At 34.2% G+C, this 72089-nt stretch overlaps 3 protein-coding genes across 6 annotated transcripts in view; 1 reads left to right on the top strand and 2 right to left on the bottom strand.

Annotated features, from left to right (window-relative positions):
- Positions 1-10922, bottom strand: part of LOC134237546 (dnaJ homolog subfamily C member 21-like) — a 15313-nt gene extending 4391 nt beyond the window's left edge. The window contains exons 1-9 of the mRNA XM_062719643.1: positions 10827-10922; positions 9793-9901; positions 2529-2657; positions 2348-2442; positions 1804-1929; positions 1470-1643; positions 1247-1297; positions 1012-1091; positions 481-578 (exon numbers count right to left, since the gene is read on the bottom strand). Coding sequence (XP_062575627.1) covers positions 481-578; positions 1012-1091; positions 1247-1297; positions 1470-1643; positions 1804-1929; positions 2348-2442; positions 2529-2657; positions 9793-9901 — 862 coding nt within the window. The 5' untranslated portion in view covers positions 10827-10922. The remainder of the gene's footprint in view (positions 1-480; positions 579-1011; positions 1092-1246; positions 1298-1469; positions 1644-1803; positions 1930-2347; positions 2443-2528; positions 2658-9792; positions 9902-10826) is intronic.
- Positions 10923-16300: 5378 nt separating this feature from the next.
- Positions 16301-60296, top strand: LOC134237626 (phosphatidylinositol 3-kinase regulatory subunit alpha-like). 4 transcript variants are annotated; one of them, XM_062719765.1, is made up of 18 exons: positions 16301-16411; positions 25902-26171; positions 37872-37937; positions 38873-38920; positions 39249-39352; positions 41665-41799; positions 49039-49119; positions 50977-51034; positions 52390-52521; positions 52618-52716; positions 52815-52925; positions 53252-53329; positions 53459-53590; positions 54161-54356; positions 56025-56493; positions 58494-58735; positions 58835-59239; positions 59349-60296. In XM_062719765.1, exons 2-18 carry the CDS (start codon positions 25913-25915, stop codon positions 59572-59574), a joined length of 2841 nt encoding a protein of 946 aa, XP_062575749.1. In that variant the 5' UTR covers positions 16301-16411; positions 25902-25912; the 3' UTR covers positions 59575-60296. The 4 variants fall into 4 exon arrangements, with proteins under 4 accessions (XP_062575749.1, XP_062575741.1, XP_062575758.1 ...); XM_062719757.1 differs by having other exon boundaries at positions 53456-53590; XM_062719774.1 differs by lacking the exons at positions 16301-16411; positions 25902-26171 and adding an exon at positions 26360-26413 and having other exon boundaries at positions 53456-53590.
- Positions 60297-63109: 2813 nt separating this feature from the next.
- LOC134237615 (UDP-glucose 4-epimerase-like) lies at positions 63110-71068 on the bottom strand. Its single transcript, XM_062719745.1, has 10 exons — positions 70934-71068; positions 70001-70140; positions 69611-69708; positions 69243-69356; positions 68672-68848; positions 67991-68171; positions 65515-65600; positions 65232-65309; positions 64069-64183; positions 63110-63726 (listed from the first exon to the last, which is right to left on the bottom strand). The coding sequence occupies exons 2-10, from the start codon at positions 70122-70124 to the stop codon at positions 63674-63676; spliced, it is 1026 nt and encodes a 341-aa protein (XP_062575729.1). The 5' UTR covers positions 70125-70140; positions 70934-71068; the 3' UTR covers positions 63110-63673.
- Positions 71069-72089: the final 1021 nt, after the last annotated feature.

Genomic DNA, 72089 nt, shown 5'->3' with positions numbered 1-72089 from the left:
GAGCCAAAGAGAAAAAAAAGAAATAGCCCAAGTAAACAATATCCCTTCCCCCCCCCCCCCAATCCAAAGCAAAATCTACACTGAATTAAGAAATAGATCAGCTTCCATATTTATTTTATTGTGACCACTCTCCTCTCATAATCAGATTTATGTATAATTCTGACCCGCTTCTGTGGCCATTGCCAGATAGTAGGTGTATCATTTAATATTTCATTAAGTTGTAAAAAATTTATACATCTAACACAATAATAATATCTTGAAAAATTTCAGTTTGCACTTAATATGGATCTTTTAAATCTGACTATAATTGTTAGTGAGATTTTGTCTGTCTGTTTGTCAGTTGTATGATTGCAGCCTTGGTCTGTCTGTCAGTAGTGTGTTAGTTCACGTGAACCCGTTTGTGTCTAATCCCCCTATCCTCACCCTTTTGTTAATCCCCGTCTATTGAGTTTTTGTTTTTCTCCCTTTATGATGTACAACCTTCAAAATGGTCACCCAGTTCTGTCTCCAATCTCTTCAGATCGTCCTCTAGCTCAGTCATGGCTGACCAACCTGTTTCTTCATAATTCTCCACCAGTCTGTAAAAAACACAGGTGTTAGCTTAAGTTTCTCCTTTTCCAATTTATAGCCTGTTATTAGTTTTATCTATAAATGCCCCTCAAAATCTGAACTAACCTTATATAAGATTTATAACATTCTATCAGTTCACGTTTATATGAAGTAGAAAATCCCAGAGTGACTGTTATTTTCATTTCTTTTTGGGGGAGAGGGGATGTGACCTTAGCCTTAAATCTGAGGCCAGTTCAACATACACACTCGATTGGAGGTATAAGGAAATATGGCGAGGGCTCATGAATGTTCACTCCTTTGAACATGCCTCTATATGTGTGAGAAAATCTGTTGTCAGTTCAGTTTCTTCCTTTGCTCTACTGTGAGAGTCAGTCTTTTTTCCTCCATATACAATCATGTATCTACTTCATCATCTGATTCTCTGTATAGATATTTACATACCTCTGCCTCTCTTTAAGATGCTGCTCTCTTTTTTCCTTGGCTTTCTGGGCAATCTCTTCATTTCTCTCCTCCATTAATTTCTACAAATTTAAATTTCAATAATTTTTTTTTTTTTAAATCTGAATATAGTATCTTTATTTCTATCTCTTTTGATTTTAAATGTTTCAACTTATATGCATAAACATTGACATAAACTTATTATCTAACAATGAAATCAAAGAAATCCATTTTTTACCCTGTAAGCTTGTACTCTGCGATCTCTCTTCTTCACAAATCGGACCAAAGCCTGGAAATGCAAAGGTCACATCATAATATACTTGTAATAACTAATAAGTTAAGTTACATAGTATAAGTTAAGTAAAATATCTAAGTTATTTTCAAGAGATTTTTAAAAAAAAAAACAACATCTGTTGATGATATTCAAGATGACGAGAAACAAAAAAGAAAACTTTTCCTACCCTGACTTCCTCATTTCTTTCTTTTCGAGCTGCATCTCGTAACTTTTTATTCTCCGCCTCCATGATCCTGCGCACTCTACGATCAGGTGCCTCTCTTGTGTCATATTTTTCTGCCCATACGTAAGACTTAGCAGTGAAATAGTTCTCCCAATAATCATAAAATGGCTTCACCACCTGCAACAATCCAAATACTTTATGGATGTATGATGTTCTTCACAAAATTCTAATTCAAAAGATACAGATGACACATTTAAGCATATTATTAAGATATCAATGAGACCAGGTATATTTTATTGTTATCCTTCCCTACATAGATAAAAAAAAGATATCATACTGTGTCATAAGGACTGTCACTTTTTCCAAATCCCGGGATTTCCTGATCACTCTCTTTATCGTCCATAAACTCATAGTCTTCCTCTGCCAGCAGATCAAACACCACTCGATACACGGCATAGAAACCCTTACAACAAAGGAATGATTACATATGTTGATACAGAGGTTTTATTTCAATCTTGAATTCAAATTATTTAAGTTCAAGTTATTCAGTAGAGTAAAGGAACGAATGACATCAGCTATTAATACAAAATACAAGGGAAAAAGATGAAAATAAAACAGAGAATGCTTTTCTTCTCAGACAAATCGATCTTTTTCAAAGTTTGAAAATATATCAAAACATTTTTCAACATTAATGCTATGATGACTGTTGTAAGATCTGGAGTCTCTTAGTACACAATAGAAGCTCCTACAAAGATCTCATGCTTAATTAACTTAACTAGCGCCCTACTTACTTAACTGGACATGTAGAATAATACATATAGTAAGGAACAGACACATACCTTATCATCAGTAATGACATAAACTAAGTAGAGTGTACACACCTTGTCATCATCAGAGAAGCCGCTGTAACAGGAGGAGTTGAAGTATTGGAATACATCCAAACTGTTGTCCTCATATTTATCTCCCTGTCCCATTCCTGTCCAGAAATAATTCCCCAGACGATTACAGAATTTGTTGAAATAAGGCTCAGTACATGACATTGTATCTAGCTGTTACACTCACCCCCTCGTAGAATCTGTTCTCTGTGTTTATCGTACCACGCCCTCTCCTGAGGATCACTCAGGACTTCGTACGACTGCTGAATGGCTCGGAACTGTATTGTGCACTCTTCTACATTATCTGGATTTTTATCTGACAGTACAACAATTTTTTTAGCTTCATACATCTATACAAATATGTCAAATTATCTTTTCCCCTAAAATCTGTCCCAAAAAATTGCTACAATTACAATCTACAGAAAGATAAGAACATTTCAATGGAATTAATATTTCTTATCTGTTTTAAAAGTCCCAGACAAAATTATATTTAAGATAATAGGGACACTTCATTCTGTTTCTCACGACATGATTGACAAGTACTCGGCATAAGAATTCTAAATAATTGCAGTTTCTCAGTGATACTTGAAAGTCCTGAATTTAATGAACAAGACATTTTCTAATCCAAAATTGTATTTAATTAAAATCTTTACAATAATTCAATCTAGTCAAAAATATATAAAATATATAATAGTTACCAATTCGATTTATTTATTTATAAATTCTAATGATCCATTCATTTCAGATTCTTCTTTGCATGTGTGTCTATTTGTGTGTGTAAGTGTGTGTGTGTTACCTGGATGCAACTTACGAGTAAGTTTTCTTCATATTTTGTGCCTGTGTGTTTTTATGGTTTATAGTCTGGTCCGATTTATAGAAAAAATACTTCTAACGGCAAATAATTATTATTTGGTCCAGCATAGTTTTTTAACCTAATTCAAGTATGCTGAATCCGAAAAAATATGCTGGCCTTCATGAAAATGGCGTTAAAGAGGTCAAAATGGCGATTCAAAATGGCGGACATCCAATGTTTCTAATTTTCACCTAATATCGTTCAAAATGGAGAAATAATGTGTAAATATCTCACTGAGTGTAATACAACTATAATAATGATAATAGAGTGCTAACATTACTAGTTTAACTCAGAAAATTTAGTCGTTTCTTCGCTTAATTCGAATTTTCTCTGATTTATTTGTCTATTGTTTCTATTTTCTGCTTTGTTTAGGATTTTACTTTAAAATTTTGCAAATATCCATACACTGCAGATTTGTATTTTTTCCTCTGCATCTCACTATTCTACAATTGAATGATGATGCATCTGTAAGTTAAAAGTCAAAATGGCAATTCAAAATGGTGGATATTCATTTTTTCAAATTATTTCTTAATGTCGTTTACATAGGAGAAAAGATTTGTGAATATCGTACTGAGCGTAGTACAACTATGTAAAACGACAATAGAACACACATTATCACTTTAATTCAAAAATTTAGTCGTTTAAATTTGGAATGTGTTAATAAGCTCGAAATGGCGAATCAAAATGACGTCATATACACTCGAATTTCATATAATACTCAACCTGCTTAATTCTGAGTCGTTTTGCAACGGTTTGTTTTTATACCCCTCACTTGAAAAGCGGGAGGGTATACAGTAATCAGTATGTCCGTCCGTCCGTCTGTCCGTCTGTTACGCTTTTGGGTACCCATCTCTAATTCGCAACTCCTCTCATACCAATGAATGAAAATTGATGTAACTTTCACAAAATCTTTATTACACATTGCCATGGTGACCTCCTATTTTACTTTTTGATCCGACACATATTTTGGGTTTCCCGTAGCGAAACATGGACACTGTCATTATATCTATATGGGAGGCGGGGGTATCATTTAGTGATCTCATTGCTCACAGTACCTCTACTTTTACATATAGTATACTGATTAGTTCATTTAATATGAACAAACAAAAAATACTAGAATAGTTTCATTTTTTCTTGATATATTTAAACAAAATCGACTTAAGGCTTTCCAAATTTTCCCCCTCGTATTTGACCGTGTTCCAAAGCTTTTGAGTCCCCGTCCACCTAAAATCACTCCTGAATCGCTGTCATTATCAACTCCACTTCAACATCCCTCATCACACCATCAAGTATAATTGAAGAAATTCTTGTACGTTTCATCGAACACTTTGTATTAGCTTTTGAAATTAGCACTTACAATGAAGCGCATTGAAGTGGTAAAATTTTCCGTTCGAATGGAACGTTTTGAGCTATCTTTAGAACGTTTATTGTCATTTTATGACACGCCCATTTCTTAAGAAATGGATAAAACGGTCAATTTGTTCATTAGAATACCTGTAGAACAGGTTTTCCATAAATATAGTAGCCAATCAAATTGACAGTCTAAATAAACACCAAGTAAACGCGTGTTCGACCGAAACATGTGTTGTGGTAACTTCGATAGACATGATAACTTCAAAAATATGTTCATATTTGTTGCAATTTGAGTTTTAGAGAAGTGGGGAGTCTCTAATTCTTTCTACAATTTTTTAAAGCTCCATTTCAGTGTAACTCATGTTCTTTGTCGCGAAGAGTGGGGTGTCCTAAAACAATGGGCGTGTCATTATATTATAATTGACGTTCAAAGCATGACTCAGAACGTTTCATCCAAACGGAAAATTTTACCACTTCAATGCGCTTCATTGTATGAGAGCTTTATAGTATTATCCCCTAACATCTTCTATTCCAGCATTATTTGCTATAGGTATCAGTTTTTCTGTCTTTAGAATTTTGGTATTTCCAACACCCAAGGAACAACACATGTTCAAATGTTAAAAATACATTTTGTTTTCCAAAACTTTATGCAAAATGAACTAGAGGTAATGTGAGCAATGAGCTCACTAAATGATACCCCCGCCTCCCATATGTATATAATGACAGTGTCCATGTTTTGCTATGAGAACAAGTAAAATAGGAGATGCACAATGGCAATATGTATAAAGATTCTGTGAAAGTTTCATCAAATTTCATCCAGTGGTATGAGAAAAGTTGCCGATAAGAGATGGGTACCCCAAAGCTAACAGACGGACGGACTTACCGATTACTATATCCTTCCGCTTTTCAAGCGGAGGTATAAAAAATCTCTGATATTCAAGACATGCAGCTTTCTATTTTGTGACCGTATAGATTTGTTATCTTTTTGGGTGGAAATGTCATTCTATTAGCAAGAAAATTCTCAAACTTTATCATCTGGAATCACATTGTGTGCATATCTTGGTGAGAAAATTTGACAAGTATGCAATTTAAGAGCACAGATTCCTCGTGATTCCTATCACGTACAAGCTTTCGTATCAATAAGCCTAAGTCATTCTTGACTTTGATCTAGTCAACAAAATTTTCTTGAACCCTCCAAGAACTTTACAAGACAACTTGATCCACACTTCATTGTTAGGATAGTGTAAGGTTGGATCAAGAATAGGGGGGATTGAACAAAAACATTTTCCTCTTTCAGATTTTGTAAATTTCAAAATTTAAATACACTATTCAATAAAAGATTATCCGTTCACAATATAAAATATCTGTGAATAAAGTTGAATTTTTGACTGAGAATAACAAAATGCAAATGAATGGGACACAGAATCAGAGCTAGAAAATCAAGAACATTTATGGTTTATACTTATATAATACTGATAATTCTTAATAAATATGTTTATATTTGGTATTATAATATATTCAGATTTATATGATGTAACAATTACTAGCCCTCTAATTGGTCGTGGTTCATTATTTCAAAAATCATGATGTTATGTTGCACTAGACCTTCCACATGAACATACACATTTATGTGTTTTCTACACTGGACTCAAAATAGATTAAGAATTTCCAACAACTGAGATATGATTAAGCAAACCTTGAACTACAATGTTCAATCGCCTTAATGCTCGGGGAATACTGCTCTTGGGGTAAGTTAATTGTCCTATTGTCCTCTAAACAATTATTGTATGATATTAACTTTTTATGTGAGACAGACAATAATTAAGATGTCTTCAATTCGGAACTGTCGTCAAAAGTTTATCTTAATCATGTGTTAATACTAGTAATAAAATAATTATACAGAAATCCGTTTCATAAAAATCCTAAGTCATTAACAAAAATATCCTCCAACTTTCATTGCCTATTTGAATATTATTTCATTAATAAAAAAAACACAAACTGTAATTTATTTCCTGCAAAACGACTCAGAATTAATATGCAGTTTGGGTATTTTACGAAATTCGAGTGTATATGACGTCATTTTGAATCGCCATTTTGAGTGTTTTTACACATTCCAAATTTAAACGACTAAATTTTCGAATTAAAGTGATAATACAAGTGTTCTAATGTCAGTTTACATAGTTGCACTACGCTCAGAAATAAATTCACAAATCCTTTCTTCTATGTAAACGACATTAAGAAATAATAATAAAAAAAAATGAATATCCGCCATTTTGAATCGCCATTATGACTTTTAACTTACAGCTGCACCATCATTCAATTGTAGAATAGTGAGATGCAGAGGAAAAAATACAAATCTGCAGTGTATGGATATTTGCAAATGTAAAATCCTGAACAAAGCAGAATATAGAAACAATATACATATAAATTTAAGAAAATTCGAATTAAGCGTAGAAATTCGTAATAGAAGCGTAATACACTGCCAGTTAAGGAATAAATGTAGTAACCTTAATGCTGATCTTTTCAAAGATCACTTAAACGAATCACCAACATGTACAAATTGTGGATATCAAAACGAGAACTCACTGCATTTTTTCTTGTATTGTCAACAATATGCCTCACAACGACAATTACTGATTAAATACATGAATGAAAATAACATACCAATTAATATAGAAAACATATTATATGGTGTAGACTCACTAACTCTGGATAAAATTTTTTCATTTTTTGATCATGTACATACCTTTATAAGAACCTCCAAGAGGTTTTCATTGAAATTTTAGTTTATTATGACATTCTATGGGAAATATATTATTTTAGGTAAACTGCTCTGTTAGGGAATTCTTCCTACTCTGGGTCAACAACAATTGCTCAAACATATGTTTTTGTTTTTTTGTTTCTTTGTTTTTCTTATTTTTTGTTTTTGTTTTTCCCTTTTTTGTTGTTTATATTTGATTATATAATTATTATTTTTCCTATCCTCTTGTTAAATTTATTTTTGTTCTATTCATTTCTCTCTCTCTCTCTCTCTCTTTGAATTAATTCTAAATATGTACCAATTGATAATCTACTCTTCATACATTTTTTCAATGTTTACATGTTTAAATGAAGTGACCATTTATTTACCTTAGGAGAAGATCGTATTGAGTACTCATCATCCTATAAGTATCTTGGCGTTTTGTTTGACGAATTTACCACATTTAAGGACAACGCAGAAAATCTTGCAAAATCGGGCGGTCGCGCACTAGGAGCTATTACAAACAAAATACATTCGAATAAATCAATAGGATTCAAAACATACGAAAGAATGTATATGAGCGGAGTGGCACCTATCTTGGATTACTGCAGTGGATTATGGGGTTACGTCAAACATCATAATATTGAATCTGTACAGCATCGTGCGATGCGATACTTCCTGGGTGTGCATAGATTTACGCCAATACTAGCAATTCAAGGAGAAGTTGGTTGGCTTCCTTCATTTTATCGTCACCAGGTGAATATTATACGTCTTTGGAATCGACTCGTTACAATGCCGGACGACAGACTTACGAAAAAAATATTCTTGTGGGACTTCGAACAATCTTTACCAAACAACAGAAACTGGTCGCATACAGCCAAACTCCTATTTGAATCTCTTGATATGTCTACCTATTTCCAAAATCAAATGGCCTGCAACTTAACTATAGCTGAAGAAAAACTCCGTCAAAAATTTCTAAACGCATGGAATGAAGATCTCCAAAACGTCCCAAAACTTAGAACCTACCGAGCCGTAAAATCTGATTTTCAAACCGAGAAATATGTAATAATGGATATCCCAAAATGCCATCGTTCTATACTTGCTCAATTTAGATGCGGTAGAAACAGGACGGTATAAGGGGGAGGCTTTATCAGACAGACTCTGTACTCTATGTTTATCAAATAGTGTAGAAGATGAATGTCACTTTTTGCTTCATTGTACATCATATTCAAATCTAAGAGCAATCTTTTTTACCAGTATTGAATTTAACCCAACTTTATTTGATAATAATATGTCAGATTTAGACAAAACAAGATTTCTTTTATTAAATTTCCCAAGGCAGATCGGAAAATTCATATATTCAGCATATACTTACAGACAATCTATTATTTATAGTAAACGCAATGCGTAATATCTCTGTATTATTGAAAGTTATATTGCTAAAGTGACATATAGGCCCCGATGGGCCGGGTGTTTCAATTCTTAATATATGTATATTTGTTGACAACTGTTGTAATTGTATATAACACATGTCACTATAATAAACCATTTACTTACTTACTTACTTACATGTACTTGTAATTGTACCTTGACCTATGGAGAGAACGATCATAGGCATTTATGCCTGCTGTTCAATCCATTTCTTAATGAATAAAATATATTTTAAACTTAAGCGTAGAAACGACTAAATTTTCTGAGTTAAACTAATAATGCTAGCATTCTATTATCATTTTTATAGTTGTATTACACTCAGTGAGATATTTACACATTATTTCTCCATTTTGAACGATATTAAGAAAAAATTAGAAAAATTGGATGTCCGCCATTTTGAATCGCCATTTTGACCTCTTTAACGCCATTTTCATGCAGGCCAGCATATTTTTTCGGATTCAGCATACTTGAATTAGGTTAAAAAACTATGCTGGACAAAATAATAATTATTTGCCGTTAGAAGTTATTTCTAGCCTTCTTTTTAAAAATCAGGACCGGACTATTAAGGAAGCTCTAAACACCAACAGAAACTGTTTTTTGGACTTAGAGAAAAATATATCATAAAAAGATATGTATATTGAGACTTTTTCATTCATTTAGAACATAGGGTTCATGCCTTATTTGCGCAGGAAAAATGTCCAAAGACAATGGACTATTTGTGAGCAGAAATCACTGTTGTTTACTTACACTGGACAAATTAATGAAAATAATTAAATTTCTTAATCTTGGTCTACTATATTGCTAAAAATATTTTAATCTATTATAAATTATGTAATTAACGGTAAATAACGATTTCTTTAATCTTACATCTAAGGGCAGAATCACTCTAACTGCATAAAACTACCCAACAAATAGAGCTCTTTAGTGTGCAGTGCTTAGAGCCTCCTTAAAAGCCAGTTTTCTTTATATTTTGTGCCTGTGTGTGATTTTTAATTGTTTGTTACCTGGATGCCATTTAAGAGCCTGTTTTTCTTTATATTTTGTGTCTGTGTGTGATTTTTAATTGTTCGTTACCTGGATGCCATTTAAGAGCCAGTTTTCTGTACACTTTCTTCATCTCATCACTTGTAGCATTTCTCTCCACACCAAGAACTTCATAATGACATCGCATTGTTCCTGCCATCTAAATAATATATATTACAAAACTGTTTTTAAATCATTTTTATAAGCATTAAATACAGTGATAAATTCCAGTTTTCCCTATTGGTATATGACGCTCACGTTTACTGTCAAGGGGTCCAACTCTGGACTCAAATGAAAATATCTCAGCTAACAGGAATTTCATATTCACACAGTTAAAACACTACTTTTCACAGGTAGCCACAATGATTGATTAAGATTTATTTGATTTTAAAAAATAACTAAACATTTTATTCAGAATAAACAAAAAGTCAAAGTCTGATGACTGAACAGTATACCAATACTGTTCTAAAACTGAATGAAAATTGCACCCATTTCTTTCATTTAGAACTCTTTCATTGGATTATTCATAGATATCTGTCACTATTTATTTTGCTACACTGCAGACATATGGAACAAATTGAATCATTTGACCTAGATAGAACATTCTATCATTAAACTGATATATGTCTTACGGACCCAGTTTAACAATTCGGTCCATCTATTTACAATGTAGCAAAATAAATACGGCGATAACTTGAACTCAGCGCAATCCAGAGTTTAGTATGTAAACATGGCGTGTAAATTTGAATCGAGAAAAACATTGAGAAAATGAGTTGAATTTTAGTCTGTCTATGGATTATTTGTTGGCGTAAAAGGCATATACAATCTCTAAAAGGTTTGTTTAACTTTTGAATAATTTGGTATTTATTTTCAATACATCCTCTTTTGTATTCTTCAAAATCATTTCAGAGCAGATCCGCTCTGATTTGCTACATTGCAAGTGTATGGGAGGTATTCTAACTGTGGTGAGGGCTTGTACGGAGATACAGTTAGAATATTCTAACTACGTTTAACCGGGTTTGAAGGACACAAACTTTTTAACGACATGTGTTCCATACAGTTTTCAGGTATAAACCTTTCCTTACTTTTTTTGTCCGAAAGAAATCTAATCAACTGAATCCCCTGTTCTTCTCTGTTGAGTAATTGAATAATTTGTCTACAGATTAAATACTTTCACATATGTCCTTTCTCAGTTAATAAATTTGTTCTATTTCTCAGAGCCGTGCAAGAACTTTCATATCCGGTTTAAAGGTTTTAGTTAACGCGTTCCAATAATATTCGCATTTTGGAAAATCACTGGAATTAACAACTAGATGGTTTTTTAATTTTTAACAGCTTAATAACCATTTGATTTAATTGGGAAAAGACTGAATGGTTAATTCAGGTCTGAGACTGTCACACATTCAAATATCTCTAGTGACCACGTTGACCTATTGCAACTGAATCGTTTTCAACAAACAAACCCGGATACATAGCGCGATAGAGTGTTCCAGTAAATGTTCAACCATATGAGGCGCCGTTTTAATATTTTTGAGGTATTCTCTGATATCAAAAAAGAAATTCTTGCTATCAATAATTCGAATTCTTGATATCAAAAAATAAATTTTTTTGATATCAGAAAATCTTTTTTGATATCAAAAATTCGAATTTTTGATATCAAAAAATCTTGTTTATTTTCTAATATCAAAAAATCGATTTTGTGATATCAGAAAATGATTTTTTTGATATCAAGAAATCGAATTTTTGATATCAGAAAATCATTTTCTGAATCGGAGAAAAGAATCAAGAATTCTTGATATCAAGAAATCAATCTTTTGATATCAACAATTCAAATTCTTGATATCACAAAATAACTTGTCAAGAAATCGAATTCTTGATATCAAAAAATCATTTTTTTTTATATAAGAAATTTACTTTTTTGATATCAGAAATTGATTTTTTGATATCAAAAAATTATAAGTATTTTCTGATATCACAAATCGATTTTTTGATATCAGAAAATAAGAACGAAGTAAAATTACGATCGACTCAATGAATGCTTCCCGTGATGAACATTCAGCTTCCCGACACACAAAGTTGCGAACTTTGTTGGGTTCTAATAAGTTTAGGACATGTTTGGACAGTGCTCTAATACATGTCTTGATATTAGAATGCCGTCGTTCTTTTGCACTATTGACTATAGTTTTAATCACTTATTGCGCACACATAACTTAAGCACAAACTTTATGGATAACTCAGACTTGAAGAATGAACTCAACACAACGAGTACTTGCTGGTCAGCTGTAACATCACTTTACACAAATATGCAATTGGAGAATTAAGTTATTGACTGCTGTTGAAAACTGCTGCTTACAGGGAAATTCTCAGTCTAAGTCCGACCTGCAGCACACCTACCGACATCGATAACAATTGTCAAATTTTTTCATTAAAAAAATATTTCTAAAATCTGAAATCAACAAATTTTAATAGAAAACAAATCTGGGACTAAAAATCGGAATTATTCAGTTCAAGGGAGTATTCAAAATTATGTGAAGATTCTTAGCCATTTTATTTTATTTTGTGATATCAAAAAATATATTTTGTGATATCAAGAAATCAATTTGAATTTCTGATATCAAAAAATCATTTTCTGATATCAGAAAATTGATTTCTTGATATCAGAATATGATTTCTTGATATCAGAAATTCGAATTTTTGATATCAGAAAATGCCATATATTTTTTGATATCAAGAATTCGAATTTTTGATATCAGAAATTACATGTACTTTTTATGATATCATAAAATCCCGGAGATTTTTTTTATATCAGAATATGATTTCTTGATATCAGAAACTAATTGTATTTTAAATTCTGACCTATTTCGCTGTAATTTAATTGACAGTCCGAATTGCTCATGTGGACAAATAGAGGATTCCTATCATTTGTTTTTTGTTTGTAGAAAATATGCAACAGCAAGATATTCTCTAATGAATAAGTTATTATCATTCAACAATTTGTACATTATAGATGTTCATTTGATGTTATGGGGTGTTGAATTCTCTGACACAAAATGTAGAAATTTTTAAAGTTATTCATACCTTTTTAAAAGAGTGTGGTCGATTCTCTGAAAAATCTTAATTTTTTGTATATATAGTATTGTGTTCTGGTATCAAGAGTTTACTGTCTTTGACACTACTAATTGTTTCTGAAAATAATTGTTCTTTATTTTGGCAATATTATAAAAATTTTGTATAAGGAGAAGACTATCTAAGTTGTCAGAACTTGTGTCTTATCCTTTTGGCTTTAATTGTCAATAAAATATGTTCAATTCATCAGAAACTCGAATTTTTGATATCAGAAAATGCCTTATATTTTTTAAAATCAAGAATTCGAATTTTTGATATCAGAAATTACTTTTTATGATATCATAAAATCCCGGAGATTTTTTGAAAGCAGAAAATGATTTTTTGATATCAAAAATTCGAATTCTTGATATCAAAAATGATTTTCTGTTATCAGAAATTCTATATTTTGATATTAAAGAAATCTTGTTTATTTTCTGATATCAAAAAATATTTTTTTTCTGATATCAGAAAACCATTTTTTGATATCAAAAAATCGAATTTCTGATATCACAAAATGATTTTTTGATATCAGAAAATACCTTAAAAATATTAAAACGGCACTCCATACAACCAAGCCTCTTTCTTTACTCCTCATTAAGATATTTGTGGTGAAGGAGAAACTTCAAAATTACTTTGCTACAATATATTCGAGAAGTGGTGTAAATCAGATGTGGATACTTATGAAAATTCCAAGGAACAAAATGAACAGCTTAAAAACTTACGACTTTTCAACTTTATACACAACTATTCCCCACGATAAATTAAAGTTCAGGCTTTTTGATATCATCGACAGCTGTTTTTTCAATAAAAAATGGAACTCGTTTTACTTACCTTGCCATTGGGTCATTTGCAAAATTATTTTGATAAAAAACTCCTGATTGTACACACAAGTACTCTGACGTTGACATCAACAAGATGCTTTAGTATCTGATCGAAAATATCCATGTGGATTTTGGAGATCAGGTCTTGCAGCAATCTAATGGAATTCCCATGGGTACCAATTGTGACCCGTTATTACCAGACCTAATTTGTATTCACATGAAGCAGAATTTGTACAAAATCTTATGCATGAAAAGAAGAAAACACTTGCTGTGGCCCTCAACTCGACATTTAGATCACAGGTACTTGTGGACAGGATTTAAAGTATCCCCTCCCCCACCCCCGATATTCAACCCCGGGGCTTATTGGACTTTTTTTCACAAATTATATTTATGACACTTATTCATCATGTGTACAATTGGAAATAATCGTCAAAATCCCAAAAAATAATCGCTTCACAACAACAACAACAACAATTAAAAAAAAAAAAAAACCACTATACATTAAAAGAGAGATCTTTTAATGTAATAGTGGGGTATTTTTTTTGTCCTGTCCACAAGTACCTGTGATTTAGATATGTCGACGACGTATTGTCAATCAACAATGGTAATTTCCATTCTTATGTCGATACGATATATATCCTGGTGAGCTTGAGATAAAAGATACCACAGAGTCTGACACATCTGTTTCTGACATATTTGGATATTTTACTTCAAAGAAGACGTTAATGGTAATCCAACAACCAAGCTCTATATGATAAACGGATGACTTTAACTTTTCTATCGTCAAATTCCCTTACTTATACAGCAATATATCTTCATCACCTGCCGCATACTGAGTTTATATATGTATCTCAGTTGATTCGGTACGCAAGAGCATGCTCTACGTATGAACAATTTCTAAAACGAGGTAAATTATTGACAAACAAGTTGATGAAACAAGTACTAGTATATCGATCAGCATTTAAAAGTCGTTCTATGGTCGATACAAAATAACCTTGGTGACATCAGCAAATACACTTTATCACTGAGTCTAATGCTGACTTATAATTGTTACTCCATTATTTATACACTGAATTGACGTCGGATTTTCCCGTTATTTCCCAATCATGTCAAGGAGCACACGGCGTGACCGGTCAGCAGGGGATGCTCACTCCGCCTCCATGGCACCTGTTTTCTCTGGTCCTGTTTTGTTTTACTTAACTAATGTTCTGGGCTCTAAATTAGAAATAAAAAGTTCTGTTCTGTTAGAACTGTTCTGTATGGTAACGATCGTTATCTCCATGTTTCATTTTAAACTAAAAGAATTTGTAAAATACGAGATAATAATAATGCTGAATATTTTATATGCATATATATACATAGTACAAGTAACAGCTTTTTAAAAAGCTTGCCTGGCTAAATCAGTCAATATATCTGCATGAAGAGTGATAAACCTTTTAAGCATTTATACTTTTTGAGTTTAAAACATACCCTAACTTTATATTTAATTTGAGAACCTTGTGTAATTGAAATCTTGATTTTATTTAACTTGTTGAAGAATCATCTATACACTGCATACTAAAGAGTTGTTATTCGGGGGGGGGGGGGTGTCTGCTAGTGGAGTGATCTGCCCTTGGATCTAAATTTCAAGCTCCATTGTAACACCTACATACATGTACATAATAAAATCTGTTATCAAATCATGCATTGTAAACATTTTAAAAGATGGACATAATAAAATACACATTTTGTTGGAGTGTATTTTCTCCTCTGAAGTAAACAGTAGTAATGTGTGTTCATTTTTTTTTCTTTAAAACGGGGGTGGGGGGTGGGTGGGTAGTGACACTATCATATATTGAGAATGAAATAAGTAAATTCAATACTTAGACCTTTGTGGAAAGTAAAATCCAAGATTTTTCACTGCTTTCTTATTTACTGTGTGTATCTGAACAGAGACATATGACTTGAACTGCGTTGTTTATCATTATCGGACTATAGTCCATTTATGGAATAAACCAACCGGATCGGGAAACAAATTAGAAAAATCATTTCTTTAGTGTTGCATGTCCATATACTGATGTATGCGACATGCTGTTTTAAAGAATGATATAAAACTTGTAGATAGAATTTCTGAGGCATCAGAATGAGGTTTTCATGGAAGTTAGCACACCCACTCATACAATAGAACAATCAAAAAAGGCTCGAATTCGAAGATATAGCTTACTAAGTGACATTTGGCGCGAAAAGATAAATTCAAAATATCGAAGAATATAATGGATTGATCCAGTAGTTAGAAATGCAGAAAACAGGATACACGGATATGTTGAAACGGCGAAACATGGAATAATCTTTCCATGCAAAAAGAGTAAAGGAAGTAAACACTGCAGTATTTTGCATCAAATATCATTCTGTTTTCTGAAAACTGTTTCTTTTAAAATGCAGGTATCAATTTTCAATGCAAATCAGCTTGCATAAAATCTAGCTCTTTAGATATGATCGCACACTTTCGGATCTTGGAAATATCAATCCTTATACAGCCTGACGCCGTGACGTCAGGCAATAAAAAGATTCAGTATTTGAGGGACGTATGTGGATTTTAAATAATTATAGTTTTAGCGCCATCACGAGTTTGTAGACAGACAAGGGAAACAACTCCGTTTAACATCTTGTGACGTCAAACCACTTCCCCTTCGCTATGGCGGATTGCATGTCAACTGATTTGTGTGAGGGGAATATAGCTGTGCTTTGACTGCAAGTTTTAACAGGTACTCAGCAAAATACTGATATATCATATTTATTTAAAATTTACAATATTTAAAGTTTAAATGCTGTTTCGCTGCAGGACAGGGGTGTTGCGGAAACGGCCCTGCATCCTCAGTAGCGAGGAACAGGGAAGTGCTTTAAAATGTTAGTCAGTGAAAACATACCATCTTTTCTTCCGTATTGCTAAATTACAAAAGTGTCTACTTGAAACAATGTTCACTGATCTTCATTTATGTGCTGTGTTCCTGGAAGTATTGAACACGTTACATTATTTATGTGCAGAGTCAATGCAGACTGAAAATTATTCTTTGAAATTCAGTTAAACCCGATTTTCCTCTGTTGTGATTTAAATTTGTTTTTGGACGGCACTTTTTTTTCATTTAGAAAAAAGTTACTTATTCTCTTTTGTTAAAATTGAAGAAGCCATTTTGTTTTAACTCTGTGAAAGAAAATTTTCTTTTGTCGATATTGGGCCCATTTTTTCTTTTCAAAAAAATTATACAAAGATAAAATTCTCCAGGAGGAAGATAAAAAAAACAAAAAAACACATGTATTGAATTGATTTCAATCATTCAACAGATTAGGTTAGTATGCTAATTGTAGTTCATTTATCTATCTGCTTCATCACCCTCAAACAGTGAATATTTTTTTATTTTCAAATATTTTAGAGATGGCCGAGGGGGCATTTGATTGGCTGGTGCCAGTCTTTTTAAAATGATATGCCAGGGTTGTGGATAAGACCCAGGGCCAGGGAATTTGCCTGCCTATAATGACATAATCATCTGCTTATTCTTGCATTTCACTCTTATCTAGGGCTGTCACGGGTACCCGAAATGACCCGGAACCGCGGAACAATTAATTCGGGTCGGGTACGGTTCCGTTTTTCTGGAATTCGGTTCGGTTCCGATTTGTATAATAGAGTAGATTTTACTATAAAATGGCGTCAAAAACGAGTGTTAGTAAATTGTCATTAAAAGGCAGGGTTTCAGATTGGCGTCGGCCATTTGCCAATAAAAGTTTACCTGCCATGTTGGCCTATAAGTTTGACACTGAACAGACACAATGGCCAGTTATCTTCTGTATGTAAAGGCCAGTCGTGTAATTTTTCCTCCAAAGATCCGATTGTTTTTCTCTACTTTCTGCAACTGCCGATTCAATTTTAGCCAATGACATTTTGGTATTAATTAATAGATCTTGACAAAATACTCTATAATTTTATTTCCAAACCCAACTGCAAGGAGCATAAAGTAGTGATGAATGTTTAAAACATCGAAGAAACCCATGCCATGTTATTTTTACCGCCATGATTGAATATGGGGTTCTAATTTAGGAAACGGACAATGTTGCAAGGTTTTACTAAGGGAAAAAAAATAGTCTAGGTAATCTTTAAACGTAATTATACATTGAATATCATCAGAGATACAAGTTTAATTTTTAAATTACTATTTTTAAAAATTGTAATCCCAAGAAATAAATACATTTACCTGTAATGAAAGGTGGGACTAATATAAGTTAAATACCCATTGAATGGAATAAAAAAAAAAATTCCCATTCTGTTTCAATATATTAATTTTGTTTAAAAGAAACAAAATAATATTTCCACCTTATTAAAAGGAAAATTAATGTACATGTTTGAATATTTTATGTAATAAAATGACTATTTTGTAAAAGTCTGACAGAAATCTGAGTTAGTTTAACTTTTCTATTGACCTAAATAATTTTAGGAAGTTTAGGACAGAATGGCCTATAACTTTTTTTGGTAAATATGCCAGATGTCCTATAGTTACTTATTTCAATCTGAAACCCTGAAAGGTGATTTAAATAATTTGGTACAGTTGTTGTCAAGTCAGGAGGCTACTTTAAACTGTTATAATGTTGCAATTTCTAAGATTAAATGAGAATATTCTTTTTATTGTTGAAAATAATACAAATCATGAGCTTTTCTTCCATTACCTACCCGACCCGAGAAACCCGAAACCGAACCTCAAAAAATGAACCGACATTTCCGTGACAGCCCTACTCTTATCCCAAAATGGAGAGGAATGCAAGACACCCTTTACTTGTAGAATGTCACTTTCTCTTTCAATTGTTACTCCTAAGGACAACCCATTATGTAGCCATACAGCACTACCTAATATTTACTTTGAATGGTTCTTATACTGTATACAGCATTATTTTCGCCCCATCTCATGTTATTTTCATCCTTTTACACTTGCTGACAATTTTGACTTGTTTTAAATTGAATTTATTCGCCCATTCACAGTTCTGTTTAGGAATTAATACTGTGTTCTTTGAATTTGCCCCATTTTTAATTCACCCACTTGTGACAAGGGCAGAAAGGGCGGAAATAAAAAGGGGGTGAAAATTTCCCTCATGTTTACAGTATTGTATACAAGGAATTTTTCACCTCCATTTAATTTTTACCCCTTTTGCCTTAGACACAATTGCGTAAGTTTATTGTTTGTTTGAAATAGCCACCCATCACATTGATGTGGGGGATATTTTTTGTGCTCTGTCTGTCCATCTATAGCTCTGTCTGTCTGTAATGATTATGTTTCCATGATATATCAAGAAGCCATTGAGTTTTTCCATTGAAATCTTACTCAACTCCCAATGGCCTAAGGAAGATCCCTATTGATTTAGCGGTCAAAAGGTCAAGGTCATAAATGCAAAATTTCTATCTGTTTTAACCCTTTTGTTTTTGTGTGATTTGAGCTCTATGGTCTAAGGTACTCCAGCATGCTAGCATTGTCGCAAACCACGGTCAAAATGTACGATCCTCTCCCATTCTGGCCGTGGTTGAACGAGGAGAGAATTCTTTGTAGCTCATTAAAATATTGACCAATGCGAGTAAAGCATAGTCGGATGATGAACTTTATCGTGACCTTTCAATATCCAATCGCAGTTTACGAAATATTCCTTGTATACTGTTGATGTCAATTGTTGCCATGGAAACAAAACTTCCCACTGACAGAATATGATGTCACAATAGAGAGGCATAAATATTCAAGATTACGACACTTTTTATGATCAAGCAGCCACATGTAGGAGAGAGCTTTATGCGGACTCCGGACCGTGGCTTGAGACGATGGCATGCTAGAGGTTCAGGGCGAGATACTTTTGACTTAATTGGCACTGTGTAACTTCTAGCGTTCATTGTAAAAATTCTCGCTGCTGAAACCCCAAGTGGAAATAATTTATTTAATTAAAGATAAGGCTTTGCATATTAACGAATGGGACAAAACAACAAAATACTCACTATTTACGATAAAACTTAGGCATAAAACAATGTTTATCTCTCGTATTAGCAATAAATCCATTATTTTTAAAACCAAAGCAGAAATTGAAACAAGTCATATGTTTAAAATTTGGGAATGGAATGCAGAAAATCTGACGAAACGAAACTAGTTTAACGCAACGAAAATTTCGTTTTCTGACTAGCAATCCGCAAAATTAATGTGAAGTCAAATCGAAAGTACTGCTGGTGACTAATTGAAATAATGAAAAATACACACCGAATAAAATGGATTTTATGATTTCTTGTGACTTTCATATCTCATGCAAATGTGTAGGTACATGAAAATTACTTGTTAATAGTTTATTTCAAGCATAATATGTTCCGCCCAAAATATCTGGCGGAACGAGCTCGTTAGAAAATGGCCTTCGGATGTAAGAGTCCAAGGTATATAAGGAGCCTAGGGGCGTTAACAGAGGCTCTTTTTTGTACGAGTATGGTCTAAGGAAGACCACTACACATATTGAGTTTAATAAAATCAAAGGTCATGGTCATAGATTCAAAATGTATAGTATGTAAAACTTTCATTTCCAGGTGATATCGCAAGAAGCTTTTAAGTTTTTACAATTAAATTTTATACCAAAACTCCCTATGGCCCCACCCACCCTTCTTAAAGTGCCCCACCCCCCAATCATCCCCAGGTCAGCACATTCTCTTCATTTTAATTTTTCTTTAGTGGGGGACCGGACACAGATTCTCTGAATTAGCTTGTTAGCTCTATTGGTCAGAGACTAGAAAAGCTTATGTGATTGTGATAGCAAGGTGTCTGGCATCTGTCCGTCTGTGTAGCTGTCTGTCTGTAAACAATTTTCAAAATGCTACTCCTCCTATAGTGTTGGTCTGATTTCAATATTACTTGGTATACAAGTAGAATACACTAAGATACATATATAAATCTAGTGCAGTGGTTTTCAATTTCATTGAACGATGTTGACATGGTTACTAAAAATAGAAATTTCTGTGAAATTCATAAAAAACGCTACTCCTCCTATAGTTTTGGTTTGATTTCAATATAACTGGGCACACAAATAGACTACATTAAGATACAAAGTTAAAAATTAAAGTGATAATTTTCTTTTGTTATATGTACAGTAGAGCTACAGTCTCATTATAGATTTCTGGTTTTTGTTTAATCAAATCTTTGTGTTATTATCAAATGCACCACCAAACAGTTATTGTAGTATTAGATTCAGGTTCTTGGGCAATGGGAGATACTCCCCCCTCCCCCCCCCCCCCCCAGGTTAGAAAGTAATGTGTTGACTTTTTATTGAGATTTTTGTGAAAAATTTTAATTGTACTCAAATCATGTATTCTATTCTACAATCATGGGGGTGGATGTTTTATCCAGCTTGCTCGGGCCTGGGGTGGGCTGCATAGGTGTGACTGAGGCCCAAATCTCGGAAAACAAACCAAAATTGGGTAGTCCCAGGTTGCATTTTTGGTCCATGTGCACTTTTGTAGGCAGATTACATCTAATTTGTTGACATAATTTGTGAGCCATTGGCATATGAAGTGTAATTAATTAGCCCCTGACATGGGTCTATTGTTAGTAAAACCATTGGAAATGTTAATGATTTGGTTGAATATGAGAAAAAACTAAGTGTAAATTCTGCCTTTTTCCCCAACTGATGTTCTCAGGCAAGTATTGTGGCCTATTGGTCTGTTGTTAGTAAAACCATTGGAAATGTTAATGATTTGGTTGAATATGAGAAAAAACTAAGGAAAACATAAATTACATTGACCAGTAGGCAGTACTTAATTTTTGATTACTAATAGAGCTCTTTCACAGTGGAGGTAGAAAACAACAATTATCTGTTAAATTCACAAAAAGATCGATCACTGAAGATTTTTAAAGAAGATATCAGAAGGAAGTAAATATCTTCCTAAATAATTTGTGCACCATGCTGATAAAAAATAGAGAAAGCTAATTCCCATGAATTTCATCTTAGTTAGTAGATGTTTTTTTTTTTTTTTTTTGTAAACCTGACTCATGTAACAATTAGATAATAAATTCAATCAATCAATTCTGTTCACAAACCCTTCTTTTGGAAGTCTTAACATATATCTGAATATGACTTGATTCATGAAATACTTTTAATTAAAAGTGCAATCACTTGATAATAAGTTGTACTTTTGGTGTACTCATTGTTTGAATTATTTGATTTCACTAGCGGAAACAATATGTTATGCACCAATAACGACATATGAGATTAAAGCTTTCTTATAAAATCTTAACTTTATCACAGCGCTATAAAATGAAAACAATATATATTTTGCATCCAGGTATGATGAAAATTTATGTGTTTTTTTTAGTTAACATTGAACTTTAGATTAGTGGGCGTCTCTTTAATATTTATATAGTCCTTATGAAAAATAGCATTACTTTTAGATGACATTATGGAAATGTAGGTTATGTAATCTTTGATGAGACTGTGATTATAAATAGGTCAGCTTAGGCTGAGATCTTGAGCTAAAATCGAATCAATAAATTGCGGAAAGCTGTAACAGAGATGGAGAGAGACAGATGGAGCCAGACAAAACATGGGCATTCTAGACATGACACAGTCACATACAATACTGTATCTAGGAAATTCAGCTGTACTTAATATTCTGTTTATATCTGGACCAGACTCAGCAGGAAAAATATGACCTTGACATCACGCAATTTGTAATCCATTAAAAACCTAAAATTGATTTAGTTTTACAGAAAAAGGAATCTGAATCCACTAAAGAAATTTTGGATTGACAAAGGCAAGGATTGTCTTTTAGGCATCAACTTAGTAACATTTTGTTAACTTTGTCATTTATGATGTAGGTTTTCCTGATATATGCTGTCTGCTTACCTTGACCCTGACCTTCATCCTTGACCCAGTTTTCACTTGTCAACATATCATGAAATAGACAAAATAGAATTTATGATCCATGCATTCAGAATGCACAAGCTTTGAGATCACCATAAGTAGATAATGTGCATCAAGGTCCAGGGGCCTCATGTTTTGAATAATTGAAAAATTAATAGGTAATTGGCAAAGTGACTAGTTGTGAAGGAATGAGTTGTGTACTATAAATTATAGTTTTTATATTATTTGTATTTTCCACTTTTAGGTGCATTTATTTGACTGCCGGCCAGTTTTAATAATTTCATTTACCCAAGTCTCCCCCTTAGTCACTCACAATAACTACTATCCTAATCAAAGATAACAGCTTTGTGAACTTTTTTACTGACTTACATATATTACATAAATTTTCTGTTTGTCAAAAAAAAGATTTCTCCTTCAGAAAGTCGGCTATCAGAATCTACTGGGAATCTGAATATCAGAGATACAGTATAAAAAGTTTTTTTTTCTTTGATTTTGTTGATTTATTCATACATGGAGAATGTATGGAAGGATAATTGCTAGATAAGAGAATTCGGTGACTAATGTTTTTGGATTATTACCTTTTCATCATTTACATAGGTGCATGCTTCAGTCGGTAAATCGTTCAAATCATTCAGGCATTGATTTAATCTTGTGTATCTCATCTCACATTCTAAGTAGGTGACTATTGCTTGTACAACTTGATTGGTTGAAAGTTTCTTGTTTTGTTTTAATTTCAGTTGTTAATGAAGCACACCCAATTTGTTTCAAAAGCATCCTGGTTTGTTTTTTTTTTTCTCATTCAGAATGCTACTTCTCATATGGTTTTGATCCGATTTCATTAACCTTTTTACACAATTAGATTATTACCCCCCTGTATACTAAGCTAAAACACAAGTAGGCTACATTAATACTTAACTAAAAGGAGTGGTGTTGCCGTAGCAATTAAAGAAAAATCTGCAGAATTTCACTCTTCAGACAGAAAATAATAAAGAAAACAAGGATTTGGTTTGATTGTTTGTTAGAGTTATCTCTCTTTGTACATTTTAAATTTTGTTCTTGAGTAGAGAGTTTGAGTAGTAAAGTAATCCAGGTTATTTTATTATGATAAATTTATTTTAAATTACATATTAATAAATAAATATAAAGGAACAAATTAAAATTTTCATGAGAGTAAGGATAGTAACTTTGAAGTTTATTATTGAAAAAAGTTAATTTTCTTTATGAAGGCAGTTGGGAATAATTTTACATGACAATATACAAGAGATGAGTGATCCATTCTATGTTTTATTTTATTTTGTGGTATTTTTTGTGCATACCCTGGTAGATCAAATTAGAAAAGTGTTTGGAATGTGAAATGATCTGAAATATAAGATAGTTAAAATTGCTAATTTAGGTAATGGTTAATATATTATTGGACTGAGATAAACGGCACCGACCTACAGGTGGTTGGCCTGAAGGACGCCTGTAGGGGAAACCTGGCATATCTCCCCAGAAAGTTATATGTTAATTATCATGTAACTTCAAGTGGATTACATTGAGAGTATCATTTATTATGGAAATAATTAACACTCGTCAATCTATTTATAAGATCAGGGAGAAAAATATTTTTGTTCTGTCTGCCCTTTTGTAAAGAGAAAAAAAGAAATAGAATAATATGATTCATATCCATTTACTTGTTGAGCACTTCCAATCTGGCACACATGTACAACTATTAATGCCCTTATCAAGTGTACTTAGATCAAAGACCTTGCCTAACTTTTAAAAGTCTTTCCAAGATTAATATAAATAACTACATCTACTAGAAAAGGATCACATATAGCAATTAAGGCCAGCATTTTTTTATTTTTAGGTTTACAAACCCGCCGCTCAAGTTTTTGAATTTTCAGAAAAAAAATAAAATTGAGAAAAACAGAATTTTTTCTTTCCGATGTCAAATTTGAGTCGGGATCGAGATTTCAAATTTACGAACTCGTACTTCCGGTTTTAAACGAACATGGCGGGTAATGAAGGGAGATTTGTGTCAAGTCCATAGCAGCACTAAAGCTTGGTTTAATGTAAATATTTATCGATAGGAGTGCCATTCAAAACGTTTCACCCGTTCAGAGAACAATAAAATGCTGACGACTTTGTTGCAAAGTGACATGTTGGTGAGATAATAATGTATCCGTATTCAAAAGTAACTGTCTGTAATTGTAAATTATTTTCCTCCCACAGGTTTAAAACTGCCTATGGTAGCTATTGTCAGAGATATTGTTTAGGTTTCTGTCATAGCTTACAGTCTTTATAATAGCAGCATTCTTCAGAAAAGGGTAGCTTATGCATCAGATGTAATGAATAAAACTATGGGAGAAGTTAAGTCCATTTGAGGAAGAAGTAAACAATAGCCTAAAGAAATAAAATATTTCAACTATTTAAAAACAAGAATATACAAATATATACAGGCATGTAGTATCATTTATGGCAGCCAGAAAAATTATTTTACACTTAATTGAAAAAAATTCCACCCTACTCCTCAATACTCCCTGGGAATACCCCCTGTCTGTTTTATGAAAGGAATTATTATTTTTATAGGTCTCAAGTATATTAATATTTTAGAATAATTTCTACCTAACACACATTAAAAACAAAAATGAAGATATATTAAAAGAGATTTAAAAAATTAAGTTTTAAAAAAATCTGTATTTTGTCCAACATCAAAAGATTTATATCACTCCCCCCAACTGGTAGATGATGAAATAAACAATTAAAGGTTGTATTTTCCCATTTGTAACCTTTATGTGTCCAGTGACAACAAGCTTGTTAGGAGAGCATAAAAAAAGAAGCAAAAATTAATGTAGAAAAGTCGATAATGTATCCAAAATATAATTTTATTTTTTTTTTAATTTCCTCCTCCTACGGGACTTTTTCATTCTGATGTTCGTAAACCTAAAAATAAAAAAATGCTGGCCTAATAATGACGACATGTACTAGAAAAGGATCACATAGCAAATAAACCTACTCTAATGGGATCAAAAATTGTTATCAAAAGATGTGGATTTCAGTTGCTCGATCGATGGACATAATATGATTGAATGTAACTTCATTTCTCTGACCTTAGAATCTTGTTTTGATTATAAATTGTAAATGGTATCTCTAAAAATTAATTACTCACATAAGAACATGGGCATATTGGTTCATCTTGTTTTTTCATAGATAAGTTTCAAGTCTTAGACTATTACAATATACATGTGCATACTTAAACAGAAAACCTCTATTGTCTTACAGTGATTTTTTATTGATGAAAATCAGCTTTATATCCATTTCTAACTTGAGTAACTAGTGATAGAATTCTTCCAGAACTGTTCACAATGGATGGAGTGGAGTACTACCGCGCGCTGTACAAGTACGTACCCAAAGAAAACGGCAACGACAATGACGAGGAAATCTCTGACATCCCATTGGACAAAGATGATATCCTGGAAGTCAAACAACCAATCAATGACGACATCCAAAATCCCAAGGGGTGGCTGATCGGTTACAATCAGAACCAGAAGATTTGTGGGTATTTCCCGGGACCCTACGTGGAACACATCACCCCCCAGATGATAAAGCAGGCCCCACAAATAGGTAGGTACAAAGATAATGATCCTGGGGCCTTACATAGAACACATCACCCCCCAGATGATAAAGCAGGCCCCACAAATAGGTAGGTACAAAGATAATGTGGGTATCCTGGGGCCTTACATAGAACACATCACCCCCCAGATGATAAAGCAGGCCCCACAAATAGGTAGGTACAAAGATAATGATCCTGGGGCCTTACATAGAACACATCACCCCCCAGATGATAAAGCAGGCCCCACAAATAGGTAGGTACAAAGATAATGATCCTGGGGCCTTACATAGAACACATCATCCCCAGATGATAAAGCAAATCCCCACAAATAGGTAGGTACAAAGATAATGATCCTGGGGCCTTACATAGAATACATCACCCCCAGATGATAAAGCAAGTCCCCACAAATAGGTAGGTACATAAATAATGATCCTGGGGCCTTACATAGAACATATCACCCCCTCAAGATAATTAAGCAGGCCCCACAGATAGGTAGGAAGATCATCATATGTAAACTCCTCATACATTACTGGTATCTGAAGAAATTAGTGTACAGTTGTGAAGGGAAAAGAGTTTAATGCTAAGGTTTTCATGGACTACTTCAAATCAGTGAAAATTTCAGGAAAACAAAAAAGAACACTGCACGAAGTAAACTGTAGTAAGAGTTGGTATAAAACATGGAGAATACAGATAATATATAAGAATACAGACAATATGTAAGAGCAGTTGTGTGAGTTGGGTGATCAGTTCATCTGGAGACATTCTCCTATCAATCAGTGACCTGCATGTGATAGCACCATACATAACTCTCACTGCCTCTGATCCTATCTACCAGGGAGGCCATTCACCTTGATCTTTCTGTTGGACAGGTATGGATCTCCCAATGTGAGGAGGTATTGATTGCTGGTTATATAAGCTGAGGGTTCTCCTCTCACAGTCTTTCAGATACTGGGAGGGAGGGGCCAGCAGGGCAATGACCCACTAACCAGGGTCAAACTCATCTCTAAATATTATTCTTATGATTGACACGTATTGTGATAAAGTTAAACCTTGTGTGATTGGGATAAATGATTATTTATGATGGCTTTAGCCTTATTGAGGGTCTGGGCATTGAACCCCCACCCATAGACAAGACACAGACTTCCTCTTATTCTAACATCCACTGCTTAACACTTGTAAGAGAAGTGGGAAATACATAGGAGCTAATTGGCTGTAAGTTGTTGCCATGGTGAAATCTTCTGAATCATGGAGAATTGATTTTTTCCAAGCTTGGAGGAATCAAGTTTGCTCTTTACATAACACGTTTTCTTACAATGTATCCAATACTCAAAAATAACTGACATGTTAAACATGAAGGCTATTTATTTAGAGAAAGGGAACAAAAGCTTGTTTTAGAATGTTTGATTTTTTCTTTAAATAGATTTAAAGTACTTAAACCCCACCATGGTAGGTCGAGAAAAAGTAAGTTAGGGTGTCATTGGGGTCAATATGTTGGTACGGGCATTAAGAATGGGGGTCTCACAAAGACATAATCTGTTGTATAAGGAGGGATCCTAACCTACAATAGGAGCAGTCTAATTTTAGATCTCTACAGTGAGCAAACATTCAATCTATTTAGATAATAAAAAGAGTTTTGAATGCTTCTTTTCTGGGTCACTGAAATACATAAAGGAATCAAACTTTTCATTTCTCCAGTGCAGCAGTACTGTCCTCATTGTTATCCTGAATAAAAAAATCAAATTTTTCAGATCAAAGTTACTTTTCCACTAGTTAACATAAGATACACATGCTTCTAAGTTCTGGGAACTTTCTGTCCTGGAACAAAATTTTCTGGTGTCTTTGTATGGGAACACATTCTTAGGAAGGCAGCATGACTTATTCTTGTCAGTCGGTAGAGTGCTGGCTCTGTGATAAGAAGGTTGTGGGTTCAAATCCCAGCCACATCTACTCTAAGTCAATAAAATAGGTAGCAAATGTTTCTTCATCATGTGCTCAGCACTTTGTGAAAGTTGCAGGTCTTTTGGATAAGGCCTTACTGAAGCCCCTTGTCAAGCAGGTGTTATCAAAATAAAGATCCCTCACTGCTCAATGGCCCGGAGTGTTAAGTAAAGGTCTAAATTTGAAGCCCTTCACAGTATATGATGACCTATGTTTGGGTAAAACAAAATTTCAAATGGGACATAAAACAATATTCAGTTGGACTTTGTTATCTCGAACACTGATATTTCAAATACCATAAAAATAAAGGCTAGTAATTTTATTTCGTGATTAAGTATTTAGGAAGTCCCACCTCTCTAATACCATAGATAAGTTGGAAGTCCCACCTACTAATATTCTTAAAGTATTTGCACCCTGGATATCTTGAATCCCCTTGATTTTTTTTCTCTGTCCCACTAAGTTTGAGATAATAAGGTTTGACTGTGTAGTCAATAAACCATTAATTGATGTGTATTTAAGATTTGTCAAATGGAAACTCTGTAATTTTACCAAGAAAATAATAATCTTTGATCTCATATAAAGAACAAGTCTGAGTGAGTATAATCTAAAGTACGTACTGCAATTGTTTGTCAACAAAGACACCAGACCTAACAAAAACAAGTGGTAACACCAATGAGTGTTGTTGACACAAGCAGGACCATAAAGTCAGAAAGTGTTAGGAGTTTAGGTACAAAGGAATTCTGAGATTGCTCTGTGAATTTAGGTACAAGGTTCTGAGTTTACAGGTGTGGAATACTCGAGATTGCACTGAGATAACACGTGTGGAATGCTCGGGCGATTACACGAGGTATGACAGGTGTACACATATGCAGAGTCACACTTTGTAAATATTTGAATGTCATACACTGAACCAGTAACCTGAATTCTGGGGGCTGACTCACAATCTACTTGGGGTCTATTGCACATGAGCACCGGCTTGATTTGTTTGCTGTACTCTATGCTGGGTAGTAAACCTTTTGTTGTGATAACCGATTTCTCCATGTTTTCCTATTGAACGTTTCCGACCCAGTTACAAACTGTCAGAATGACTTTGTACCTAAAGTTTGCAGTGACTCTGAAATGTGTTGGCCATGTGGAACTTGAGCACAATTAACCCTCCGATACTAGCACCTGGTAACCGAGAAACAGATAAAATGTAGGGCAGGAGAGAATAGACAAAATAAATGATTGGTCAGTACATGTGTAGGTCAGGAGGAATCGCCCTCCACAGCTGGTTAGTTTATCTCAGAGCATCTTGATGATGTCTGAAGTCTCTTACCAGGATGTCTAGGTTTCTTTATTCTTGGGAAATATATTTTCTCACTGTGTTATGGCAATTTTTACATCAAAGCATATTTTTTCAATGATAGATGGTTACTGTTTTTATAAAAATGATAGTACAATCTAACTTAATGATGCTGACTTTTGATTCTCAATTGGCTAAGATATAAGGTGCTGAATTTTAATCTGTAGAAGTGAGACAATATGACGTGAAATCTGACAGAGGTGGCAGAAGACAAGGTTAGCCGTACTTTGTAAATGTTTCCACACAGATAATAAAGCTATATATTAGTTAATAAAAATAAATGTCACTGAGCCATTTAAATGTGATTTAAAGAGAGACACTGAAAATGGGAGGGGATTTCCCCATTTCGGAATATGATGATGAGGCAGCTATAGAAAACTGGGTCCTGGAAACTGGTTTAATTGCTTTATAAATGATGGCACTGTTGCTGTGATACATTATTGATGAGGCTCTGTTAAACATGTAATCAATTTCATTTCTGACATGGATATTTCATAAGCTTTTCATTATGTAAACCCCCATTAGTTATAACAATAATGATCTTAATGAGTTTTGGGAATTGTCTTTATGCATGAAACTGAAATGTATAAAGGGAAGCAACTTAAGATTTGAGAAATCAGAGGATATCTAGGTTAAACCTTTTTTTTTTTTTGGATCAATATAATATTAGAGTTCTAAAAATTCATAGAATAGTCTACCACAATATTTTTGCTAATTTAAATCATTACTAATGGTTGACAAATCATATAGGCAATCAAGTTTTTTTTTTCCCATGCAAGGAAAAGTCAATGAATTTGAAAAAAAATCTTCATCTTACAAAAAATATTTGCCAGGTTCCTCTTAAAAGCTTTCACTAATGTAACTTATATGAAATCTAGTATCCCGTTGACTGAATTAATTTAAAAAACCTTAGAGCGAGTGAGACTGAAAGATGAAGAAAAATTCATGCTTTAACTTTATACTTTTAATATGTCTATTTTTTTCATTTAGTTGAAAATTATTTGCAATTCAGGAGATTTAAATGCAGTCCTGAGTAAAAAATTTTCTATTTTACATATGTCACCTTATATTAAGAGTTAACATCTGGAAAGTCTAACTTATATAAGGAACTTTCAACATAAATTATTTAGTTTTTTAATTCAGCACTAAAAGTCTTATTGAGAATGCAAATATAGTTAATACTGTAAGTTGCATTATTATAATTGTGCATAAAAAGAAACTAAAAGTCTCTTCTGCAGTGGTTTTTCAAAGATAAAAAACTTTAGAATATGGCAATTGTTCGTGGTATTGCGGGGTTCCCGTTAAAGACAGTTACCACATGTACAGTATATTTATTGTGGATGAAGACTTGAATTACATTTTAGCTTCCTTCATCAGTAGACTTTAAGACCACACTTTAAACTATACTGATACTATGACTCAGTTTTCCTTGAATTTATGAAGTATTACAAGAAACAAGGGAGAGATCTGTGTATTTTTTTTTAACTTGACTGAATTTATTTTCTAAAGGATTAGTCAGCACATCTTAGAATATCGGAGACTTTTGGTTTTTTAAGTCCATGTATACTAAAGGTTAAAAGAAATCTTGAAGCAAAGTAAATCAAAGTTCAAAGATTGCTATTCCAAGAATTTCTCTGAAATATGGTTTTTAACAAGGTGCGAACTAGGAAACCAAGTCAGGTCTTGAGGTGGGTCAACTGAATTCAAAAGTCCTTTCTTTGTAATAATAATTTAATAATACGTCTTTTTCTGTGTAGTCGGGATTTTACTCCCAGTGTAATTGGTGAATTAGGACACAGATTTGACGTGTTTGATTTTCTAAACAATAAGTCCCTGGGCCCTCAATGTGATTTTAGGAGACGGTAGGCTGGCCCTGTGTACAGAGAGGTCACTTCATTATTCATTATTCACAGAAAATACGTCATTTGTACAGGTCTATCTGACAAGGCTAGCGAAGCGTGACTAATTACAGACACACATGTAACAGAACGTCACACTCTGCTTAATAACTCTAGCAGGCCACTTTAGGCATGCCACCCACGTCTTAAAAAGTCAACACAATGGCGTCTTAGTTCTAAATGCATTATTAATTAACATCTAAAATTGTATTGCTGTACAGTATCAATATTTGCTCTGGATTCGACAAAGTACATATCAGATCAGTGCATGTGGTGTATGTTAATTATAGGTGTGCTTGAATAACCAGGTTAGTGCGCAGATATGCTTGTGTGGTTTGGCAGGAGTAGTGCACCGGTGCACAATGCAATAAATATCACAAGCTGCAACGCTTAATGTCAGGTGTTAAAAATATCCTACATTATTTCAGCAAGGATAACGAATGTAAAATATAGATCAGTAGTATTAACTTAAATAGATACACTGATAAACGCTCGAAAAAATAAGTATGTCGGTTATAAGAAAATCAAATAGAAATTTATAAGATTATGTTACACATCAGACTCAAGGTTCATATTTAGTGAAGATGAACTCAGATTTGATCAAGGAAATAGTGATTTACTTTTTGTTTATTACTTGATATAAGTAAATGCAAATAGAAAAAGAAAAAGGAATGGTTCCTTTGATGTTAAAGTTTTGATTGAAACTTAATGATTCAGGATTGTAGGTTATCTTGACAAAAGAGCATAAAATTTTCTACTTCGTTGTATTTAAAATTTGTCTGCGCAGTTGAAAAGAATAATCTTTTGACATTATAGTATTATTTATTCTAATGAATGAAATCTGTCTTTTAAAAATGTGGATATATATCATATCTTTAAAAGAAGTATTTAGGCAACAAAATTACAAAGACATGTTTTTATTATGTTGATTTGATGTTACTATTTCTAGAAAATTACATCAGAACTCTTAATCTCAAAATTAATATCACTTATGCAACATTTTCTTTGCAAAATTTGAAGTAATTTAAAGACAACACTTCATTAGAATATCAAATGACACTCAAAATATACTTTAGTATGACAATTTTTTTTTCAAGGCCTTCATGTTATATTAAAAATTCAGTAAGTCAACATTCTATTAGTTGCTTTAGAAGTCAGGCTGATTTTTGCTCTCTCTTTTTTTGCGTCATTTTTTCAAAGAAAAATGTTTTATTATTTTGGATAAGATTTACTGTTTTTAATTAGCTGTTAGAGTTATAATTAACACTGAGTTTTAAAAAATAATGAAGAATTCCTATTTCATAGTCTAACAACAAGCACACAGTTGATATTAATTAAAGTGTCATATCCAGATAGAATTGTGTGTACTGACAGAAATGGATACCGTTTGTATTATAGTTCTAATTTAAGAACATGATGACTCGTTGAGAGTCATTGGATGTTTTGTTCTAGGTTTCTTCCATACAACACAAAAGCTTAAGTTCACATCAGCATTCTTTGACATGGTTAGAACTTGACTTAATTCTGACACCAGTGTGTAATTCAATAAATCGACCCGGAACAAAACCTAAGAACCCTGTATTCTCTGTTGTACCGGAGTAACCTGTAGTCGGTTCAGGGTCAGCTATACTAAGCTCACCTGACCTGTCAATCAGTGAAGATAATAGCTGCCTTAGTGCAGGAGCAGCATTAAGTTTCCAGAAAGTTTTCTTTAGATACATCTCTGGTTCTACTTGATTAGCTGTACTGTAGATTACAACATGATAAAAATTAAGTCTAGTTCATCTAGCTGACTTTCTGTCTATGTGTCTGTCTGTTATCTCTGATGAAGATGACACTACTGTTATTAAGGATCTAGTCCATCTATTTAGCTGTCCGTGTAACATTATTGACAGCATAACAGGCCTAGTCTGGGTTAACCAACTGTTATTTGCGTCATCTTTTATTCACGATTCATCAGTTTAAAATCAATCCGCAATGATTAATTTTCGCGTCTGAGGAACCATTCTTTAATAAAACAAAATATATGCTTCGCGGCAATTAATATTCATGTGTTAAAGTAGGTCGCGAAACTCGCGGATATTTCTCGCGCGCGAATAAAAGTTGGTTTTCAGTATTTAAAAGTGGGGTTGCCATGTTTTTATATGCATTAAACAATTAAGATACATATTTGTTAATATTAGTAGTTGGTAGTGATAGGGATGAGAATCATGAAAGACTTATTGAGTAATACCTATCTGCAGTTAGCAGTGAATTCAGTAGGACATATTGAGTAATACCTATCTGCAGTTAGCAGTGAATTCAGTAGGACATATTGAGTAATACCTATCTGCATTTGGCAGTGATATAAGAATAGAGAAATCCTGTAGGACTTATTAAGCAATACTTATCTATAGTTGGCAGTGATTGGGATAGAGAAGTCATGAAGGATTGGATTAGGACAGAAAGGCTGAGAATAACTTGAGCCCTTCCTATTTGTACTTGGGAGTAATTAGTACTGTCAGATAATGATGGCGAGGTCTACAGGCCTGCTGCTGGTGGAGATAGAATCATTGGTCTCAGTGTCATATAAAGAGAAATTATTGATTTCTATATAGGAGACTGTAGAAAGGTTATTTATAGGGCACTGGTACAGAGCAGCCATTATCCTAGTTCTAGGTAGATGAAATAATATGGGCCTTCTGTCACGTATAATTAAGCCAGGACTGTTCAAACAAATTCTGTGAATTCATTGCATCTATGATTAATCTGCATATTAGGTACCAGATCCAGGGTAAAATCTGCTTAAGCTAGAGGATACTGTATTGTCTGACATAATATGAAACAAGAAAATATCTAAGAGGTCGCACCAAATGTATGCAGTTGGAGACAATTAGAATTTCCCAGAAATTGACAAATTACATAATTTATGTTCTAAAAAGTTTATCTTATTGGGAACAAATATAATAGGTATATTCATCTAAAAATAATTTAACAGTTCTGCCCTATCAAGAGATTTCTCTGCTGGGTACAGTTCTGTCCTACCAAAAAACGGTATACATAAATACTCCATTATAACAGTTTATTGAGTGTTTATTTAGTTGGACCTGGAAATGACATTCTGGTGGTCTTATAAGATGTCTTTTACATATAGCGCTTCCTGGTTGTGGTTGGTGACAGGGGCTACCTTAAGGTGAGAGAGGCAACCTTAAGGTGATGCTTATTGTTGTCATGAGGGGATGCATATGGTAATTTTTTTAAGGATTCTTACGTAAGCATACAAGGTCAGACACAATATACATGTACCTTACATATGTATACCTTTCCCACTGAAAATTGTTCTTAATTTACAGTCCTATTATCATCAGATGTTATAAACAAAAAAAATCAGCTTGATTGATTAGAGGGTTTCAACAGATATTAACTTCGCCATAAAAATCCTTGTTTTCCCAGAAAAATATACAAATCAAAGTAAAATTCTAGCTGGTAATTCATTTGAGTTTGTTAAAGAAGAATTGAATGTATCATCATCTATTTAAACAGCGCGGTATTCAATTTGTGAACTGAGCATTCTCTAATTTTCCTATATTGCTATATAGGCACCCTTGAATTAATAATTTGTTAATGTTAAATGACGTTGCAAAGTTAAATAACTGCAAACAAACATTGCTGAAAATAAGTGACATATTAATTCTTAACGCACATTACGTTAATTTTTACGTTAATTTTTCAGGGTTATAGTTTTTCATTAAATTGAAATAAAACATTTTACATTTTGGTGTCCCTGCACACACCATTCCGAACGGTGACAAGGTTTCGCGTGTGTTATAGAGATTTGAACGTCATGGATTTCATAAAGAAAATTACACTGAATGTAAATATATAGGCATTGAATTAATAATTTTTGAAAGATGCTTTTTAAACAAACTGAGCAATGTACAGTTAAGGTTGTTAGAAATTTTTGTTTGCACACACCATTCCAGGTAATAAGGTTACATCTTTCAACAGAAAATGATTTTATTTTTTCATGCAAAAAATCTTTATTATGCAAAATATTTGTGACACTGTTATCCTTCTTGTAAGTAACAATAAATGTAAGAGTCATTGCAACAGCTGAAGTTTTATTTTTGAAATTTGAATTTGAAATTTATTTTCTATTCCCTCTCTGAGCTACACTTTTATGCAGAGTGGTTACCAATCAGTTTCAATTCAGTTTCGGAATAGCTAGAAATTTAACAGAACCAGAATGATCTGTCCACTGTTTTTAAAGAAATTTCTTTTAAAAAGGATGACCATTTAATGATTTTTTGGAGGGATGTGGCTGAAAGATCTTGAAAAAGTAATAAGAAAGTTTCTGAATTTAGACACACCTCCCTGTTTTGGCTTCACTAACATTTTTCAGAGAAGATGTATATCTCTTTAATATATGAAGGCATGAATATACATGCAAAGAAAAAAAAAACCCTGACTCAACAAAATTTTCCAGCTCTCTCTAAATTCCCTGTCTCTCTTAAGCCTTGGTTGTATTTGTGGTTTTAAAACTTTTGACTTTACACCACAAAAAGACATTTAAATTGTTTAAAGGGGGGAATTGTGGCTCTCCTGTTATCAGCACTACTGATTGACACACTGAATTAATGATAAGCCCAGTTATTCCTCATGAATGTAGGACACTCAATAATTATTGGTTCCAGAAATAGCTCAAGTGCAACCTGTTACTGAGCTTATAGCTACTGATCTATTGGTGCACAGTGCTGCACCCTCCCCTGCTCCTACATTGTGCTGCACTCCAGCATGCTGTGTAGATTGTGTCCACTACTTTCTACCTCGTGTGTGGAGAAAGACATTTAAGTATTCCCAATATAAACCTGGAGCCAGCTATCTAGGTCACTGGGTCACAGTGATCTGGGTTAGTGGAAGGCTTTGCTGGGGTTGCAGTGTCAGAGCTACAGTGTGTAAGAAAGTGAGGATCAGTTTTGTGTTTCCCCTGAAATTGGACCGTTAATAATTCAGAAAATTTCTTGAGGTAAGAAGTTTAATATGATAAAAATGCTAGTGGTCTAGTTTAGCTGTGACTTAATGGTTGGGATTATGTGTGAGATAAATATCGGAGAGGCCACAAAGACAGGTATAAATGGTGATTGGATTTTTTTTTTCATTCAGAGGTGAAAATGGATGCCATAGAGAAGTAATTTTCACGAAAAATTGAGATGTATGATTTAGCATTTCTCTGACGTGCACATTGACAATAATGAAGCATTTACTAGGATGCATATTCTGAACATTCATTAGATATTTAATGTCTGGGTTCTAGCAGGATTTTCAATCAGTTTGACAGCATGAATTTTAACTTCCTATGATTGAGTAATATTAAATAGGCAGAATTAGCAAACCTGTACGAATATATGTTAATACAGCTTAAGACCTGACCTGATAAGCCTGTCAGTTTATATTTAGAATATTAATCACCAACTAATGAGATTAATGAGCTTTTCGTGCAGACTTTAAAAAATTATAATATTCTGTGACTTTGAACATGTTGAATATGTGAAATCTTATTTTGAATTATAATATTGATGGCACTATTCTGGAAAGAAAAAAAATGAATGTTATTAATAAAAAAAAAAAAATTAAGTAACTTATGAGCATGTTAAAGATTGAAACTTTAATTTTAAACACTGCATGCCGAAGTGTTCTAATATACAGTTAAAAGTGATCTACCCATTAAAATTATATAAAATGGTAATTTATAGCTAAAAACACTAAATGATATTCATAATATTATATTATATTATGATTAAGTACAATGTATTATTTTACATATATATCATGTGTGTTTCAATGCCAGTAATTGACCTGATTTCTGTTCATAAATACCTCATTTTCTTTGAACGTTTTTATGGGCAGGTAGCCTTTGTTGAAAATTAACTAAATTAGCTTATTTACATATTTATATGAAAAAATTTTATCAAAGTTAAAAAAAAATTAATTTGTTTACAGTTTCTGTAAATGGGGAAAAAAACATTGGCACTGAGGGGTTTGGACACAAAATGTGAAACAAATGTAATGCTGCATAAAATTTAGAAGTTAGGGATAAAATCTAGAAAGGGCCTTACCAATTTCTTTTATAAAATTGTCCAGTGTCATTAATTATCTGGATGTCTGAAAATGAATACAACCCCATGCAGTTAAATTGCCAATAATTCTAGGTGTTATGTTAAACATATCATTTTGTCTGAAAGCAGTTTGGAAATGTTAATAGTTGGAAGTAATTTAAGCATTTGTTTGATAGCTATTGTAACTATTTGACATACAGAGGGCTGCATCATTCTGTAGCCCTGCAAATGATCTTTACATTAAAAGTTAATTGAGATAAAATAAGAATTTTAGTTCATTGTGTGTATATCATTTAATTTCCATTTTGAAAGAAAAGGGTGGGGGGGGGGGGAGGGTGCTGTTAAATGGTTAAGTCAGCATAAAAGATAAGTAGTAAATAATCCTCATTCCTGATCCTGGTTATTATTTTTACACAAGTCTTTGTTTTGTTACAGATTTACCCAAGATTCCTCATCGCCTTGTGGACATATATGTAATACAACCGGTACTCTGTCACTACTGTGAGTATCATGTCAATCTAGCAAGTATATACATTTAATCTGGTCTTGTGCATTCTTGAGTACACTCAATCTTATGTGTATCTGAGTACACTCATTCTTGTGTGTATCTGAGTACACTCAAGCTTGTGTTTATCTGAGTATACTCATTCTTGTGTGTATCTGACTACATTCAATCTTGTGTGTATCTGAGTATACTCAGTTTTGGGTGTACAGGCATGAATACACTCAATTTTATGTGTACTTGAGTACACTAAATCTGGCCTTAATGAGTGTGGGTCTCAAATCATTTTCCAGATACCTGGATAAGAATCCCCTCTTTAATCTTGTATCCACTGGTGAATCTGTACAATTGTAAATAGTTTAGTGGAACCAAGAAAAAACCATCTAAAATATGTGATTTGATGTAAACCTCTTTCAAACACATTTCCTCAGAGAGGTCAAGCAAGCATGACCCAGATGATATTTTTTTCAGGACCTTTGATTATTTCCAAAGGTGAATGCAGTACAAACTGAATACAGTAAAAGTGATAATGTCAGTAAAGTAGAACTCATTTATTAAAGTATACCAATACTTCCTCAATAATAGGTAACTGATATACAGCAGTCCAGGCAGATATCTAAATTGTATGAAACAATTCATAAAATCATAGAATTGGGAGATAAAGTAAAAGTAATTTGGGCTTACCATGAGGTCCTAGCCTGTAAAGGCCTCAACATATCCATTTTATTCCCCTTTATTGTGAGTGAATTAAGAGTTTAAATTGGGAGAATGTGAATTTTCTTGGGAAAGTGGGGGATATTTTTGTGCCATTTACAGTCCCTACTTTCCAGTCCCTGTTATTCTGGGTGACTTAGGATTAAAGGAATGGGAGAGCTGATGATATACAGAATCAGATGAAAATAGCTGTAACTCATTGATGGTTTATTTTTCACAGGTGACGATTATATGTGGGGACCCAAACAGGTCGGCAAAAAGTGTGAAGGTACGCAAATATACATCTCTTGATCTTGATTGAGATTTCCAGATCTTTTTACCTAATTACTTGAAATATGATAAGAGATATGTGTTAATGTTAGATTTTATCATGAACATTATGAAGAATTTTGCATTATAAAAATGTACGACCTTACAGCTCGAGAGAAGAGGATAAATTTGTAACATTGTCTAAGATGTGTAACAAACTAAGAACTTGTATAATGGGTCCCTTACCGGTCTTAAGCTGATTTAGCGTTCTCTCTGCACATCCATTCTTAACTATTTCTGCAGCTTGGTATTGTGTATTTATATAATGGGATTTTGTTCTGTTATAGGATGTGGAAAACATTGTCACAATGAATGTTGGAATGCCCCAGAGAATGCTGACTGTCACCGAGAGAGAGTGACCAATCAACCTGTAACCTACGACAAAGAACAGGTAACACAAAAAAAAACCTAAAATAACCAAGTAACTTTGTTCCCATAGAGTAAGTGACCTAACTTCCTGTACAGATAAAGAGTTCCTTGATTATACCTATTGTTCTATGATCTACCTTCCTGTACAGATAAAGAGTTCCCTGATTATACTTATTGTTCTGTGATCTACCTTACTGTACAAGTGAAGAGTTCCCTGATTATACCTATTGTTCTATGATCTACCTATCTATACAGATAAAGAGTTCCCTGATTATTCTATTGTTCTATGATCTACCTTACTGTACAGGTAAAGAGTTCCCTGATTATACCTACTGTTCTATGATCTACCTTACTGTATAGATAAAGAGTTCCCTGATTATACCTATTGTTCTATGATCTACCTTCATGTACAGATAAAGAGTTCCCTGATTATACCTATTGTTCTATGATCTACCTTTCTGTATTAATAAAGAGTTCCCTGAATTTACCAATTGTACTATGATCTACCTATCTAAACAGATAAAGAATTCCCTGAATTATATACCTATTGTTCTATGATCTACCTTCCTGTATAAATGAAGAGCTCCCTGATTTTACCTATTGTTCTATGACCTTCCATTCTATACAGGTAAAGAGTTCCTATTGTTCTATGATCTACCTTCCTGTATAGATAAAGAGTTCCCTTGTTAATCTGTGGAGTTTAAGGTCTACCTTCCTTTGTAATAAAAGAGTTCCCTGATTTTACTTATTGTTTCTATGATCTACCTTCCTGTACAGATAAAGAGTTCCCTGATTTATACCTATTGTTCTATGTCTTACCTTCATGAACAGGTAAAGAGTTCCCTGATTATACCTATTGTTCTATGATCTACCTATCTATACAGGTAAAGAGTTCCCTGATTTTACCTATTGTTTCTATGACCTACCGTATATACTCGCCTATAAGTCGGTATTTTGGGAGTTAAATTTTAGTCCAAAAGTCTATGTCCGACTTATAGGCGAGTCATAATAGACTGGTGGAAAATCGAAGTATTCTATAAACATTTTCGACAGCTATCATTTAACAAAGTATGGATATATTACATCATTTATATATTTTAAGATTATACATAAATTACGTGTATTTTATATACAAGTTTTTAATATATTTTTGAATCTTAAGAGGGCATTATTTATTTTTTATGATATAAAGTTAAATATCAACTTTTCCCGAAAAACATGAATTGAAATCAGCATAAAACATCAGAGCTTTATGCCTAGTGTTAATTGTAAACCTTCCTGGTTTTTGGATAAATATGTATTGAAAGGTAATTGTCTCTACCAACGTCTTTACTTTCTGGACAGATAAGGAATTTCTTTGAATATTTCTCAGGCTATTGAACATTTTCCCACACAGGTGAATAATGTTACCTTCCCATAAAGGTAGATTGTGTTACCTTTCTTTACAGATGATTTTTCCCAAAGTCAGTGACCTTTTTCTATTTGTAGTTAAAGATTGCCTTATCATCTGAAGTTGGTAGAGGTATCAGTTATTGCCCATTTAATGATTGGTCAATTTTAGATCAAATTTTAAAATGAAAGAAAGGTAGTGGACATTATGTATACTTTTAAATGAATCTTTAGGATTTAAATGTGTCTTGGCTCCAAAGTTAGCATGCATGTAGTGCAACATACACAAAAAAGAGTATGTGTATGTAATTAATCATAGAAAGAAATGATCAATTGTTTCAGTTTTCTCCACTTGTGACCTATTTAGATAGGTTTGCCTTGCACAGTGGCCTAGTTTACTTAGTCTCCAAACTAACAAATAGGAAATGTCGAACACACAAGGTTGTTATGAAAAATGTTCCATATGCTGAGATTATGCAATCGTGCTAAAAACCAGCATTTGATATGTCAGATAGGAGCTGATATACAGCCAATCCTGGCACTAGATTCCAAAGTTCCAAGTTCTGCAATATTTTACTGCTCTCCTGTCCTGAGAGGTAGATAAAGCATTCCTTTCTCTACAGCTTGCTAGATTCTGTAGGTGACAAAAGACAGATGTAAATGGGTTCCCCGCTCAGTTACTTGAACCTCCTTCACTTATTTCAAGTATAGCCTCAATAATTTCCTCCCACACTTCACTGCTAGAAATAAGTAGATCATTATCACTCAAAATCTTTGATGTAAATTTTGCTCTCTGATTTTTGGATCATTATGTAATTGTTTTGAATTTTTGTTAAGGGTTCTATATTCCGCCCAAGGTCATATTTTCATTTTATTAAAAAAAAATCTACATTCAAGTGTTTACCATAATTTTTTTTTACCTAAAAATGTTATTTTGTGTTTTAGCCGATTGAGAAGTGGAGCAATCGTAATGTAGTAGACCTTCTGGCATGCCTCAACCTCTACAGATATGCCCAGCTATTCAAGGACAAGAAAATAAACGGAGCCCAGCTCAAAGCTATGAGCAAGGAAGACTTGCAGGTTAGTAGGGATGGCATGAATGTACAGTCATTGGAGATTGGATTGGTTTGTCAATTACACCCTAAACTTTAGGGGCACATAGACCACAGGCACCTGAAGTATGGATAATACCCCCCCCCCCTTTTTTATTGAAAAAAAATGTAAGAATATATGATACCTCGAAAATATAAAATTTCCCCGTCAAACACATCTATATGTCGTTATATGCAAGCAGATTGTACTTTTTCTCACGTTTAAAGAATGGCCTTATTCGGTATAATAAAAACACACAAGGTAAGAAACAAAAGTTGTAAACAAAAGGGGAACCCCTACTTCGAGACAGATTACCAAGGTAATAATTAATGTTACCTATCATACATTTGCAAGCACTCTGTCTGGGAGATGTTGTTTTACTAGTCTCTTTACCTAAACCCCGCTATTAGCGTTTGATATGCCGTAATCAGACGATTTATTAACCGGATACATAAAATTTTCTCCATTGACAGCTTTGTAGGAGGTTTTGGATTCGCTTTTCTGTTTCGCCTTATCTGATTGGTTAGATATTTAAACTATATTATAATTAGCCAATCAGATAAGGCGAAACAGAAAAACAGCTCCAAAACCTCCTTGCCAATGGAGAAAATTTTATGTATCCGATTAATAAATCGTCTGATTACGGCATATCAAACGCTAATAGCGGGGTTTAGGTTAAAGAGACTAATCAAAGAACATCTCCCAGACAGAGTGATTGCAAAATTATGATAGGTAACATTAATTATTACCTTGGTAAAAAAGTTTGTTTACAACTTTTGTTTCTTACCTTGTGTGTTTTTATTATACCGAATAAGGCCATTCTTTAAACGTGAGAAAAAGTACAACCTGCTTGCATATAACGACATATAGATGTGTTTGACGGGGAAATTTTATATTTTTGAGATATTATACACTCTTATATTTTTTTTCATAAAAAAAGGGGGGGGGGGTATTATCCATACTTCAGGTGCCTGTGCATAGACAGTATAGTAAATGTATCTATTGAAAAGTGCATATTCAACCATTGATTTTGCAATGATATTTAAAAAATTTTTTTTTTATATGTAAAGTAGACTCTCCCCAGTAACCCCCCCCCTTGAAAAAAAAAGTTGAAAAAAGTGTCAGTTTGGAATAATTGTGAAAAGGACAATTAGGCTAGACTGTGGTATCTCGAACACTTTGGATGCGTCAAAGTTATTTGGAAGTCCTTACAATTAGGGAATTCATAATAAGCTAATAACTATCTTCTTCTGTGGTATTTTTGATGGTTTAATAGTCGCAATCTGAGTTTTACTGGCAACTTTTTGTAGTATTTTACCCTTGATATCTTCAATCATGAATGTTATATGTAGGAGGAAGGACAAAAAAGTAAAAAGTTGTGTGGTCTAAAACACAGTATAATCCTGATCACTTTACAAAGTACAAGGTTAGGTTGTATTTATCTTGCTGCAGTGAGGCTGGTAGAAATTTCTTTAAAAAAGAGAAAAAAAAAAGAGTAAGTTGATACATGTGACTAGAGAGAATTCTCAAACATCAGTCTCGCATAGTTCACACCATTTCTAGGTGTCACATCCACACTTTTTTCAATCAAGTTTGGTCTCCATCTCTTAAATCTTCAGAATTTGAGAGGAATTTTTTTTATGTTCCCTTACATAAAATCTTATGAATTTTACACTTCAAGTCCACGGGTGATGACGACACCAAGCTTTCACGTGACACCAGACTGTTTAATGATTTGTCTGTTAAATGTGTTAACAGGATGTTTATATCAGTTACTTATCACTTCTTAGATACATCAGATAGTTGTTAATTGAATTAATTGTTGAAATGAGATGCTTAGTAATTTGATTTTTAGGCCCAAAGAAAATGTTTTTCCATTCACGCTATCCACCCTATCTTTTTCTTTCCAGTTCATTGAATCTCCAACTTTCACCCCACCTCCACCTTGTAACATATTTATGATCCAATGTAGTATGAAACACGCTTAAGATGGGGTGGGGGGTAAAGTTAATTGTTAATGATAACATACATAGATACAATTCTGTGAGAGCATGCAAGCAAATTATGTAATAATTTTCTGACCTTGACCTTGTGTATTACCTTGACCTTCCTTTTCCTCGTTTTGAATTTCACTTCAGTTTCAAAGAAGCTGATCATGATATTTTATTTACTTCAGTGTGACGAAGTAATCAGGTGTATTAATCTGTTGGTGAACTAGAACGATTTTGATCCTCAGTTTTTACACCATCTCTCCTGTTAATATATTAACCAAGGCTGATCTGTTAAAAAATCTGCCGGAACTCTTAGTGCTTGGAGGTCGCCATTCCCTGGCACTGTCATGGCAACACGTCTGATGTCCATGTTAACAGCGTTTGAAATATCAATAACATGAATCTCTTTAATGTATAAATTTTGTACTTTAGCACGTAATTATCGTGCATTACATACTTGAAAAGCTCTGATGCCTACTAAGATGCCATGTTGAATAGATAAACAGATTTCTTGCATACACTGATTTATTTTGATGGGTGGAAAATTTCAGCCTTATAAACCTCTGTATGGGCACCTGCTGTACAGACTAGTGGTAACTTGGGAAAAATAAGGGGAAATTTGTTCTCATCATTGAACTTTAGGAGGTGTGTAATTGAAGTCCTTAAGAACATTTGTGTATATTGTACTTACAAATCATTATGTATACCAAACAGTCAGTGAAATTTTCCAATTTAAAACGATACATTTATTATTAAGTCTTTTCAAAACAAAAAAAGACTTAGTACCATTAATTTAAGAGATAAAATTATCTTTATAATGAAAACTTCATTTTGGGAGAGGCTTTTATGATATAACGAAAATCTAATTATACAAAATTCAATACGTTTTTAAATTTTGAAATGTAGATTGTACTATATAAAGTATCTACAGAGTAGGAACAGCTGATGTTGTGTTGGTACAAAAAAGTGAGAAAACATTAAGTTCTTATATACAGACAAAAATCATAGTGTAACCTGGAAGTTGAAGACTGTGAATGTGTGTAGAGGAGGGTGATTGTCGGGGGGGTGCTGTGTGTAATTTGTGACAGGAAAACCAAGTCTTGCTGTTACCGGTAAGTACTAACTGTCTATAGAGGCAGAGGAAGTGTGGCAGAGGAAATTAAGGCTTAGAGCCACACCTGGGGCCTCAAACAGGGGCAGGGATCATTACAATAGGGGCCCAGTGAAGGGACTGTGTGGCAGAGGAAATTACAGCATATAGCCACAAATGGGGACTCAAATGGGGGTACAATGGTGTCCACATTGCAGGAATTGATACTGAACTTGTATCTGTAGCAAAATAATGAATTGTTCCATAGAATTGAAATACTATGGGACATTTAAAAGGCACAGGGGATTTGGGGTTACTCCCATAACATGGGGTTGGGGTAATACCAGAATAACTTGGAGTTTATGTTATTATACAGTGTAGATGGGGAAATTCCGTCCCCTGGGTCTTAGGGACATCCTTATGTTTTGTACAAACTCTATAATGGCATTCACTCAACTTGCAGTGTCAGTAATGTAAGATAATGTTTTTTTCTTATGGTCAGGGAAATCTGGGTTGTTATTGATGGCAGGTTGAACTAGCTATGAACTGGAAACAAGAGAGATGTGGTAATACTGACTGGGGCTGTGCGGAGGCCAGCTGTGTTCCTCACTAAACCTATTATCCCCCACCAATCACACGATAGATCGCCCAGTGAAAAAAAATGTTTTAAATTAATGATCAATAATTCCTGACTTGACTAATGGTGGCCTGGGCATAAAAAGAGAAAATGACCCAGTACCCGCAACACGAACTCTGACCCTTCACCTTTATGGCTCACAGTTTGTTGATGAAAGGAGAGCAAATTGATACAGCATTATTCCATTGAATGTTGAGGAGAGAGAGAGAGAGATGAAAGGGGCTGGTATCAGAAGCGTGTGTTGGATGTAGGTAGAGTGTACTCGGTGATGTTAGCAGTGAAGTCAGCGGGTGTACTTTATGGGGAACCTTTGGCAGCCTGTTGACTCCTGTCTACAATTTTCAATCAATCACTATTAATAAAACACAAGGTTTTGTTTTTGAACACTTGTGAAGGTTTTTATCTCCCACAGATAATAAGTGCTTTGGTTTGGTTTGATATTTACTGGATTTTTTTTCTAAAATATGTTAGAACCAACCCCAAACAACAGATTTTGCTTTGAAAACTTGAAAGTCTGAAAATGTTATTTTTAATGCATAGTAGACTTGTGAAGGAGTGACCAGTTACTGGAATACTGCTCAAAAGACCAGAGTATCAAACACAGAAATCAGTAGTCAAGTATTTAAAAGAAATAAAGTATAATGTTCAGGTATTTGTTGAGCATCTTCTTCTTTTGCCAAATCAGAAATCCATGTAGCAGTATCTCCATTAGCCTGAATTTACAAAGCTGTCATGATTTGACATCGCACCTTCATCAGTGGCCACACATTATTTTGTCTATATACAAGAGCAAGCCATGGCTGGAATTCAGTTCAAATTGATTTAATAAATATAGAGAATTGGTTCTTGTATTAATCAGTAGAAAAATGCTTCCATCTTCTGAAATTTGGCAGTGCTGTGTAAGAACTTCTTATTTAAATAATCTGCACGATCACAAATTTTCCTCAGAAATTTGTACCTGCATACTTTATCAAGGCAGAAAGTGGAAATCATAAAATCAGCATAACTTTCTACCTGTGGATTAAACAGATATTGGGATTCCACGATATTATGACCCTGTGGAAAAAAGTGCATTTGCAGTATTTTAAATGATCCAACAAGTATGAATCTATAAAATGTTAAAAATATGTGATGCTGAACTTACTTGGAAGGAAGAAGTAATATTGAATCATTTACAAATCAAGCAGTATGTAACATTAAAATAACATGAGAGGAAAATTGTTTTAAACTGTTTGAAAATTTTGATTCCCTTTTTTTAATAATGACAAAATACTTGATTATTCTAACAAAGTGGCAAGCTAGTACATGTATCTCGTCACTATAAATTCCTGATTTTGACAACGCTTATGACTAAATAAATAAATTGTGTGTGTGTGTGTGTCACCCCACTGGTTATCTGTTATGAAGTCTATTTGTAGTTAGTCTGGTGACCTGTTTAGATTTGAACTACATTTTATTGCAGTTTACTTGTATCAAATACTGTAAAAAGGTCAGGATGTCACAATAAAAATAACACATTTGATGCTCATACTATCATTATGTATAAAGGTTAGCCTCCCTCCCAACATCATAAATCATTGTTGTGCACATCACTGAGTACTTGGAGTACTAAATCTACATCATTGTGTATGATTGGCTAATACTAGGAGTAATCTCTATATTCCTTGTGTATGATTGGCTAATATTTGGGGTACTCTACATGACTCTTTATGATTGGCTAATACCCGATGCATCGCTTTGTATGATTGGTTAATATTTGGGAGTACTCTACATCCCTTTGTATGATTGGCTGATTCTGGGAGTCTGTTAGGCTGTCAGGCCTTTACTTTGTTATGTCAGATTATATCATTTTTTGTGCTTTTACATCTCATTTTAGTTTTATAAATTTTATTAGAAATGTGTCTTGAATCTTTAAAATTGTTGTGGTTATAAAATTTAATTGAGGGAAAGGGAAGTTGCGAGATATATTGGATGGTTCCTAGTTTGGCACACTTCCTTCTAATTTTGTATGTCCTAACTTGTATATTTATAACCATATTTCAGAATCTGAATGTCACAATATATTCGTTGCTGACTTAGGGCCGGGTTGCCATGAAGATTTAGTGTCGTTAGTGACACCTGTGGTGCGCCCTGTAATGTCACCTTGTTTCCCACTCCTAGCTGTGGTTGCCACAGAGATTAAACAGCCATCTTAAATAAGATTCCCTCTAAAGGCACCTGTCAGAAGTACCACCAGCTGTTCCTGGGCATTGAAACCTAGAGATCAAGTCATTCTAAGAGCACACTGACAAAACCTGAAATCAGCATATATGTAGATTGGGGGCCGGTGGCTTTGTTCTGATGGTGCGTGAGGTTGATCTCACGAGGTCAGGAAGGTCACAGGGTGGTGCTCAATGACAGGTGGCCCTCTGTGACCCCGGACTGACCCGCTTTATGTCACCTGTGACCAGTGGTTTGGCCTATATTCTGCCTGTACCTGCTGACATGTTAAACCTCCATATCTGTAGAAAATCTTTAATATTATCTCAAAGAACAACAGCCTGTACATTGTCTTGGGGAGGGGGTTCAAGGCAATCGGTAGAAATGCCAGGATATATTTTCTGGTATTTGAGATCGTTCAGGTGTCATGGCTGACTCCTATTAGATGTGTACACAGTGTCATTAAAGGAGCGTGAGATCTGATTTTATAGATAAATACAAGGTTAATCAGTATTAATTGTCTTACTTTGTCTTTAATTACGGGGTAGATCCGTTCTGGATTTGATTTTATTCGGGAGATAAATCGGACCTTAGTTTGGATGTGTGTTGGATCTTACTAGACTTTGGATTGCACTCCATGATCCTCTTTGATGTTGTCTATCTCCTCATGCAATCCTGAAGCCATTCATAGAAACCATATACACGCTAGAGAGAAAGAGACCGTAAAACAGAATGTATACTCCCTAGATCTATCAGACTTGTAGGGAGTGTTACATGGCTAACATGAGTGTAACATATAAAACATTTATACCAATTTTATCTCTCAATACTGTTGCCATCTCGTACCATTAAGTCAATCTCAAGGTCTTTATAGGTTTAAAGTAATGTCTCCACAGTATGTTTCCTTTGAGATTTGTGTTAGTTGTACTTTGACCATAAGCCAGTTTGGATTTCTTGGGATTACATTCAACTATTGATTAAGAATTTGTACTTTAATAAAGGGATCCGTTAAACCTTTGAGAGGTATCACTATACTGTCTAACACTGCTCTTTGAATGCTATATAGTACATACTGGAGTACTAGAGTGAATTTGCCATATATCAAATTTGTCACAATGTTTCATTACTACACCAAGATTAGTATGTATCATATAGCATGAATAATTGTAGACAAATAATTTTGATACTGAATACTTACATTGATTGTTAAAAAATGTGTCTTGCTTTGTATATTACTAAGAATTGTGAGAGTATTTTGAGGGGGTCCTGACTGATCATTATAGGAAACTGACCCTGACTTTTGCTTTTAGGACATTGGAATTAAAGACGAGTTCCATCAGTCTGCATTGTTGGTTTGTTTCGATGAACTTTGTGGCCGAGATACCAACGAGGTAAGACACAATCCCTCCTCTGGCCCCAGGATCATGAAACAGACTTTGACCTAAGTCAAATTTTTCAATTGCCTGTAAAATGTTTATTAATTATTGAATTAATTTCAAATTTTGCAAATAACATCTCCTTTCAGATTCAATATTGATACATATTTTAATCTGCTTGACTCCACAACATTTAAGTACCACGTGAAGATTTTGACTTAAGCTTAAGATGTTTTTTGATCCCGTGACCCTGACAACTAGTAGAAGTCTATAGAAGTAGTAATAATTTAATATTTTTGAAAGTTTGTTTTTGTATTGTCATATTTTGGATCTGACAAAAAGGTTAACAATTGTAGAAGAGCTGGTCCTATTTATGGTGAGGGTAGATAGGAACATTAAAGACACAAATAAGGGATTTTTTTTTATTCAAACCAACACCTCTAAATTCATCTGGCTCTTTTTTTTCCCTTTTCTTTTTTGGTGTAGGTCTTAATTTAAAAAAAAAAACTTGTCTTATCATATTTAGCATTAAAAATCTGGAAAAATGAGAAGTTAGAAGAATACTAAACTTTTAGAGATGCCCAAAGCACACCAGGAAAGCTGTCTGATATGAAATAAACTTGCTCTTTCCTAAGACAATGATTGATAATAAAGATTTTTTTCTAAGTCCTGTTACATAAATGGGGCAACTGATGACTAGCTTCAATCTAGGCTATGTATCATAACCTCCCAGATAACTGATAATGTTGCTAATTACGTTTTTCCTGTAATCCTGTTCTCAGAAAAAAATCAATGGTTATTATTCATTCCTTGCTATATACCTGCCATGGGAACCAGAAATTTCTCGTGATGATTAGCTAAATTAAGGCCTGATTATTTTTAGCAGTGGTTCCCTATTTAATCAGTCCTCTCTCCTGACTTTATGGACTGCTGTCTGCAGTGTCATCAAATCAAGCAGCTAAGTAGGTCAACACTTTGTAATTAATGGCCTACAGGGTGGCAAGTAATCCATTACAACCCCCAGGCAGGCCCCTAAGCCCTGATCTAGGTTAATAGGACAGGCCGTGATTGTTCACAGTAAGTGCTTGATAATCAATAAGAACCTGGTATAACACCCCTGTGTCTTCTCTGTGTTCACTGTTTGTTTGGGGAATTAAGTCAGGATTTTGACCCATTAAGTGTCTGTCCTACTTAGGCCATGAAAAACCACAAAAACCAGATAAAGAAATGAAATCTGTATAAATATAATTAAACCGTACAAAGGAAAGAGTTCTCCCTTGAGGCCCCAAGCTTAAGTTTTTTGTAGACCATTATACATCTTTGTAGGCCATTATACATTTAGCGCTCTCTCAGGTGAAAACTGAATTTTACCTATGTAGATGTGCCTGCTTGGCATTCTGACAATGGCTTGCCACTGCTCTGCAAAGGCATGACCTTTTTTTTCCTGGCAGGCAGCCAAGTGTATTATTATAGCTGAAGAAAATCTAGGTTAAGCAGAATGGCTGCTGGTTGGCTGAGGGTTTGGCCTAGATAATCAGTCAGCCGCATAGGGCTCCCGTCTAATGTTCATATCTCAACCTAGCTAGAGCAGTGTAGTGTGTGTGTTAGAAACAGAGAGGAAAATTTCTCAGTGATGGATTTTCTATATTGATACTTTAGTGTATAAAATTCTTTAGTGCCATTTATTGGAAAAACTATCAGCATATCGTAGTGGAAAGGATATATATCTGCTAAGATAATATTTTTTGTGGATGAGGATTTTGTACGGAATAGTGGATGGGTGGAATAGTGGAATAAAACATGTATGAATACACTCCACCTGTGTCCACTTCTTGTTCGTCATCATGTCAGTTTTGTGATTTCTACACACAGCAACCCTATGCCACCAGTCTGCCTCCTCACAGCACCTGTCCTGCCACAGAAATTGAAGGTAAGTCTTAGATTCTCATTGTCTTACCAAAATAGAGGTTTCTCTGAATTGATGAAAGAAATGAAGAATTTTTTTTTTAATTGATTGGTATATTGTATTCTGTGAATGAATTACAATGTAAAGGCTGATTGAGAACTCTGACGCCATGCCATGCTCGGTTGTTCACCTAATACTTTAATCATGCCAGATCATCTTGGCACACAGAATTAAAGCAGGAGGCCAAGAGTTTAAATTGCCAAAAGGAACAAAAAAAATCAAGACTACCTTTAATTTGACTTGATTTTCTTCCAAAGACAGAAATTGAAATTGAAAATCATATTTTTTTTAAGTTGAAAAAAAAATATAGCACCTCGCTCCTTGAGGTGTTGATATAGATATGAAGATTTTGCTGGAGATATGGCATCAGTATCTCTGCTCTGAATTTTTCAAACTTTGAAACACAAACAATGCTGTTGAAATTGTATGGCATCCCACTCATTTGAGTGGTTGCCATGAAGAAGTTTGAAATACTGAGATGTGCCTTTTTCTTAATGTTTTTTTAAGGGCCGCATTTTACCTGGTAATGCGTTTTTCTTTAATGACTGAATCTTGCTGTAAAATTCGTAGGAAATGTTATATGAAACAGTTTAATTAGTTTTATTAGACACAATGATATATATTGGGAGACGTTTTCGAATAGTTACTGATGGGAAATGGCAGATTTTTACATTTTAATGGTTTTAATTAATCAAGACAGTTTAAGTGATTAAAATAAGTAATGCAAGACATTTTTCATGTGGTACATTATTTCAATAATTAATAAGGCCTTCATGAATTAGGTTATGACTCATAAATATGCCAGGCTATTTGGACTATTGACGTAGATGCAGTGTATTTATAGATTTAATATTGATGTAATGCAGATAGGTAGTTCCTATTATCGGAAAGTGTCGGATGTCAATAGGTGCCGATAAAGGGATCTGATTTTGATCTTCTGCGGACAAGGAAATATCAATGTAAAAAGGTCTCCTGAATTTGTTCTTAGATGGAAGGATGATTTGGAATTCCTATAAATTCTGACAGATTTCTTTGAATTGAACAAAATAATTATCATACACATTAAAATGCACAAGTAATAATGGCTTACCAGTTTAATATATTTTCTGAAATGATTAGAATCCATGGTTAAATTTATTTACAACAACAAAAAAAATGGCTGTTGGATTTAAAAGTATGATTTTTCAAATAGAATTTAGAGAAATCAGTATAGGGACATATATTTTGTATATTTTTCCTCATATCTAGTGATGTTTAGTTAAAACTTGAATTGAATGGTTTAGTTTTGTCTAATATGGAGTTTATAACGTATATTACAGCTTCTGGGTGTGGGGGCGCTGGGGCCTCGGAGCAGCACAGATTTTCCGAGTACAGCTTCTCGTCGATGCAGCGATGTCATCTGTGTGACAAGTTCCTTTACGGCCTGATCAGACAGGGACTGCAGTGTCGAGGTAGGTGGCCAGGACTGTTATGCAGATACAATGGGTTAAGTCTGTGATAAGCCTAGATCTGGATGTTTTAACCCATTGTTGATTTTTTGTTGACAGAGTGTGGGATGTGTTGCCATCGTTACTGTTCAGCGACCCACCAGACCGAGTGTAACGTACCGAAGCTCGAACGACTGAGGCGACCTAGCTTCTCACAGAGTGAGTCTAAAACATCCCTCAAAAAGATTTTCTAGCTGGTTCTTTTTGATCGTTTTTAAATTGGCATAAACCATTCACTGCGTTTTGACACTTTGTAGATTCTAGCTTTGGGGCTGAGCTGTCTGAAGAAGTACCTAAATCTCAGTATGGCGCCCCCTGGGTCGTTGTCAAGTGCACAGAGGAAGTGGAGAAATGGTGCCGCAACCATCGTAAGGAGATTTCTAATTTGAAGCTTATCAGTACACAATCAGTGATTTTTGGACAACATGTATATCTTTGAAAAAAAAGAGATAAAAACGGTTGAAGAAAAATAAGCCTTGAGTATTTATATTCTGAAGAAATCCAGACGCACACCTCACACAGCAATAAATGTATATCATTTTTCGTCATCAACCGTTTCCTTATTGCCTGAGCGAGAACAGTATTTGGCAGATATTTTTCCCAGATAAAAAAGCATGCTAAAAATGCCATTTTTATGGCCTCCTTTGGGTTTTTCTAACATTAACATCTTTTTTTTTATTTTGATAATTAACAGAAGCCGAGTCTCTGAGTGTGTATAGAATGTTTGCCAAAACGGAAGAAATAAATGCCATCAAAATGGAGTTCAACATGGGTAGGCATTTAGAGCTTCTATATAAAGATTAATAAAAGATTTAAAAATTGAGCTGGAGTTTCCGGACTCTTTGGCTGTACATGTTTGATATGTACCACATTGAATGAGCATTTGTTTTGTCTTCAGTAGATGATCCCGCCCAAATCAGCCTTGGGTCTCACAACGTCCACTGTGTGGCTGGAGTGCTGAAGAAGTATCTGCGGGAACTCCCGAACCCCGTCATACCAGTGGAGATGTACCCACACTTCATACAGGCAGCCCGTAAGTAACCAGGATTGATTTATATAGCCCCAGTAGCTGGACTGACAGCAGTCCCTTGACCAGTTCATGATTTAAGCCTATTGGCCTTACCTAAGATCAGAGGGAATAGAGATATTCTTATGCTTCACCTTGTTAACGGACCACACACAGCGCTCCGGGGCCCTGTGCTGTGAACCCCAGGAGTGAGTGCAGGGCTCCCAAAATTCCCGACAATTCTGACACTGCCAATCACAGATCAAAGCTTCCACACAGCAACAAAGAAACAGTCCCAGAACACTTTTATTTCTGCTGTTGTATTCAGTCATTAATGTGTGTCCTTAAGCGGCCAATAAAAATGTAGTACACTAGTTAACCGAATTAAATTGGCAGTTGATTTCGTAATTGTTAACAAAGAACAACATTTTTGGTGGTTTTACAAAGCAGCAGGTGACCTAAAAAAAAATAGTTCAGGCTTAAAATACCTGTACAGAATGTCAGGTGAATCGAGAGAATACCTGTATTGTTCCTTTCAGCATGTCTGTTTTCACCAGTTAAACCGGTGGAATTTCTAATCATGTGATCAAATTCCAGATAATCCCAGCACGCGGACCCTGTCTGACCTGATCGATGGGCTGCCCAGGGACCACAAGTCCACTCTCAAGTTCCTGATGGCCCACTTCCTGCGACTGTGGCGGATCCAACATGAGTCAGGGGTGGCGGACGGTTTGGACAAGCTCTCACATGTCTTTTGTCACATTCTTCTCAGGCCTCCATGGGAAAGAATTATGTAAGTCACGCTACTTTTGCAGAATTTTTTCTTAAATAAAAGAATAATTTAAACGGAAAAAAAAATTCATTGACTATAGATGTCACACCTAGGGTAAAAAAAAATAAATTATGGTTCATTGGTCTTGAGACATTTTGTGGAGGGGGGTCTTTTGATAATGCCCTAGACTATAGTTTAGAACCAAATTTAAAGTCAAAAGTAGGTAACCATGTATATTGTCCTGAAGTCTCGTACAGCCTGGTCTGAAGAACATGAGAATAAAGTTACGTAACCTGACATGTTTATTTCTCTGTAATCAGGTTTTATAATGTCAAGCCGACATTTACAGATGCAGGTGGCCCAGGGAGATATTTTTAGCCACATCTTTAATTTTGATTGTCCTTTAAATTAAAATTCATATGATAATCTACGATGTTAATTTACTTCTGGAAATGCCTTGCGTACTTTACATACATATTGAATGTTAATTCTTTGATCAGTATGTGCCTTGTTCTTTGTCAAATAGGATTTTTCTGAAAATATACATCAGTTATCAGAACAGAGCAGAACATTTTATTACTAATTTAGAGCCCATAACAGACAAGTATGAGATTGTTATAATAATAAGGAAAAGATAAGCCAATGAATAGCAAAACAATTATACAATTAGTAATTGACATAAATCATTTTAACAATAATCCTGTCTAAAAGGAATACATCAAATATGCATGTATGTGTAAAAGACTAATGCTACTATAACATGTTATCATTTATAAATTTGCCCACAAAATTAAGAGTTTCCTTATCTTCTGTATTGAGTAACCAATAAAGTTTTTGTTCATCATCTAGAGCTGAAAATAGTGGAAATTTATGATTAATTAACTGAAATATTTCTTTTCTTTGATGATCAAATTTTTTGCATGTTATTAAAAAATGAGTTTCATCATCTATGTTGTTAGAATTACATCTATTACATAATCGATCTTCTCGAGGAATATTAGTAAATCTTCCCACTTCAATTTGTAATCTGTGACAGGAAATTCTTAATTTACATAGAGATTTTCTGTGATGAAAATTTTTAACAACTGATAAATAATTCTCATAACCCCAATTTTGTTTGAGTTTCACATATGTGGATAATTTGCCATCAGTATAACTTTTATGACTTGTATACCATTTCTTCACATAAAAATCTAATAAAATTTTATGACAAAATGACTTAAATTTATATTTCCCATAACAAATAACTTCATCTTTAATATTCAGTAATTTTCTTAATTTCTGTATAAATGCAAACCATGAGTTCTTTCCATTCACAAAGAGCTTTTTATCAGTCATCAGTCAGGCATGAATTAGGTCGATGAATCGTGCCCTAAAGCTAGAGAATCTTGACGAAAATAAAAAATTGATCCGCCTTTGTGACTCCGTTCCGTGTCTCTGTCACTTGTCTTCCATTGGTCTGGACAAGGATTAGAAAGTTAATGATGATGATCTGACCTAATGATCTCCTCATCAGATATCAGCTATCAGCTCTTGTTTATAATAAGTTATAATCTAACTCTGAAGTCATGTGACCCCATCAGAAAAAGGAAGTATGCACATAGTTTTGCTTCCCAGTTCTCTCCATCTTGTAGCACACATCAGGAATATTCTCAACCAGGACATTATATACTTTTATTTTTGTTTTAGAGAGATTGTGGAAAACACAAAACTTCATATTGAAATCTTTGAAGAGTTGCTCAAAAACGGCTCCTGGGGTGAAGTAGCTCCTCCTACCCCCCCACCACAACAGCCCCGCCCCAAGTCGCCATTACAGGACACGACGATGTCGGCCCAGGAGAAACTCAAGGAGGCCGAGTGGTACTGGGGCAAGATTTCTCGGGAGGAAGTGAATGAACTTCTGTGTGATAAATCGGACGGGCATTTCTTGGTCCGGGAAGCCACCACCCCCGGGGACTATACCCTGACCCTCAGGAAAGGGGGCACCAACAAACTGATCAAAATCTACCACAAGGACGGAAAATACGGCTTTGTGGAGCCGCTGACATTTGATTCTGTGGTGGAATTAGTTCATTTTTATAAAAATACCTCACTGGCGATTTATAACAAGACTCTAGATACCAAGTTGTTACACCCTGTGTCCAACAGAAACCAACAGGTGGGTGATTGTGTTACATTATTTATACATTATGATGTTTTGTTACATGTATTTATACTGTTATAATGTGCTGTGTTAGGAGTTTTGCTCATTGTGTGACAAGTTACGATCAGGTGGGGATCCCAAGTATCTTCAAACATTCAGAGAGGAATTAATGCATGAAGTCATCTCCATTTTCATAATTAGATGGGAGAGAAAAATTCATTTGCAAGTATAAAGAGAAAAGTGGTTTGGTTTTATGATCTTATAATGGCAGACTTAATTTCAGCCAATTTGCATTATTTTCTCCATTGGTGATTTACTCAGCAGGTAAGGCTAGTGCAGGGCCTTGTTATATGTGGTTATGTAGGAAGAAGATCCGATTTGATAAGGAAGGAAACTTGGCTGTTTCATTGAGTTTTATAGACCCCTCTCTGGAGAGGAAATGTGAATGATTTTCTGTAAATGATAATCAATATTGGCTACAAAGGTCAAAGTCCCATAGGTTGTACATGTATTGAACATGGCTAGAGGAAAACCCTGATTGGCTGTAGGCTGACTGAGTCCTGCTAGTATCAGCAGGGAGGAAAATGGTCAGCCTCAGATAACAGCTGTAGACAGAGGCCCATTGTCAGACAACACAATGACCCACTTAGATAGTGTTAGATCGCTTTGAATGGAAAAAGACAGCTGAACTGCAGTGATTTTGGCCTGAACCATCCTTGATATTAGTTTTCTGATAGTCATCCCATTTTAAGGTGAACCTGAGAATTTTAACACATATACTTAGACATTTTGCGATGTTCAGATTACTCAAATTAACAAAGCTTAGTAATTCAATCCGACATACTTACAACCATTCACTGTTATCACGCTGTCATCTGAGAAGATTAAGCTATTGCTTGTCAGTTAGTGAAAGAAAAAATTGCTTGTTGTATGCTAATCCCTTGCCTGACAAAATGAAACATACATACATCAAATTATAGTACCATAGATCTTATTTCAAAATGATTTTAATGTAAATGTATTATTCTGTGTCACTGTTATGTCTCCTTGTGACACAAAATGTTTAGAGTACATCGTGTAATTACGAACTTCAGATAAAACTGACATTATTTAATTTCCATGTAATTAACACGCGGGGCTTCCAGGAGAGCTAGTTAAGGCGTAGCTGTCAGACGGTTCACCAAAGTCAGGACAATATTCAGAATTATCCTCAATTAACACACAAATTATAAAATCAACTGTCAGCGGTTTAAAAACGTTAAATTATTCTCATGTGCGTGTTGTATTGAAGACACTGTCCCCTCAAGCTAATGAGCCGATAGTTAGATAATGGACATGACTTTGTAAACTTTTTGAAGATTAAGTGTGGTTGATTATCTAGGTCATCTAATTCTGACAAATCAATTAATCTCCGTGACCTAAATGTTTTCTCCATCTTTATTAATTCGTTACTCCTACATATAAGATTTTTCTTCTAGCTAGCCTGTAACATAGTTTATGATTTGAGTGCTTTCACTGCTTGGGGAGGAATGGTCTAAGATCGATATTATACTCTGTCTGGTTGATTGAGAATGGAAACAGAATCATGTAAACATCAGAAAATGGTTTCTGTTGTCTTAAGAAATGAAAAATAGACCTGTTGGTTTTCCAAGGTCTCCGGAGATGAAAAATAGTCCTGTTGGTTCTCAAAGGTTAAAACAATCAGAGTCTAAAATAGATGTGGATTTGAGAACTGTAGATATGAGCATCATTCCATGATTAAAGCAATTTGGAGCAAATTTTACTATGGTTTCTGATTCACACAATGAGCAAACAGCAAAATGTTATTGTATGCACTGAAGATGTGGGGGGAAAAAACTTTTAAAATGAATAATTCAGTATGTGTATGTGTTTGGGAGGGGGATAAGAGTTTCAAGATACTGGTATCGTATACTGTAACAATTTAAAGTGTCATGAGTCTGGTATTGTAAGCAGATGATTTAGAAGAAAGCTAAGTGTCTGTGATTCTGTTGTAGGATGGGCCCTCTCTGGTGGACAAAACAGAGCAACTGGAGAAATTAAAACAAGTCCACAATGAGCACCAGACAAAGATGGAGGAGTACGACCGTCTGTACGAGACTCACTCCAAACTGAACCAAGAGCTCCAGCTGAAGCACCAGGCTCTGGACGCCTTCAAGGAAACTGTCATTGTCTTCAAGGAGCAGATGGAGCTCCATAGGAGTCACCACGGCGATGTCCCCATGCACGAACTCCAAAAGTAAGAACAGTAACTCTGGTGTCTAGTCTTATATTGATATTAAATAAATTTACATCATGTAGGAGAATTTAAACTGATTTCTTTCTTTTTGTTTTGCAGACTAGCAGAGAATTACGAATTACTGAAGAGTCGATGGTTAAGTATACAAGAGAGCAAACAGGCTTTAGAGATAGACATCAACAAAAAGACAGTGTTGAATCGCTCCTTAATCAGTGACATGAACAGTCTTAGACCGGAAATCAAGAGACTGCACAAACAGCGAGAGCAGATCCGCAAACTTCTGCAGGAGAACGGCATATCAATGGAGAGTCTGGACGATATCCTGGAGAACCAGCCCTCCAATCGCAAAGAGGTCGGCATGAACACCAAGAAGATGAACTTGTGGTACGTGGAGGTGAGCAGACACGACGCCGAGAACCTGCTGCGGAATCAGCGCGATGGAACCTTCCTCATCCGACCGCGAACTGACGGGGACCAGTCTAGCAAGCATGCTCTGTCTATAATGTGAGTACGACTGACCTGTAAATCAGCTCATTCTATAATGTGATACATGTATTTTACAAAATATTATCTGAAACGGCTCTTTATAAGTATGTTGTAATATTTCTTGCAGGTGCAATGGTACGGTGGGACACTGTAAGATATACCAAAACAACAATGGATGTTATGGATTTACGGAAGGAAATCTGGACAAATCATCACTGATAGAGCTAGTGGACCATTACAGTCGCGAGTCCTTGAAAGAGCACAACCCTAACTTGGACATTCGGCTCATTTATCCCGTGTTCGAGGGCCATGACGATAATTCGGGGGTGTACCTCCACATGCACCAAGACTGAGTCAGCACTGACCGCATAATCCAGAAAAAACAAAATCCTGCCATCCGGGCAGGTGCTACCCAATGTATAATGTCTTTCATTATTGGTCGACCTGCAGGGTCACCGTGACGACAAGAGACGTCTGCAGTAATAGTGCTCAGTGAAATGTGACAGAAACAATGGCAGATCGTGCAATGTCGCAGTGCTTGGAGTTTACATGAACATCACTGCGTTAAAATGTGATATAATCCAAGAAAAAACACAAGACACTACAAATTAAGTGCTAGTCATACAAGTTCAATTGCTGAGCGAGAAGTGTGTGAGAAGTCTGAGTGACAGAGAAGAGTGTTTGTTCTCACAGGATTGAGGACTTTTAGTATTCAAATTTTTCTATTGACCCAGCATTATATCATTTTACTTCATCACTGGTGTCGTTTACAGTCTAGGACTGTATTGGGACACTCAACTAAAAAACTTTCAGCTTCAGAGAAATTCCTTCTCTGCCAAGAAGTCAATTTCTTCATAGGGCAAATATTAAATTCTAGATGCAGTATATTTTATTGAGATTTTTATTCTTTTAAATGGAGCTGTTTTAAACTGACTTGTTAAAATGGCTGTTGGACTGGACTGTTTGACTGTGAACAGTATCGTCTATGTAATCTGTTGTTTGTCTCGACATCTTCAGGTGTCGCAATCTTACTACACCAGTGGCTGGTGACAAATAAAATTATGTGCTTACTAAACACAGCTTGTTTTCTTTTTTGTTTATTTAAGGTAAATAAGTCTAACCACTAGTACAGAAACACCAAGAGTTTGACCTAGTTAATGTCTTTATAGACTGTCTCCTCTGGTAATGATAACATCACACTTATCTGGGTTTTTATCAGTTTGTTAAAAATAAGCAAAGAAGTCCTGATGATATTTAATTGTCATGTAAAGCAATGAATAGTACATATCACTGGGCGTGAATATTTACTTTAAAACATCATACTTTAGTACAGGCTGAAATAAAACACTTATACATAATACATGTATTGAACTAATTCTGGAAATAAAGGGCTAGATTCAGCTGTTGCAAAGTACATTTCAACCACTACTATCTCTTACTTAGAAAATCGTTCAGATAGAAAAAAATGTAAACATCAAAATCTTAATTTGTTTGTCATCGATTAACCACATAAAAATTGCACCTATCAAGGGGTTCTAAAAATGTTTCAGTAACAAGGAAAGCCTGAAATTGCTGCAACAATTCTATCATCTATGGTAAATATATTTGGGTCATAAAACATCATGATATGGAAAAACTTATGCACATATGTAATGTACATTTGGATGTGTTTGAAATATTGGACCCCAGCCCCAGGGTTTAGCATTTCTGGATGTATTTGAAATATTGGACCCCAGTCCCTGTGTTTAGCGTTTCTGGATATGTTGGGAATATTGGACACCAGTCCCTGGTTTAGCGTTTCTGGATGTGTTGGAGATATTGGATAAGTGTTTCTGTCGGACAAGAGGGGGGCGGGGGAGACCGTTTGGACAAAAGTGTCTGAGTTTTATCGTCCCCCTTGTGTACATTATCTCTGTTTTACTGCCGGATGTCATGGCTCACTGGCCATTTGTCAGGTGTTGTGTTGGTGACATTAATGCGCGGGAATCTCTCCTAGTGGTCGCCAACAAACGGCCAGGCGGACATAATGGAGTCATTCACTGCCCATCATAACTCAGTTCTCTGTAGGCGTATCCCTCTATAAACCAGGCATGTGCCGAGGTGCCGTGTATAGGTCGATGTTCTCGGAGAACAGGGCTATTTTTGACCACTTTCATGGTCGGTTCACTATTGACCACTTCCTTGGGATTTCTTGGTTGTTACTGTCCACGTAAAAGTCTGATTCTAGTTTATGTCATTACGAAAATAAAACCGGAGAACAGAAAACGTGATCCACGTAAATCTAATGAATGCCAGAGTTATTCCCCCGTTTTATGCATTTTAGTACATTTTTATGCCAACTTTTTCTAGATATTCATTCTTTGCTTTTTTGTAGCCAGAAAGTGATAAAAGTTGATTCAAACTCTGTCGGAGACTTGCTCTTGTATTCAAGTTCAAGAGGGGAAAAATCAAATAAGTCTCACCGATTAATATCTAAAGAAAATTTCTATCGAAAATTTAAAATATTTTTAGTGAATACTGAACGAAATTGAAAACAGGTAACTCAGATTACCTGTACAGATTACGGATTTTAATCATCAAAATTTATTTCACTGTGGTCCTAGAAAAAAAAAACTAATGTTCATGATCTTTTCTACTGAGATACATGCTGGTCGTAAACTTGCAAAACATATTTATCTAGACCCTTCCTCTTCCTGTTTAATTTTCCAAACAGACCCATTTTTTTTTTAAATCGAAAAGTTCCATTTTTAAAAAAATCGTCATAGACCTGTGATAATCGATCGTAAATTTGTAAAATTGATGTTTTCTATTTGGTGTGGTAAAACTGAATGTATTATTAAAACTTTCACGGTCTTTATCAAAAATGTCCTCCTTTAATGATGGGCTTAAACTTTCTTTTCTTTTTTCAAATAATCATCAGCCCGGAAATCTAAAAATAAAAAATACAAATAAATTGATAACTTTAAAAATATTATATTGAAATATATTCGAGTTTCGAAATTTTCACCGCAGTTAAAATGAAAATGCTGAAACTAACGCAATAGGGACTCGATGGTGGGGAAACGAAAATGCCTTCTTTTGAAATTGTGTTTTACAGAATTCCTCTAGACAAGAGTTATATACATATAGGCATTCAGTGCAGATCTTGTGTTGTGTCCCCGGCTTCTAATTAAATTACATACGATTTTATCTTCCCCCGATCTCAACACGCTACATCCAATTATAAGCAGGCCTTTGATAACAACCGAGTTTCTCGTATACGCCTCATTAGTGCGGGGATGCACTTTTAGCTACATTAAAGTTTTATATTGTTTACGATTTCAAATGGAGGCGAGGAAACCGTGTTAACATGGTTAAGCCCAAATTGACAAAAAACAAAGAAAAAAAAAAAAAAAAAAAGAAAAGAAAAGTACATTACTTCCTAGTTTAAGATTCAATGCTTCAAGAAAGACAACTCTAAGAAATTTTCTTGAATTCCTCATTTTGTCCAGAATTTCAATATTCGATTGGGTATTGAGAGATAAATTGTGCATCCACTGCGATGTAGCATAACAATTAAATATAATATGATCATTGATGGTCCAAGGGCACATGTGACAAGATGAGTTGGAATTTATATAAATTGTATCAATATTTTAAGTGAACAAAAAAAAATATGAATTCCTTTGACTTGATGTTAGAAATATTCCTCATTTAATAATTTTTCTTCTTAAAATACAGATGAATGATGTACCATATCCACCTCTAAAAACGTTTCCTAATTATGGCTATGGGTGATTGGTTTTAGGATGGTGAATTCTTTTCAAAAGTGCCAATTCTCAAATCAACCATCTAATGCTTTTACAAGATAAATGAAGTTCATGAAAAATGGTACAGATAAAAACACAGTGTAATAACATAATGTATTTTAATGAGAACAAATATTTCACATTCAAGTATTACATTAGTTACGACACAACCATTTTGGATTATATGCCCCTTTTTGTGACTGATACTAGAGATCCATGTAATGGAAAAGATTTCTAAATATATTAAACCTCATCAGTCTGCCCTGCAGATTCTGTATATAACAAAGTATTTTGATTTTTTGTCTATAAAAGCTCCAGTTAGTACAGAAAGCAATATTTTGAAAACAATCCCTAACCAGGCACTTCAACAGTCTGGAAAACTGGGGGTAAATGCATAAAAGAGTGTTTTTTTAAAATGACATATTTCTTTTTCATCTTGATGAATATGCTTGGACAAATCCTATCAATCACTCTTAGATTTGTAGAAAACTGGCAGAAGTAATCAAAATGGCAGATTAAGGTGTACAATTTCAACCTTCATAATAACACCTGACTGGCAAGTGAAAATCATTATTAATAAATCATTCTTATATTCCTAATATATTGCCCTTTAATGCTGCATCATGATCCCACGTAAGTGAATTCTAATTCCTAATCTTAAAGTCTATTTTCGAAAACCATTTGGATTCAAGGACTGCCACCTCCAGGTGTCCTCACCTGTAACAGATAAAACAAGTAAAACTGGTAAAACATGTTAACAGGTAAAATATGTTAACAGGTAAAAACAGGTAAAAACAGATAAAAACATGTAAACAGGTAAAAGCTACAGGTAAAAAATGTGAAACATGTAAACAGGTAAAACAGGTAAAAAGAGGTCAAACAATGAACTCAATCATGAAATCAGTGGAATTACAGTCAATGTCAAATAATCTACTACATTTAAAAGCATGAAAACAAAATATATGTACCAGGTATTTTAAAACTAATCTGTACATGTTTGTTGAAATTTTAGATAAATCAGTAGTAAGACTTTAATGCCTTTACTAATGCCGTACTTACACATCTGTTTGAGATCACGAGTGGCTGACCACCCTAACTCCTGCTTGGCTAGGTCTGCATTCCCGTACACTGACGCTACATCACCTGGCCGACGATCCACTTTCTTGTATGGAATCTGGAAATTTAAAAAAAATGTACACACTCTACCTTGGACATTCATGAATCCTTAATCCTCTGAGTTATTCTTCAGGAAAAGTATATAATTTGAAAATCTAAGCTTGTGACCTATCCACACTACTATAAAACACTGATAGGTTTGTTCAGTAGTAGAGTGTAAAGTATCCCAGCTGACTAACAGAATGCCCAATCACTGACAGTGCCTCATGCCTTTTCTGTCTTCAGTTAACAGTCTGTCACTGGCTTTTACATATGTAACCTCACTGTATTGCCATTGATTCTAAACTTACCAGTTTGCCATTGACTTCCTCACTTACCAGTTAGCCACTGACCTCTTCACTTACCCATTTGCCATTGGCTTCTTCACTTCCCACAAGTTTCCAGTTTGCCACTGGCTTTAACAGTCTGTCAATGGCTTCTTCACTTATCAGTTTGTCAGTTTGCCAATGGCTTCTTCATTTACCCGTTTGCCATTGGCCTCTTCACTTACCAGTTTGCCACTGGCTTTAACAGTTTGTCAATGGCTTCTTCACTTACCAGTTTGTCAGTTTGCCAATGGCTTCTTCACTTATCCGTTTGCCATTGGCCTCTTCACTTACCAGTTTGCCACTGGCTTTAACAGTCTGTCAATGGCTTCTTCACTTACCAGTTTTCCATTGGCCCCTTCACTTATCAGTTTTTCATAGGCTTCTTTATTTACAAGTTTCTAACTGGCTTCTTCACCTACTAGTTTGCAATTGACTTCTTCACTAACTAGTTTGCCATTGACTTCTTCATTTACCAGTTCGCCAATGGCTTCTTTACTTACCAGTTTGCCACTGGTCTTTTTACCTTACCAGTTGCCACTTATCTATTTGTAACTGAGTTCTTCACTTAACGGTTTGCCATTGACTTCTTTAGTAACTTGTTTGCCATTCACTTCTTCATTTACCAATGGCTTCTTTACTTACCAGTTTGCCACTGGTCTTTTTACCTTACCAGTTGCCACTTATCTATTTGTAACTGAGTTCTTCACTTAACGGTTTGCCATTGACTTCTTCACTTACTGGTTTGCCACTGGCTTCCTCAAAAGCTTTGTCCATTTCCAACACAGAGTAACCTTTTCCTGTACCAAGATTGTACACCTGAAAATAACAATATCTCCAAAATTGTATTCATAAATTCAATTTAATTTTTTAATTTTTTTTTTAAACTTACTGATACGTTTTTTTTTCAAAAACTTAAACAAACAACAACAAACTATTTTTTTGGTTATACACACTGGAAATGTAAAATTCATACACAACTTACATTAATACTTCATTGTTTTAACCTCTTTTTCTCACTGACCTTACATCCACAATTGGTTTCAATTTTTTTCTGTGCTGCCACATGACCCTGAGCTAAGTCCACAACATGAATGTAATCACGCACCCCTGAAAATAGATCAGGACAACATTCCTTCTCAATTAGCGAAACATAAATAAAACAAGTGTACATCATATATTAGCAGCTTTAAAACGTATTTTAAATTTACATTATTATCATTTATTTCAATGGTCCATATGATAATTTTACAAACTTGTAAATTATTTTTATATGTTTAATCAAATACTCTACTTTTAATATATTAATCCTTTACTTATTGCATTGCAAATGTTTTCATCTACGTGAATAAAAACATGTTCCATACACTTAATACTAAAAATCAATATCTGTGGCAAACTGACTGCAAAAACTGAAAATGGCAACGTGTGAACATCAAATGGATGATCTAAAAAGCTACCAATTACAAGTTATCCAGATAACCTAATTATCAGTCCCCTCCACACATATTAGATTCATCTTATGCAACAAATGGCATGTTGTTAACACTTCAATTATCACCCTACATTTACTGGGACATCATATTTCAAATATTCAATAACCTTGTAACATCTGTCTACTGTAACGGTCTAAATATTGAACGGAAGTTTTTATGAACTTGCAAATTCCCAATGTTCCTCATTTTTTCTGATTCTTTTTTGTTCTAGTTTCTTTGTAATAATTACATTGAATAAGAATTTTTAGCTCCATAATCAGTCCAAATTATAAAACATGAAGTGAGTATCAATGACATTTCTACCAATATTCAATTTTCAACTGTTCCATTTAAAATACAGAAAAAAAGAAGAGTCAGACATTTTCAAAGATTTTCTCCTTAAATTGGTACACTTGCTGAAACTCATGAGTGCATAATGTAGAGAATAGACAGAAATTTCAGATATGTAGTGAACATGAATCCAAATAAAGTATTGCTCAATTGCTCATTGTCCTAGTACACCTGAGCAGCTCAGACTAGATTTTCCTTTTTTTTTAAATACATGTAGCAAAACCAAATAATGCCACTAGAAAACTTTGCTCATATACATGTATCAACTAAAAAGAGCAAAATTCATTTCTATAGATCAATAAATTCATATTTTATTTAATGACAATCCATGAAAAAATAAGAATTTCTGAAGTATTTTAAATTTTAGATAACAGTAATGGACGGATATAGATAACAAGCTCAATGTATCCTCAGACTTTCTCCAGAACATGCATTTGTTTTAAATAAGCTATATCAATATATGCTTTCTTTGTTTAACTTCCCCCTCAAGAATTTTTCACTCATATGGAGATGCCGCCACTTGCTATAGGAGGGCTGCAAATTTATACCTATACTTTGCACTCATAGCCATTGAGCAGTAAGGGATTTTTTGCTAAAACCTACAAATACATGGGATCTTGGTTTATACAGTCTCATCCGAAGAATCATCTTCGAGTACCACAGTGGATTCAAACCTGTGACGTAAGGATCAACTCAGGTTTGATCAGGCTCAATATTTTGATATAATGAGAAGAATGATAATATTAATGAAATATAAATATTGTTCCTGAGCAAACTTGCACTCTATAATTTTTTTAAGCTAAAATTGTTGAAATGTTGTCCATTTTGTCCTCTTTTAAAAAAATTATATAAAATTGGACTAGTTTGTGATGTCATAAAAACAAAAATTGTCAATAAACTACTTTGAAACTATAATATATTCTGTAAATTTATATTTCTCATTCAATTTATAGAATTCAGCACATTTTAAGAATTTTTCAAAATGTGTCTTTTTTGGGGGCCACATATACTGTAAATCACGTTTTATTCGCGAGAACTTAATTTTAGCGTAATTACGCGAGACAATGAGCTCGCGAAAATTTCATTCTCGTGTTTAAAAGTATTCCTTACATTTATATAGAGGAAAAACAACAACAATTTGTGAAAATTAAGTCTCGCCAACAAAGAGTCAATGACTATCTTGTGAAAATAAGGTGTCGCGAAAATTTAGTGATCTACAGTAGTTCTTTGTACAATGTAGTACACTGTGCTTATTTTGACTGAGTATTACATTTTCAGTACAGCCAAGATCTTTCTCCTTTTTGTTACAAAATTTTGTCATGTTACATTACCAAAACTTAACTAGAAATAAAGCAGTTTCTGATTTGAAATTTTCCTTGGTGCAGTAACAGTCTCCAGGGTGTAACAAATGTTTACAAATTTTGCTAGTATTGTTTTCATTCAGTTATTACGTAAAGAGCTTGCACAACATATAAAAGCATTCTAATCAGCAAATCTAATGCAGAAAATTGGAAATCAACAAGAACTCATGCAAATTTAGTTTTTTCTTCATGCAAAATCTTTCAAAAAGGTTAAAGATAAAAGCAGAAAACTATTTAAAAGTAGAATGAGGCCTACACAAGCAGAAAAGCACTCTGTAATCATGAGACCTGGCGTTCTACCAGGGGGCAGCACCTGTTCCATCAGGTGTGTCGTAATCGCTGCCGTACACACTCAGCTCCGCTCGCTTTCCCACCGCCACCTGGGCTATAAATGGCATCAGGTTGTTTGGAATGCCTTGGGGGTCTTCCCCGATCTTCCCTGATTTGTGTGCTCCGACAGGATTAAAGTATCGCAGCATGATAATGTTCCAGTCCTACAGGTAAACACAGTCAATGGAGCATAATAAATCTACGAATTATCACTTAACATCAAAATAGTACAGCTGACATTTAGATCTGAAAAATATTACATCTGATTGTGATGTGACAGGGTGACAATTACCTTGGTGAAAGTGAAATTTGCTTAAAGTTCATTTTATAGTTTTTTCCCAAAACTTTTCTTTCTTCATCATGTTCCTAACTTTAACCTTTTTTCAAAAATTTGAATTTTCGACCTTAACTATAAATTTCTGGAAATTTGAGTTTTTCTTATAACCTTTACCCTAGCTGTAAATTTCTCTATATTTGAGATTCTTCAATGCTACTAGCTTTACATTTCTGTACATTTGAGTTTCCTAACATGATCCTACATGTAGCTGTATCTCTGACTATAGGCCTAAATCTTTGCACATTTCATTTTTCTACCCTATACATTACTTAATTTTCTCTGCATTTGAGATTTATATCCTGCATTAAATTGTAAATTTCTACTTACTGGCTCAGCTTTATGCAGGTCTCTCAGGATTTCTTCGATAAAATATTTGGTTTTTCCATACGGATTAGTGCAGCCTCCTACTGGATGCTTCTCATCAATTGGTAAATACTGCGGACTGCCGTACACCGTAGCTGAACTGGAGAAAATCAAGTTCTTTACTCCTTTCTCTTTCATCACCTAAAGACAAATACAGGGAGTCAGCAAAGACAACAGGAACAGGTTCTAGGAATCTTATTATACCACCATCATAAATAGACACTGCATTGCAATTTATTGTAACATTACACTAACAGTAATAGTAAACTACAAGAAGGAACCTTAAATCATCCACCGAATTAAAATTCTGCTGTAATTTATGTATATTTTTTAAAGCACTATATTTAAGGAAAGAATCATTATTTTTTGGAAGAAGTAGTCTCATATTTGCAACAGTGTGTGCAAACAAATTGAATAATGCACATCCAAAAGTTCTCATAAGCTAGCTCCTACATATTTTTCTCCCTTTGATTCCACCCCCTTCATGCCCATATCTAGGTAAACATTGCCCCCCCCCCCCCACACAGAAACAAACCTCCAGAAGATTGATTGTCCCTCCAATGTTGTTTTTATAATACAGTAGCGGTAACTGACAAGATTCCCCGACCGCCTTAAGACCGGCAAAATGGATGACGCTGCTGAACTTATGCTGGAAATCAGAAAACAAGTTTTTTACTGGAGAATAGTAATAATTTGATTTACCCCCAGTACAGTTATTTCAAAAACAACATTTCTAGATTGAACTAAAGAGGTAAGAATCAAATTCTTTAATTTAAAGCAAATTTTATTCAGTCATCTTAATAATGAGGTTTGTTTTCTCTGAGTTTTATGTTTCTAAATAATTACTTGCATAGCTTACCCTGTTAACGGAATAAATATCTCTTTAATAAATAAAGGACTCACTTTACTAAATAAATCTGACAAAGCTGTCCTGTCTAGGAGGTCGACACTGTAACTAGGGATAGATTTCCCTGTAATCTCTTCAACTCGTTTGATGCTTTCTGAAGTGATGCAATAATTCTTACATTAAAATTGGCTTGATGCACTAGAAATAAAATTCTGCAGCAAATATAAAACACTACCATTTATTATCAAACAAGTTAAAACAATCATTTTAAATCATATGAAAGGAAACACAATATTATCTTTCATAATACAATAAATACATTTTCTAAAAATCTTATGGATTCATTTTATTTCACAACAAATGAAATTTAAAATCATAAAAATTCAAAAACTTATCATTGATTAAAGTTTTATTTTAAGGGAATTAATGTAATGAGAACAACTGACCCATGCTAGCATTAGCAAGGTTATCCAGCACAACCACGGAATAGCCCGCCTCTATCAGCTCTATCACAGAGTGGGTTCCTACAAACCCCGCCCCTCCTGTCACCAAAATACAGCGGTCTCCCATAGTGCAGCCCTCAGAGCTGTCAATCAAAACAACTTAATTATTTAAATGATCACATATACATGTATGTATTACACTCAAAAGTTAATTCTTTTATCATGTTTATGAAGAAACAATAATATAATCTTTGATCCTGTTTCATACCCTGTTTTCGTGTGCCATTACATGTACTTTACAATAGCTAGCTATGCCTTCATAATCTTTTGACTTACATAGAGACTGTTGAATATTGTGTATAACCTCTTAAACATCTCTGCAATGGCATGAAAGGGTTTGTATAATTTTTTTTTTTAAAACTTTAGTTAAAAGTATATGATATGTGGCGCAATGGTTAGAGAACCTGCTCTAGAATCTCAGAGAAAGGAGCTGATCCTTATGTATGTAACAGGTCTGAATCTACTGCAGGACTTGAAGAAGAGTCCTTCACATGAAATCATCTAAAAATAGTGATCCCATGTCACCGAAGGTTTTCGCACAAAAAGACCCCCCTTTGCTCAATGGCCCTGAGTGCAAGTTAAGGTATATACATTCGCAGCCTTCTATTGGCAAGTGGTGGCGTATCCATATGAGTTAAAAATTCTCAACTGGGACGTGAAACAACAAAAACAAGTAAACTATGATACAAGCCAGTGAATGTTCATGAAACGCCAACGAAAGATGTGATGGCCCGAGCCAGTCGTGAACAACAGAGTGGTTTATTCAGTTTAAGATATTTTTAATTTATGAAACATGTCAGAGAAACCATGGATAAAAGTTACAATATTTTATAAAGGACAGAGATTTCTCTTCCTGGTTGGTTGTCTTGTATTTACCTGTCACGTTGCAAAACTCTTGAATTTCTCCGAAACTTTGCTTAGGTAGGATCGTGAACTTTTCTGTCTCATCGAAAGTATCTTCAATATAAATAATGAAATTTATTACGTTTTATTTAGTAAATATACAATATGATAATGTTGAATGATATGTGAATTTAAGTATTTAGATACATTGTATAAAATACGAAACGATGTGCTGTCATTTTCTTTACTAGCTAGTTCGTGCATATTCTATTCATCCTAATTTGGGGCAAGCGGTATATCTAGTCTTCCCGACGCCCGACTCCCGACTCCCGACGGTCCCGGATTTGGGATTTTTAGCAATTTCTTTTTTACCGGTGCACAGATTTTATTCAAACTTTTCAGGCACATTTTCTGGGTTTATATGAATTCATTAGTGCATAAAAACTTTAGGTAAATTGTCTTTTTATTACTGAACCAGATGTTTCACCTGCCAAAAAGCGGTAAATCTAGTACTCTGTTATAAATGTTAAAACCAAAAACGGACACCGATGTTTTCGTAGAATTGTGATTAAAAACAACAAAATGAATAATAATTTTTTCAAAATATAAGCGGAAAACCTCATTTACATACCAGATAATTTGTATGCCTAAAAACCCCCATATAATTTCTTTTTTCCTTGTATAAATCGTTCATTGCCACATTATGTTCACAGGCTCTACGTACGACATTGACATATATACGTCGGAGCCCCCCCCCCCCTTTATTAATTAATTAATTTTTATTTTGACTTTACTTTTTGTTGACTGATTTTAAGTTAACTCTAAATTCTACTTATCGTATGAAAACCTACACAATGATAAAAACGTTATCAGATTACCAGTAATATTTTAAGGACCATGGTTTGTCCCCGGATACATGTTATGTTAACAAGTCATGGTTAATACTAATAGCTTTGATTTAGAAGCAGTTTACAATACATAATTACTTTTTTTTTTAATTTGACAGAATATCTCTCCACTTTCATTGTATCAGCCAGGTGTTTAGGAAATTAATTTTTTAACCCAAGCTTTTATAATAAGTGATTATCTTCTTCATTAACAGGTTTAAAAGGAACCCGACTTTAAAAGTCATTTTGATGTTGGAATCTATAAAATTAAATTGTTCATACTTTTTTAACACCTTCAATTT

Source organism: Saccostrea cucullata, unplaced genomic scaffold (assembly GCF_032062105.1).
Source record: "Saccostrea cucullata isolate Sc308-1 unplaced genomic scaffold, CSIRO_AGI_Scuc_v1 ctg546, whole genome shotgun sequence".
Lineage (NCBI taxonomy): Eukaryota > Metazoa > Mollusca > Bivalvia > Ostreida > Ostreidae > Saccostrea > Saccostrea cuccullata.
The sequence above is the reverse complement of the archived record's forward strand: the minus strand, read 5'-3'. Positions and strand labels throughout refer to the sequence as shown.

What these genes read in the sequence shown, in the direction of transcription:
- LOC134237615 (XM_062719745.1), bottom strand. Translation starts at nt 70,124, where the DNA reads ATGGGAGACCGCTGTATTTTGGTGACAGGAGGGGCGGGGTTTGTAGGA. An exon ending in GGACAATCAATCTTCTGGAG is followed by an intron (nt 68,849 to 69,242) that starts GTTTGTTTCTGT and finishes ATTTGTCTTTAG; the next exon opens with GTGATGAAAGAGAAAGGAGT. An exon ending in TCGTGATCTCAAACAGATGT is followed by an intron (nt 63,727 to 64,068) that starts GTAAGTACGGCA and finishes TATCTGTTACAG; the next exon opens with GTGAGGACACCTGGAGGTGG.
- LOC134237626 (XM_062719757.1), top strand. Translation starts at nt 25,913, where the DNA reads ATGGATGGAGTGGAGTACTACCGCGCGCTGTACAAGTACGTACCCAAA. An exon ending in ACCGGTACTCTGTCACTACT is followed by an intron (nt 37,938 to 38,872) that starts GTGAGTATCATG and finishes TATTTTTCACAG; the next exon opens with GTGACGATTATATGTGGGGA. An exon ending in GTGGCCGAGATACCAACGAG is followed by an intron (nt 49,120 to 50,976) that starts GTAAGACACAAT and finishes TTCTACACACAG; the next exon opens with CAACCCTATGCCACCAGTCT.